The 59,976-nt window shown below is 40.8% G+C and overlaps 6 protein-coding genes across 7 annotated transcripts in view; 2 read left to right on the plus strand and 4 right to left on the minus strand.

The window, feature by feature from the left end:
- pllp (plasmolipin) overlaps positions 1-4,370 on the plus strand; it is an 11,375-nt gene extending 7,005 nt beyond the window's left edge. The window contains exons 3-4 of the mRNA XM_079501427.1: positions 1-105; positions 3,411-4,370. The exon at positions 1-105 is cut by the window's left edge and continues 6 nt beyond it. Of these exons, the coding sequence (XP_079357553.1) occupies positions 1-105; positions 3,411-3,518 (213 nt within the window). The 3' untranslated portion in view covers positions 3,519-4,370. The remainder of the gene's footprint in view (positions 106-3,410) is intronic.
- A 1,282-nt stretch (positions 4,371-5,652) lies between these two features.
- Positions 5,653-14,843, minus strand: arl2bp (ADP-ribosylation factor-like 2 binding protein). Of its 2 annotated transcripts, none has more exons than XM_079500769.1 (7): positions 14,731-14,843; positions 13,838-13,913; positions 12,591-12,652; positions 11,430-11,536; positions 10,535-10,620; positions 7,850-7,946; positions 5,653-6,461 (listed from the first exon to the last, which is right to left on the minus strand). In XM_079500769.1, the coding sequence occupies exons 2-7, from the start codon at positions 13,879-13,881 to the stop codon at positions 6,363-6,365; spliced, it is 495 nt and encodes a 164-aa protein (XP_079356895.1). In that variant the 5' UTR covers positions 13,882-13,913; positions 14,731-14,843; the 3' UTR covers positions 5,653-6,362. The 2 variants fall into 2 exon arrangements, with proteins under 2 accessions (XP_079356895.1, XP_079356894.1); XM_079500768.1 differs by having other exon boundaries at positions 14,635-14,815.
- Positions 14,844-15,551: 708 nt separating this feature from the next.
- Positions 15,552-37,313, minus strand: rspry1 (ring finger and SPRY domain containing 1). The gene is made up of 15 exons (XM_079501353.1): positions 36,929-37,313; positions 35,790-36,456; positions 34,520-34,572; positions 32,309-32,421; positions 30,695-30,821; positions 30,091-30,149; positions 29,253-29,319; positions 28,787-28,918; positions 26,903-27,018; positions 26,519-26,662; positions 25,125-25,236; positions 23,806-23,908; positions 22,270-22,422; positions 20,330-20,434; positions 15,552-20,126 (listed from the first exon to the last, which is right to left on the minus strand). Exons 2-15 carry the CDS (start codon positions 36,215-36,217, stop codon positions 20,030-20,032), a joined length of 1,809 nt encoding a protein of 602 aa, XP_079357479.1. The 5' UTR covers positions 36,218-36,456; positions 36,929-37,313; the 3' UTR covers positions 15,552-20,029.
- A 4,736-nt stretch (positions 37,314-42,049) lies between these two features.
- On the minus strand, positions 42,050-44,999 carry LOC306923317 (alpha-aminoadipic semialdehyde dehydrogenase-like). Its single transcript, XM_079501367.1, has 2 exons — positions 44,707-44,999; positions 42,050-43,912 (listed from the first exon to the last, which is right to left on the minus strand). The coding sequence occupies exons 1-2, from the start codon at positions 44,890-44,892 to the stop codon at positions 42,485-42,487; spliced, it is 1,614 nt and encodes a 537-aa protein (XP_079357493.1). The 5' UTR covers positions 44,893-44,999; the 3' UTR covers positions 42,050-42,484.
- Positions 45,000-46,366: 1,367 nt separating this feature from the next.
- Positions 46,367-50,775, plus strand: anapc13 (anaphase promoting complex subunit 13). Its single transcript, XM_079500883.1, has 3 exons — positions 46,367-46,631; positions 46,851-46,960; positions 49,740-50,775. The coding sequence occupies exons 2-3, from the start codon at positions 46,862-46,864 to the stop codon at positions 49,863-49,865; spliced, it is 225 nt and encodes a 74-aa protein (XP_079357009.1). The 5' UTR covers positions 46,367-46,631; positions 46,851-46,861; the 3' UTR covers positions 49,866-50,775.
- Positions 50,776-51,097: 322 nt separating this feature from the next.
- On the minus strand, positions 51,098-55,102 carry LOC306922960 (lathosterol oxidase-like; the record flags this gene model as incomplete). Its single annotated transcript, XM_079500882.1, has 5 exons — positions 51,098-51,415; positions 51,598-51,726; positions 52,506-52,606; positions 53,618-53,750; positions 54,893-55,102. The coding sequence occupies 5 exons, from the start codon at positions 55,100-55,102 to the stop codon at positions 51,143-51,145; spliced, it is 846 nt and encodes a 281-aa protein (XP_079357008.1). The 3' UTR covers positions 51,098-51,142.
- Positions 55,103-59,976: the final 4,874 nt, after the last annotated feature.

Here is a 59,976-nt window from a genome sequence, read left to right on the forward strand (position 1 = left end):
GTGTACCATGGCGTAGCGGCTGTCCTCTACCTCACAGCCTTCCTGGCCAATGCTGCGTCTATCAACCCATACCATTGGTTCTATGGACATTTGGCAGCTGCTGCTGTAAGACTGCAACACACACACATGCACATCGCACTGCACAACGGTGTAACACTTGAGATTCAAACTCAGTTCTACCGCGTGAAAGTCCAACATCTTAACCACTAGACCAAAGGGATATCCCTATGGACTGGGGGAGATATTAGACTTTTGAGGCCATCAGGCTGAGGCTCTGAGACACTGCTATAAAAGCACAGTAAAGAATACTACGGTTGTAATGAGTGAAAGATTAGCTTTCTGCTGATGAGATTAATGGACATGGAGAGAAATGAACAGTACACTTTCAATAGCATTGCATTTAACTAAATGCCTAGTTTCCACGGAGACTAAAAAAAGAAAGGCCTTTGGATTTGTTTACCGTAAAGCATCGCGTTGACAGTGTGCCACTGTGCCCTTCATAAATTCACAAAAACATTTTTATTGTGGTTGTCGTGTGTTGAAAATAACCTGTCTACAAGCTGACAACGCTGCAACATAGTACAGGCAATCTAGGGTTTAACCTCAAACAAATTGCAACACAAACTCTTTGTGAAATCCAAGTAGGGGAACTTTAACTGTGTGGTATAATATGTCTAATAGTGGCACCATCACTCAAGCTACTCAAGAGGATGTGATGTATTGTCAGATGTCCAGCTAACATCACATAGCCATACCCTCATCTCTGGTCCTATACGTCGAAGAGGCAGGCTTATGCGGGTGTTTTCCAAGCCCCAATTCATTGATGATTTGAAGCATTCAACCCCAGTGGGTAGGTGGTTCAGGACAGTCCATTGCCTTCAACTGTGATGGCATCCCCTGGGTACTGGATGTACTGATGGATTTGTGTGGGTCCGGCCGTCTCCCACTCCTGCTTCCAAGATCTCGTCAGCCATGCATTGATAGACAGGTCCTCAGGGATAGAACGGAGCATCTCTTGTGCCAGTCATGTTTCTGGGCTTTCCTTGCCAGGGCGAGGGTAGCAGCCTCCCGTCGATGGCTGCATGGTGTCATGCCATGACATCCTCTTGAGTAGCTTGAGTGATGGTGCCACTATTAGACATATTATATTATGGGATAAAGTCGGTTTTCAATTAGGTGTTAAGTGTATTGCATAGGGACCCCTCACAAATTAGCCAGGGCTGGGAATCTAACATGGGACCTTCTGCTTCCGAGGCAAGCTCTCTGCCCATTCAGCTACGGCCACCCTGTTGTCTTTGCTTCCATGTTGGTCATCACAGCATGATGACCAACCGTCCACGAAACCATGTTGTAGATGTTTATATGGTATAGGCTAGATGTTAAACAGATCATTGGGGAGAGAAGGGAACAGACCCTTGGGGACACCATTCTGCAGACTTCTGAGCCTGCTCTGCTGGCCATCACTGGTCTGTAGAGTGAAGCTGCAGTTTGACAGCATCTCCACGATGAAGATCAGCATAATGCAGATCAGGGATTGTCATCAGTAACTTAAATTCCATGCTGCCAGACGGTGTCGTAGTCCAACATCAACTTGGATGATTTCCACAATATTTTTTTTACTTGACAGTTAATGAATAATTTGTGTTGGGCAAATTAAGCTACATGTAACCGAGCTACGTAGCTGAGCTACATTTTTGCTGTAACTTGTTAGCTACTTTTTGGGTATTTTTTGTAGCTTGTAGCTACAAAAACAAGCTACAATTATTATTTTATTATTATTAATAATATTTTAAGATATCTTTTGGGGCTTTTTTGCCTTTATTGATAGATCACAGTAGGTAGACAGGAAACGAGATGGGGGGGAAGACACACAGCAAAGTTCGTCGGGCTCGGGACTCGAACCCAAGAGGCCGCGACACACTGTCATGCTGGAATACCAGCCAAGCTAGGGGAGAAAATGTTTTATTTTTTCCTTTTCCTTTTATTTTGTTTGGGAGGTTATTGGGTTGCTCAGCAGAATAGCCTTCATTATTCGCTTGCCCTGAGATTTTGCCATTGAAACATCTTCAATAAAAACATTTTGAAAATAATAATAATAATAATTTCTTAGGACTTTTGATATGTTATTACTAACATATTTATGAAACAAAAAAAGTTGAAAGCGTTTGTGTTGCAATTTGTTTGAGGTTGGACCCTTTTTTCTTAGATTGCCTGTACTCATGTTGCAGCGAGCTTTTAGATCGGCTATTTTCAGTGTGTGAAGTGATGCTAAATTGATATCAGGCTTCATCCTGTTGCCAATACTTTCCTTTAAGGTGTACATGGTACATTTGTGCCTTCATGACTGTTTGCCCAAGGCATACCTCGATTAGACTGTTTGCTTATCCAGATGTAGTAGCAGTCAGTACTGTACTTGATAAATTAAACAAGAGAGTAGCAGCCATAGAGGGAAGTCTGGAGCTCTCTGCTGGAACTGTTGTCCTCGTGACCTGACACCGGATAAGTGGTTGAAGATGGATGGATGGATGGAGAAGAATAAAGCGAAAGATGTTCACATAATATATTCATGTGTCTAGATATTCATACTAGCTGTGACGACATGACCAGATGCCAGTTGCCATGCTACATTGCTGCTGAGTCACCGACTCACCGTTGAAGTGTTGCTCAATCTGCACTGCATGCAAAGGGCGGAACTGGTTTACAGTAACAGTAAGAATGAATGTGGGAATGTTGAAACAAAAATATGATTGAGTGACAATTTACTGCGTCATTGGAGCGCTGACAAAAGTTGAAGCCAGCACACATGTATGGTGTCATGAACTTAGCGCTGTGAAAAGTGTCCCCTCCCTACATTTGACCCCTTATACGCTCCCTGGCCTTGTGGTTTAGAGTGTCAGCCCTGAAACTGGGAGGTCTGGGTTCGATCCCCGGCCGGGTCATACCAAAAATGGGACCGAATGCCTCCCTGCTTGGCACTCAGCATGGGATTGGGGGGTCAAATCAACTAATCGAATGATTCCCGAGCGTGTCACAATGTTATTTAGATACTGTACTGTATATTGTTTAGACAGATGCTAGGTTTGATGTTTACCTGGTATTAGTTACTTTGTAGCGCTCTATTTACATGACCATTTTTACCCTAGCTGCCATTTATTTACTTTGATCTTGCACTTTGTAAGTCACTATAGATAAGAGCGTCCGTTGAATTAAATTGTAGAGGTCATATCTAGTACTCTCTCTCTCTCTCCTATCTTTCTCTCTCACACTCTCTTTTCTCTCTCTCACACACACACACACACACACACACACACACACACACAGTGCATTGCAGGACATTCCAGTTCTTTTAATAATGTCTGTCTTTCTGTCCCCCTTCTGTCTGTCTGTGTCTCTGTATGTCCTCCTTGCAGTTCTTTGGGGCTGTGGTGACAGTAGCATACGGTGCCAGTGCTTTCTTCTCCTATCTGAGCTGGAGGGGAGACGGAGGGGATGCAACCACCAACACAGCTCCTGCATAGGATTTCAATAACTACATGCCAAATTGCCTCTCCTGGTGATATTCGCTATCTGGAGAGGTTGTAAAGGCTGGGCCTACTCAGCGACACACTAAAGAGAGATATAATATTTTGTGGCAGAAATCGCATCTGTTCACAGCACTCTACAAAGGGAGTAACCACACCTGACATATTCGTCCCTGCACTGTTGCACATTTACCTGTGTAAAGATCAGCTCTGTTCCCCGAAATGTTTAAAAGATCTGATTTTATATTTTTTTATATGGGTGAAACCTGAGGAAAATCTATGGAAAACATCCAGCAGAATTTAACCATGGGGAGTACGTGAGAAAGTAGTTTACTTCAAACTCTGACCAAAGAATTTACTCTTTGCGAGATAGTGTATTATATTCAGTCGTAGCAAACCCCAACCCAGCTGACAGAGAATTCAAATACTAGTAATAGTGTTTATTGTTGCTATGGTGATGAGGTGAAGCTATAAATTATAAATGATCAATTGCAAAAACACCCGATTGCATATAGGCATTTCTCCTGCATAAATATTAATTGTCACCAAATTATTCTGTTGTGCTTTTGCAAGCTGACACCATCTTTGACATGAATCATGTCATCACGTCAACCAGCTTCATTTAAAAGTTGACTTTGTACAGTTGTGGTTTCTACAGAACACTTGATGACAGTATTTCCTTATAGTCGTGATTAGAATATCACTTTTATGTCGTTTTTGTTGTTGTCATTTTGTTTACATTTTGTTTAACTTAAAGGCAGCCTATGCATTTCTTTGCAGCACCCTATGGAAGTATAGGAGTAACTATCACCCAAAAACGTACGGTCCGGGAGGGATTTCCAGGGGGTCCACACAGGGACCCTGTAACTCTTGAGTGCGCACGCACGCACGCACACACGCACGCACGCAAGCTCACTCACTCACTCACTCACTCACTCACTCACTCACTCACTCACTCACACTCACACTCACACACACACACACACACACACACTAACGGGTCCATTTACACTCTCAGAGTTAAAATTAACATTGATTTTACAATATAAATTGGGGTCCCAGAGCTAGAAATGCCACTAAATGGGGGTCCGTAGCCTAATGCATGTCAAACTGGGGGTCCTCGAAATCAAACAGGTTGAGAATCACTGCTAGAGCTGTAAAGATCTTCTCTTATGGAGGTCCCTGGCATCTCTTCAAATGGGGTTCCGTGGGGGGTACACTCACCATGAAGCCTTGAATTGACTGGGTGATTTTTGTTTTTTGTCGCATTAACTGAGTGAATACTTTGATGAACGGGCAGGAGGTCATCGCCATGCTGCCTTGTGGTGGACATTTTTGCCACAGACGTACAAAATGACTGGACAATAATAGAACACAATAATAATATAATGAGCACATTATCGATCAGGCTTATCAAGCTGGGTTCTTATCGAGCATTTTCTATTTTGTGGAAAGACAGGAGACGACAAATTCTGAACAGAACAAGTATCTTTTACTATGGCCGTCAAATACAGTACTTTTACTATGGCCGTCAAATACAGTACTTTTACTATGGCCGTCAAATACAGTACTTTTACAAATGCAGACAGAAGGCAATTGACCTTTTTACTTTTGGAAAATAATATTGAAGAAACTGTTAACTGGTTTGTGTGTGTACGGTCACTTTAAAAGCGTAATTTTGTTTACCCGAGCAGCGCTGGTTGGCAAGTATCAATACACATGTTTGTGCCAGCATGGATGATTAGATTTATTTATTGCTCGCCTCTTGTCTTGATTGTTTAAACATGTAGTCATGGGCCGCTATGCTCCATAACAGGCTTGATAAGCCCAAAGCTTATTGATATCGGGTGCTCAATAAGCTTGTTATCTGGGTTTTTTCAGGTATCGAGCTCCATCCTTACTTAGGAATGTGACAAAACAAATCTCCATCAATTCAAGGCTTCATGGGGTGTGTAATTGATAAGTATTTGTTTGGCTTATCTACTCCTTTAACCAATTTAATAATATCACTTTCTTGCACATGTTTTATGAAATAACCTTTTGTACCAGGAGTGTGATTAGTATAATCTGTAGAGTATATGTGGCTCGATCTTGTACTTTTTTTTTTCAAATAAACTTTTACAGATTTACCAATATTCAACATCTTTATTGTATATAAACATATGTATTTACAACCATGAGGATTTACAATACAAACTGGTACCATCAATACATTGTATTAGCAATTACAACAATGTGATGGTGGGTGACTTACTGACTGTGTACTCGGTTGTGCACTGTGTAGCGTATTTAAAATAGCAGATCTACAAGCTCACATTGCATCACTTTGTGAGCTTATACCATGGCTTGTACCTAGCCAGATACAGTACGTATACCTTATATAAAACGAATTATACCAAAGTTCAACATCACGGTTCCATCCACACGAACATCTATGAATGCAAACATATCCCACACAGACTCGGTTTAAATAACAATCACAGGCACAAAACACAACCCATTAATTTAAAAAAAAAGAAAGTGGATCAAATATTTTTCAAGATTTCGTTTCATTAAAGCGTTTTGGGCAGCACAGCCAGCATAATACTTTAAAGCTGGAGGTTGGTCTGTGCTGCAACTATGCAGGCCACCAATCATGTTGTTTTGTATCCTGTATCCGGTTGCAGTACCGCTGGTTTCAACATAGTCATATTGGCTGATGGATTCTTCCCATGGACTAAAACACAGAGATGTATGTTGAGGGTCACTGTGGTCCAGTGAAGCGACTAAAACACAGAGATGTATGTTGAGGGTCACTGTGGTCCAGTGAAGCGACTAAAACACAGAGATGTATGTTGAGGGTCACTGTGGTCCAGTGAAGCCGATGTGTCTGTTGTTAGTGGAGCTAAGAGGTGTGACCACCAGTCCCTGGCTCAGGTCCAGTCCTCTGCCCTCCTTCTGCTGCAAATACATTGGGATTAATGCTGGCAGCTCATTGTAAACATCTTCTAACATCAGTGTTGATTTTGTCGACTAATACTGTCTATAACGAAAAATGTTTTTTCACTGACAAAAGCTAATTGGAAATTAAATGAAAACTAAGCTACGATGACTAAAACTAAGACAAAATATATTGACAATTTCGTCAATAAAAACTAGACGTTAGGAAGGGACTAGTGGAAAAGGGATCCAGTATAAGTAAAAGACAAGTCAGTTTACACTTGGTTAGCAGTGTACAAGCTCACGACGGGTTGTGAGCTTGAAGATCGGCTATTTCAGCAAGTGTAAAATCAGCCATTAAAATCTTTTGAGCCCCATTGCCCCCGCCGGCGGGGGCAATGGCTGTTTACCTCTGAACAGCACTCAATAAATCTAATCAATCTGCAATTTCAATGTTGATTCTGGGGATTTTCCCCCTGGACCCCCTTGGGGCTTAACAGGTTAAGGCCAGCCAAAATACATTTTAGTCGACTAAATCAACTATAGATTTAGTCGTCTAATATCTTATGGAATGTAGTCGACTAAAACTAGACTAACAGTAAAACATTCCAGGTGACTAAAATGTGACTGAAACTAAAATCAAAATTTGCTGTCAAAAACAACAATGGCTAAGGTCATGTTTAGGTGTTGAGTTTGTAGCTAGATTAGAAACAAACACAGCCAGGCATGCAGCATGGATGCACTCAATAGTGTTGTTAATATATCACTGTGAAATGAATTGTCATCTGACGCTGAACCGATCACATCAGTTCATTTTACAACACGTCTCTGGTCCATGGATTTTAAAAATCCCTTCCAAATTATATATGAAAAAAATACAGGATACAGGTTAAACAAATGAGTGAGGGGCGCTCTGATGATCGTACATCATCATAATTTGCTCAGGTGCATATGACGTAAATTATCCATTCATTGTCAATAGGAATTTCATCTTTGTGTAGGACAAAAGTCGATTTGCTTGTCCACATATGATGTAAATTCTCCATTCATTGTCAATGGGAATATAATGTTTGTGTAAGACAAAAATCTACACTAATAGCTGAATATAGGAGGGGCTAGCGCCCCTCAAAAAAAGTGAACAGATTGAAATCCTGGACTAGTAATAATAATGGCAATTAAAGCAAATAATTGAAAGCTTTACGTTTATATTTGGTTAATTCTGTATAATAAATTGAACTTGTAATTATTGGCAACTGGTCTCTAATCTTGTGGATGTAGGCAATAACAAGGACATCCACATTCTCTCAGCTGTCAAACCTAAAACAATATGAGAACCAGAGCCAGAATCTGGCCAGCTAGTTTCAGAGCCTAACCCTAATTGTTTGTAAATCTGCATGAAAACAACTCACTGCTCTGTAGTCCACAAACATCTCCTTGAAGGCTATGAAATCAGTGAATGTCAGCAGCAAGTCAAATATGTCACCGGGTACTTCCTCTTTATGGTGTCTGCATGGGAGAAATGTAAATCAGAGTTAGAGACAGACAGAAAGATGATGTTCACAGACGGCACACAGTCATGTTTTTACATCTATATGCGATGGCATCTACATGCGATCAGCCGAGACTCCAGTGAGTCAAAGACAACTAGACCATCATGGGCCCCAGCTAAAGAATAGTAGCCTTGCCGAGCCATGAGGCCCATAGGGCAGGAGCCTATCTCCTGTTTCTGTAGCGTGAGGCAGCTTGATGTACAAGTACACCCCCTGGACATGACGCTAGTATGTCGCAGGGATTTACCCCCAATCCAACCCTTGATGCTGAGTGTCTGAGGCACTGGGTCCCATTTTTAGAGTCTTTGGTATGACCCGGCTGGGGATTGAACCCCGACCTCCCAGTCTCAGGGCGGACACTCTAACCACAAGGCCACTGAGCTAAAGAATACTGCCACAAAAAAAACAGAGTCTGATGGTGGAGTATATCTTGTTTGTGTCCGAGCATAGGCATGGTAACGCCCCGCCTGCCTCTGATTGGCCTATACCGACACTGCCCGTCTTGACTGTCCTCCGAGATGCGAGGTTACTCCGTGGTGGGAAATAATACAAGAGAATGACAGCTTGGCACGCGCGACAGAATGCAGCCTTGTAACTATTTTTTTTTGTAGAAGAGGCAAACTAATATTGTTTTCTTTGATTGAATAATTGATTGAACATAAATAAATAAAGTGTTAGTGTTGATTATCGTGTATTAATCTAATTATAGTAAACTAATACTATTATACTAAAAAGGATAAAGATGAAGGGAAAGGAGACCTTTTTACAGTACAATAATGTTTCAAGTTTTCACTGTATACAAATAAATTACACAATAATCAACACACAAACTTTATTTAGAACACACATGTTCAATCAATTATTCCATCAAAGCAAACGGCATAAACAATATTAGTTTGCCTCTTCTACAAAAATAAAAGTTACAAGTTACAGTTCTCTTGTATCATACCATACTTGTATTATTAATTTATTTCCCACCATGGAGTAACCACGTATGACGTATCAGACTATCCAGCATAGCTATATGCACCTCGGAGGACAGTCAAGTAGGATTTTTGTGTTACTTTATTTGTTTTATCCTACAAGTTTAAGTTTTCCAGTTTTTTGGCCTCCCTGTAAAGGAAGAAAATAAACAACTTTAATTTGACACCTGAACCAACCTGGAGTGGACATTCTATAATTTCATTCAAACAAAGCAAGCGTCTTTAGTGTTGTGGCTCACACAAAGGGAGAAAAGTGTTTTTTAACAAACGGATAAGTGGTCACTACAACAATTAGATAGGACTTTTCTGTTTGGATGAATGGGCTGTGAATGGGAAGTTGCACCTAGTTAGCACCTTGCTGGCAAGATAGCCAGGTCTGAATATTATGAATATGCTCAGCATACAGAAATAAGTCAAGTAGGTCAAGTGTGCCATCTAGTGGCCTGCTGGGTGAAGTACATTTCTTAAAGGGATATTTCACTTGGTCAATTTATAGTCTACTCAGGCTTATGTGAACACCCCAGACAGTTTTTAAGTTGTTCGATTCAGTATTTAGATATTTGATATTAATTTTAGCTGCCCCACCCCCTTCCTATACAAACCCATTATAACTTCAAACTTTTAACCATGACACATTCATCGAAAGCACCCTTCCTTTTTTCTGGTGCCTGATGTTGTCCTTCTAATACGTGAGAGGCCGTGGTTTTTCATTGACTGTTTTCAATTATTTTTAATAATTGTTTTAGATTTTTTTGGTCTCCGCTGGCTCCTCCCCCTTCTTATTCGTTAACAAAAATAATTATTATAAATAAATGAAAACAGTAAATGAAAGGCCACAGCCCCCTCACGGAAAATATCAGTCACCAGAAAAAAAGGACGGGTGTTTTCGATGAATCTAGCATGGTTAAAATGGAGTTTGAAGTTGTATAGGAAGGGGGAGGGCAGCTAAAAGGAATATCAAATATCTAAATACTGAATCGAGCAACTTAAAAACTGTCTGGGGTGTTCACATAAGCGAGTAGACGATAAAATGACCAAAAGCTTTTTCGAAAGTGAAATATCCCTTTAAGTAACAGGTGCATCAATAGGTTTCCGGGAACAGTGAGTTTTTTCAATACAATTGCAGTGTTTTGATCTCAGGCAGGCCGTTGCACATTGGCCACATAAAAACTAAATTACTTGCTGGTGCCCAAAATGAACTCCTTTTGTGTCAATTAAAACGCTCTGCATTATAATAGACATGGGTATATGGGTATACTGAGTGGTCAGGAGCACATCCAAAAGATTTCAACGGGTGCTCGAACAAAAAGAGATACGCTGGAGAGAAGGAGGAAGTCTGTAGTATAGCTGACGAAGGCCCAAACGTCTATGATTTGGTAATACATTATTTTGGGGGCATTCAAAACATTTATGTGACGTTTATATACAACACCATGTGTGTAATCAAAGACACAGGGAAACAGTTAACTTACCCCTAATCAAAACTGCCTATTATTCTGTTTTGGTTATTAAAGCTAAGATACCCAAAAAGCATCGAGTGAGAGCAAAAGCATGGTCTTACATTAGCAGGTCTATGAAGGTGGTCATGTTGAAGCCAGGGATCCTCTCTATCAGCTTTTGCTCAAGGTATTTCTCCAGCAGATCACCCTACAGGAGAGACAAAACACAGATCCTACTTAGAAATACGAGCAGAAATGGCGTGTCATAAATGTTGAATAACAAGATATTATCATTGCTTTCAGTGGTTCTCAAAGTGGGGTCTGGGGACCCCCAGGGGTTCTTGAGGGAGTTCCAGGGGGTGGGGTCCCCAGCTAAATGATAGTTTGGAACCAAATGGGCCCTTATGGCACTCTCAGAGTTAAATTAACATTGATTTTACAATATAAATAGGGTCCCAGAGATAGAAATGCCATTGTCTGTAGCCTAATGCATGTCAAACTGGGGGTCCTTGAAATTAAAATGGTTGACAATCACTGCTAGAGCCGTAAAAAAATCTTCTCTTATGGGGGGTCCCTGGCATATATTTTCAAATGGGGGTCCGCGGGCTAATAAGTGTCAATTTGGGGGTCCTTGACATGAAAAAGGTTTGAGAACCACTGACCTACATGTACATGGTTGACTGTTACACATCCCTCAGATTATCGACATGGCAGTTAGCTATTAATTGGTGAAATCAGTGAAGGGTGTAAAGCTGAGTAAAGACGGAGGTGGGAGAGCATGATATCAACTAAAGATGGAGGTGGGAGAGCATGATATCAACTAAAGATGGAGGTGGGAGAGCATGATATCAACTAAAGATGGAGGTGGGAGAGCATGATATCAACTAAAGATGGAGGTGGGAGAGCATGATATCAACTAAAGATGGAGGTGGGAGAGCATGATATCAACTAAAGATGGAGGTGGGAGAGCATGATATCAACTAAAGATGGAGGCGGGAGAGCATGATATCAACTTACATATTCGTTGAAGATCGGTGTGTAGCTGAGCTTGTTCTCCTCGGAACTGTCAAACTCCAGGAAGTGTTTGTCCATGAAGCTCTGCTGCAGCTGTTGGAACTCTTCATCTATGGAAGGAGACGGTAGAGAACAAGGACTAAGAACTCTTCATCTATGGAAGGAGCTACAAGCTCACAACTTGTTGATGTAGATCGGCTATTTGAACTATTCAAAAATGTTTTTTAAAATAGTAAAAAAAAGATAGACGTTTAGGGATAAGGGGTTTAGCATGGAGGAAAATAGAGCCCTAAGGGCTCCATTTTCGTCACCGCTGGAGGAAAATAGAGCCCTAAGGGCTCCATTTTCGTCACCGCTGGAGGAAAATAGAGCCCTTAGGGCTCCATTTTCGTCACCGCTAAACCCCTTATCCCTAAACTTCTTTGCATTTTTTTTAATATTTTGCAAAACATTTTTGAATAGTTAAAATGGCCATTCTACAAGCTCACAATGTGTCAATGTAGATTGGCTAGTTGAACTATTCAAAAATGTTTTTCAAAATAGTAAAAATAAGGATAAGGGGTTTAGCGGTGACAAAAATGGAGCCCTAAGTGTGTGTGTGTGTATATATATCTGCTGTACTACGTAACCTTATGTACAGATTCATGTGTAGGGCATCTGAGTCAATAAACGACATCATTGCTGTAATAACGGACCCTACACGCAGTTCACTCAGGTTCTCATCGAGACTGTGGAACCACTGGCGCACATGTCTGTATGTCAGAAACTGAACAGTGGGATATGTGCATATATGTACCTTTTTATTTATTTTTATTTTTGTATTTACTGTTATATTGTATTGTTTGTGATATGGATCCTCCTGGGTCTGAAATAAAGATAGATTGATTGATTGATTGATTGATATATATTATAATTTGCATGAGTTTGCAATGAACGTATTATGTAAATCATTGTTCTTTTAAAAACCTTAACTTATTCTGGCTGTATATATGAAATTCATTGTCATATTATTCCTCATCATAAGATATTGATTGCATGAGTGGCAGAATTTAAGCAACAGAGCACTGTATACACGCACGCACGCACGCGCGCGCGCGCATGCACGCACGCACGCACACTTTTTGAAGCACATACTTGAATAAAGTCTGTTTTAACTAATCCTACCCATGATTATATCTTCTATGTTTCCAATAACAGCATCGAAAATAGCATCTGCAGGTGATGAACTGAAATGAGAAGACATAAAGAGCGTGTGTGACTTCGAGGTCTAATGTGATCACTGAAGCTGTGGAGGAAAAAGTAGTCAAATGTTGTACTTAAAGGGATAGTTCAGATTTTTTAACTTAAACTGTATGGCATACTTGCCAAGTTGCCATTAATATTTTTTACCCCTCTATCACATGGAACTATGTTTTTTGTGTCCATATCACTATGCCCAAAAAATAGTTCCATGTGATAGAGGGGTCAAAGTTGAACTAAAGTTGCGCTAATATTTTAGAAATAGGTCAACAATAAAAATGAGTTAGTTTTGTGAATTAATTTACTTTTACTGCATGGCCCCAGTGCCCCCCACAAAATGACCGGAAGTACTTAATATTGACCAAAACCAGAGCAGAACTCCCACCCACGGGACTTGGGCAATCAATTAATACAGTTGCAACCACTATATTAATGGCAAGTAAAAAATATCTATCTAACTATCCCTTTAAGTAAAAGTATAAACACTGCAATGTATCTGTACTCCATTACAAGTTTGACTGATTGATTGAAGTATTTATTAACAGTATGCAGAATGGGTACGTTTCAAACAAACTCTATACAAAAACTGGCTTCGGCGTCTCTTCCGAGTTTTTAGACAGCTGGTGGATGGAAAAGAAGTTCCACCCACGTGGTGGAAGAATGCCGCGTCGGCCAGATTCCCGGAAAAAGCTTGCCCCCGTGTGGGTGGAGCTTCATTTCCATCCACCAGCTGTCTAAAAACCAGGAAGAGACGCCGGCCACGAGTGGCTTTTGGCCACGCATGGAAGCTCAAGTGTGCCTGCGGCTGCGCTGACTATAGCTGTTGCTAGACTTGGGCAGACAGGCGCGGCCGTTTTCCACTCAGAGCCGGCGTCTCTTCCTGGTTTTTAGACAGCTGGTGGATGGAAATGAAGCTCCAACCACACAGCAGAATGCAGCTGAGGTAAGGTTTTCCGGAAATCTGGCCGACGCGGCAATCTGACGTGTGGGTGGAGCTTCATTTCCATCCACCAGCTGTCTAAAAACCTGGAAGAGACGCCGGCAGACAGCGGCTTTTGGCCGTGCATGGAATCCTCGGTGCTTACACCCTATGAGAGTGAACCCGGCCGTCATGCTAAATGCAAAACACACACACACACACACACACACACACACTTAGAAGGAGAACATACTTAGAAACCGCAATGTTGTCCTCGTCTAACGTTATGTCAACCATCTCAACGATGTTGTCTCCACGGCCCACAATGTCTGGCAGAACAGGATGAGAAAAACATATAGTATTGGTGGTCCCCAGCTAAATGATGGAGATCTGGTAACCAAATGGACCCGTCCCTTATTAGATCTTTAACTCTTGAGAGCATAAAATGAAACTTCCTTTTACGCTATAGTTACATTATTGTTAAACATCTACTTAATTTACAAGAAGTCTACACAATTAGAGAATGTAGAAGAATTGTTATTTTTGATCGTTTGCCTAGTGTCATCTCTCCTAATGGTACTGATTGATTGATTGATTAATTGATTGAACTATTTATTAACAGTTTGCAGAATTACAGTACAATTCAAGCACAACTCAATACAAAGACTGTACAACCCAATAAAGCATTAGGCCTACACTTGTTTACAAGAGGGTCCACCTTGTTCAATTCATCAAAACATTTAGAGACGTACAAATATACACTTCTATATAGCCAAACAACAGAACAATTAACTGGACAAAACTCTTACGGTATCCAACGACAACAAAATATTCTTTCGTTTTGGCTCTGAGAGGCTAAATGTCATTAAATGGTGGTCCGTGGCTCAAATGCAGAATAAATAATGGACCTTGACATGAAAACCACTGCATGGTTTAGCTAAATGGCTATGTCTGCTAAACTAACACATTTCCAGTATAGTAGACTGAATATTTTACAGGTTTCCTAAAGACCAAGGTGGTTTCTAACGCCATATTAAATCACACCCTTACGTCGCTCAGTGATATCCATTTGTTTCATTCGCTTGAATTATTCTCTAGCGCCGAAAGTGTTTGGTAAATAAATATAATGAACGGAATAATAATAACCGTGTTTCCAAGGAGACGGAGAAAGCACGTCCTTCCCTTGGTGTCGTCCGGGTAAATCTAAGTCAGTTCTTTGGTTCCTACCAATTGTTACAGTCAGTGGTTTTCGTTTTCAATAAGTGGTCCGGTAAATGATGGAGAGTTGGTAACAAAATGGACCCTTATTAGATATTTAACACTTATATATATTTAACTCTTGAGTACAAGACGTCTACACACAATTAGAGTATGTGTAAGAATTGTTATTTTGATGAACGTTTGCCTGTTAGGCCTATCTCTACTAATGGTAGGCTACAAACATCAATAGGCCTACAGCATGGCATTGTGGACAACATCTTATCTAACATCAAAATATTCTTTCGTTTTGAGTCTGAGAGGCTAAATCTCATCAAATGGTGGATCAAATGCAGAATAGATAATGGGCCTTGATATGAAAAAGGGGTTCACTTAGAATGGAGGGGTTAACTTGAAGAATGCCAGTAAACAACCCAGGAATTCATGTACAAAGGCATTTAGGTATTAATTTATCTACATCCAAATTCGAAATAACATTCAAAATAAGCAGTTACGTGATACACCATAAATGTGTCCAACTTTTTATTCAAAATGTGGTTTTCTATTGTGTAACAATATACACAGATTTGAATAATCTGAAATATGTAAAATAATGTATCACAATCTAGATAGAATAATATATTTAGTTACCATGTTTTATAACATTAATTCCAGTCAGTCAAGTAATCCATTACTTCAGAACTCTGGCTAGAGTAAATAACCAGTGTGTGTGAGAGACAGTGATATAAAATAAACCAAGTGACACGTACTTAACTCACATGAACATACATTTATTACAAATATCACAATCCAGGAAACAACAATTCCTCAGTAAATCACATCTTTGGGAACCCTGGTCCAAAACTCCTTTATAGATGTTTAAATACAATGTGGCCTGTTCCTTACTTATTTTTTTCCCCAGTCTTGAACTTTATTTGCAGTAGGAGAGACAACTGTCAAATTGTCACGTTGTGCAAGGAGCCAATGACAAGCAGACATCTCTTCGATACTGGGATGAAATCAGAGATCATTCTTGTATTGTTGGAATCATTTAAAACATTGATTTCATGCAATTTGCTGGAGTAAAAATCATTCCAGATTAATTAAGACATTTTAAGCATTATTCATCTCAAATGATTGTTTGCATCATTATGCTAAATTCACCCCATTTGCAAAATACAACTGTTAATTCTGTCAACCCAGAAATGCTTCAAGTAGGCCTAAAGGACGGCAAAAAAGTTGAAGAGAGAGGGAGGGACAGAATGAGAGAAATATGGAGATATCAGGAAGAGAAGAGTAGAGATGTGCTTAATTGCTGCTTAAGACATGAACAAGGAACCGTATGCTGCTGTTACGCAGAATTCACACGAGCAGAATGCTTACAGCAATGCAAACATTTTCAAAATACGTGTCTGAGGTTATGAATGACAGCCTTGTAAATAAGTGAGTTGTGCTCTGGCAACAGCTCCGGTGGTCCAAAACAAGCAGCTGTACCCAGCTGGGGAGCTCACAGACACATAGAAGACATATCTGATAATGTGCGACTCTGGCAGCTTGTTTGTTTTGCTTGTTTTTGTATGAGTCCTACTTCAACGACGTTAAAGTACAGTATTGAGTACAGTATTGCATCCCAGGACCCCCGGAGGGTGACATGATTGCGTCCTCAATTTAGTGAGTCTAAAGGATGCAGGATGCAGGCTATTTGCATCACTGGGCTAAAACTCCACAACTGTGAATTCAGCATCACATCAACAGCGTTGCTTCGCTGCCATGCTGAGAATGCACTGTCTGAGGTTCAATGCAAATTCTATAGTGGAGGACAATTTGACCCACTGAGTCGGGGGAGGCGGTCGAGTCAGCAACAAGCCATATAAAACTTGAGAAAAAGTTCCAACTTTGACACAGGACCACCAACTAATCAGAGGACCACGGGGCAGGCATGTACAATCGACACAAAAGAAAGGTGGTGTGTAGCAACTACATGGCCCATTTCTTACCCCAAATGTATATATATATTTTACAAACAATGTGCCAGAGATTAGCAACGAATGTCTCTTCTCTCCCCGTCTGTAAGCTCCTTGCACGGGCTTGCTCTGATCCGCTCAGAACAGCAGAGCTGTCGCTCAGCCTTCAGTTCCACCCTATGTTGTCACAAACCTGGAAATTACACTGCCTTTCAGATTGACTTGCTTCATCACACACACACACACACACACACACACACACACACACACACACACACACACACACACACACACACACACACACACACACACACACACACACACACACACACACACACACACACACACACACACACACACACACACACACACACACACACACACACACACACACACACACACACACACACACACACACACACACACACACACACACACAATACTAACCATGATGCTACTGACATGTTTAGTCACATTGTTTTCTATCATTGGTTCATTTGACCTTCCAGTCACGTTACACAGTAGATTAGGTCGTTTTTTAAGACATCCCACAGAAATGTTGAAAACTCTTAGGATTTAGGTTAGGACTTTTTTTTTTAGAATGGGCCTCAGGTCTAAATTGGTTCAACGTGGGTTTCTTCAACTGTCTTACTCGCTCTCTGACTGAACATCCATGGCAACATTCACCACATCCAAAACAAGGTTTTATATGTACTGGCAAAATAACATACTGCAGATACTTACAGAAAAATAAACTCACCAGGAAAACCACAGCACAGGTAACTAAGGTTGGACTGGAGATTTTTTCATAGTGCGGCACTTGGTGCCGCGCTATGAGATTGTAGATCTGCTATTTCTTTAAATTTGTGAAAATGTGGCACAAATCTTTGAATATGCTTTCACAGAAAAATATTTTAACTCAAATCTTTTGCTTCTGGGGGGTCCCTGGAACAACATATTTTCAGATGGGGGTCTGTAGCCAAATACATATCATTCTAGGGGTCCTTGAGATTAAATAGTTTGAGAACCACTGACTCAGAAACATAAGGTTTTTCTGTCATGATTTAGAAGACATTTTGTAGAATCTGGTCTCAGTCCTAAATGGGTTAAGACATCCTACAGAAATGTTGAAAATCTGGGTGAAATTCCAATACCAAGGAGGCTCCAAGGAGAAATCCTTGGAGCCTTTTTCTCCAAACACCTCTCCAAACACCTTGTTACACACAATTTGACTAGGGCAGCACCGTACCGAGAACATGTTTATAGATTAGCTTCTCCCTGCCTGTCAGCCTCTTCTTATTGTTAAATATTGATATAAAAAATGAAATCGTGGGTAAAGCACATCTGAGCAAAAACAAAAAGAGGAAGCACCAGGAGTTAGTGCTAGGTACCACTGGTCAACATGTGGCCAATACAGGTTATACTGTACCAGTTTTTGAAATGATACACTTTCTATTGACCCATTTGTAAATGTAATCTACTTATATAGAATCAGACAATGTTCAATTGATTTAAACCTGGTATACACCAAAGACTGGCATCTATTCCAAAAGGTATAAATGTCCAATACACTAGCCTGGCTTGGCCAGCCTCATAATAGCATGGATTCACTGAAGATTCCTCCCCGCCGGGAGACATGAGGAGACGCTATGAGGCTGGCCAAACCAGGCTACCAATACACAGTCCAGCCCTAAAACATAAGCTACCTTTGAGTGTGTGCACACACTGGAACTGACTGCTGAAGGCAATTGGACAGGTGTTGGTAAAGAGAATATATTGTGAATTCCTAACATTTGGAAAACATGTTCATACTTTGAAGCAAATAAAATGACAATGCCAGGCCGAGGCCCTCGCCAATGGCATTATCTTCACACCTAACTGTAAAGAGAAAATATATCTTGTTTCTTAGATTGAACACTGCTGTATTCTACAGGCTGTGTTCCAACATTTTTTCTTGTATCCTGTGCTTTATGCATATCCAACCTCATCAGACTGTGCCTTTGGCAGATGTGTTGGTAATGGCGGCGATGGGTGACCGAGCTGAATTACAATGTGGGTTTGAGGCCAACTTTACACGAGAAGGGTTGCCAGAGAAAACGGTAAAGTCCTGTTGCGTTCTCATTTTTAATTCGCCTTTTACATGGAAATGCAACATTGATGAACACGCTGTAGTGTGCATGCCACGTCGCTAGGTGGCGGTGACGGACTGCCACATAGACCAGCCACGTGCCTCCTTCCTATCATACATCATGGTTAACATTCACCATCGCTAGTCGCTACAATTGTATTTGTAGGATGAGCGGGGCAAGGGAGTGCTTGCTCATTTTGCGTTGTGAGCCCACGTGAGCCATGATGTCACAAGTTTTGCGGATTCACCGTTTTGCCCGTTCACATGGAGACGGGAGGAAACGGCGTTTTCAAACATTTGCACTCTGGAAGGCGTTTTCACTTTGTTGCGTTTTCACCTCCCGAAAACGGCGTTCTCGTCTAAAGGGACCACCGCATACGATACTTTATTTTACCGTTTTCTATGAACACCGTTCCTGTGTAAAGGGGGCCTCTGAGTGACCACCGTGATGTCAGATAGCTCAACGCAGAAGTTGCAGACTGTATGGACTCATCTTCCTTTGTCTGAATAACACACTGCGCCTCCACTCTTGCTTCTCTCGGGCTTCAACCAAGCCCCCAGAATGGCTGGCCAACGTTGGAAGTTCATAGCACTCGGCCCTACTGGTCAAAGCTGGAACTGCAGGCGGGCCCGTGCATTTAGCACGAGGAAACTCCTGTGCAGCATCTGGGGTTTAACATTGAGCACCTCCGCATTTTGGATACCAAATGTTGGTGTCCAAATCGAGAAAAAAAAGTAGACTGTTCTTCCGGGTGCTTCAAAACACCACTGAGCAACTTCCATTGAGATGAATAGCAGGGGGAGGGGGCGAGGCAGTCCGCTCTCTATCCTTTATAACGCTTAGGGCTTCATCAGACAGAAGATAAAGGAAAAATGAGGAAAGGATTCCACGATCCAACCATGGCTTTACTCCCCTCCTCTCTCCCTCTTCTTTTCGTTTTTTATTTTTTTATCGGAAAGGAAATTCCTATAATGCATCTCCTCTGTCCATCCCCAGGCCCCAGGGTTCCATTATATAAGTCATCACAATGTCATGGCAACACCCTCACAGTCCTATTGGTCGCTTTGATTACGGTACGGGGCAAGAGGGTATTGGAAGAGAGAGAGGAAGGAACGATTGATCCATGTCCTGACTGGAGGTGAAGCAGGGAGTGTGTCAGGAGACGTGTGCAATGAGTCTGACACGGGTCTGGATGTCCTGGCGACACAACGGGCATGTCTCTAATTGTAAGGCACACTCCATACATATACCACTGCAGGGAGAGAAACAGGAAACAAGAACATCCATTATTCATAATAGAGTGGAGATTGGGGATTCATGCAACTCTACCTTGCTTGAACCACATCTTAACGCTAATACAAACATCTTTGATCTTTGAACCAAAACATCATGCATTTCAATAACATGGATATTTTGAATATGATTTATTCTATTCCACACACATACTGTACATACCCATGTCCACAGGGTCGCAGTTCGGTGTCAGCCATGATGTCGCAGCACAATGTGCAGCAGTTGTCCCGGATGCTCACCTGCTTCAGCAAGGCCAGGCGCCGGTGTCTGTGCACAAACAACCGTTAGGAAAGTGACAGCACACACACAGCCAACAAGGGACTGGCCTATTGCCATAGGCCTGTCATCTTTCTGACCATCTTCTTTTCCTTTCTGCTTTTCCCTTCAGGGGTCGCCAAAGCTATCTGTCCGTCTCCTCTTCTCTCACACCAACTAACTTCATGTCCTCTTTCACTACATCCATAAGTCTTCATCTAGGCCTCCTGCCTGGCAGTTCCAAACTCAGCATCCTTCTACCGATATGCTCACTATGCCGCCTCTGTACGTGCCCAAACCATCTCACTATGCCGCCTCTGTACGTGTCCAAACCATCTCACTATCCTGTCTCTGTACGTGTCCAAACCATCTCAGTCTGGCCTCTCTGGCTTTATCTCCGAAACATCTGACATGCGCTGTCCCTCTGATGTACTCGTTCCTGATCCTATCCATCCTTGTTACTCCCAGAGAGAACCTCAACAGCTTTACTTCCTGTCTTTTCCTCAGTGCGACTGTCTAATGACCATGACTGACCATGATGAACCAAAACCTCATGACTGTCTAATGACCATGACTGACCATGATGAACCAAAACCTCATGACTGTCTAATGACCATGACTGACCATGATGAACCAAAACCTCATGACTGTCTAATGACCATGACTGACCATGATGAACCAAAACCTCATGACTGTCTAATGACCATGACTGACCATGATGAACCAAAACCTCATGACTGTCTAATGACCATGACTGACCATGATGAACCAAAACCTCATGACTGTCTAATGACCATGACTGACCATGATGAACCAAAACCTCATGACTGTCTAATGACCATGACTGACCATGATGAACCAAAACCTCATGACTGTCTAATGACCATGACTGACCATGATGAACCAAAACCTCATGACTGTCTAATGACCATGACTGACCATGATGAACCAAAACCTCATGACTGTCTAATGACCATGACTGACCATGATGAACCAAAACCTCATGACTGTCTAATGACCATGACTGACCATGATGAACCAAAACCTCATGACTGTCTAATGACCATGATGAACCAAAACCTCATGACTGTCTAATGACCATGACTGACCATGATGAACCAAAACCTCATGACTGTCTAATGACCATGACTGACCATGATGAACCAAAACCTCATGACTGTCTATTGACCATGACTGACCATGATGAACCAAAACCTCATGACTGTCTAATGACCATGACTGACCATGATGAACCAAAACCTCATGACTGTCTAATGACCATGACTGACCATGATGAACCAAAACCTCATGAAATCAACTCAAGTGATGTTATTATTTGGTTGAGGTATTAATCTATACTGGACACCAGTGTTGATTTTCGTCGACTAAAACTATGGCAAAAAATGTTCGTCGACTACCTTTTTTCACTGAGGAAAACGAAATGAAAACTAAGCTAGGATGACTAAAACTAAAGACTAAATATATTGACAATTTTGTCAACAAATAAAAACTAGACTAACATTTTAGGAAGGGACTTCCTGGGACAAGATATCCAGTATATGTAAAAGACAAGTCATTTTACACTTGGTTGCATGCTGAAAATAGCAGATCTACTACAAGCTCACAACACGTCGCAGTGCGACACATTGTGAGCTTGTAGATCGGCTATTTTCAGCAAGTGGAAAATCAGCCATTACGACAGCACCAAGGCCCGCCAAAATACATTTAGCCGACTAAATCAAATGATTTAGCTTTAGTTTTGGGGTTTCTTTGCCAGTGGCAAGCAGGTAGGTGCTGCCTAATAGACTAGTATATAAATCAAATGTACATAATGAGTTATACAGTACCTGGGCAGAATGATCTTCTCGTTGGGTAGCAGAGAGGCAAAGTCATTAAAGGTGCTGAACTTGATGGAGGGCGGGTGGCGGAAAGGCTTGGCCCCGAAGTTAAACTCACACTGCTGGTACGACATGAAGCTGGCCGCCGCGAAGAACCCAGAGCTGGACAACACAGAGAGGTGAAACAAGACCATTAGAACACTGCTGGTACGACATGAAGCTGGCCGCCGCGAAGAACCCAGAGCTGGACAACACAGAGAGGTGAAACAAGACCATTAGAACACTGCTGGTACGACATGAAGCTGGCCGCCGCGAAGAACCCAGAGCTGGACAACACAGAGGTGAAACAAGACCATTAGAACACTGCTGGTACGACATGAAGCTGGCCGCCGCGAAGAACCCAGAGCTGGACAACCCAGAGAGGTGAAACAAGACCATTAGAACACTGCTGGTACGACATGAAGCTGGCCGCCGCGAAGAACCCAGAGCTGGACAACACAGAGAGGTGAAACAAGACCATTAGAACACTGCTGGTACGACATGAAGCTGGCCGCCGCGAAGAACCCAGAGCTGGACAACACAGAGAGGTGAAACAAGACCATTAGAACACTGCTGGTACGACATGAAGCTGGCCGCCGTGAAGAACCCAGAGCTGGACAACACAGAGAGGTGAAACAAGACCATTAGAACAAAGGGGAGTAGAAGATAAGATGTAGGGAGGTTAACCCATTTAGACCTGAGGACGCATCTGTGTCACCTTATAGCTTTGAACCACCTATTTTAACCGTTATTTTAAAGGAGCATTCAGTGATTTGGAAAAAAACCCGGTCTGCCTCGGTAACAAGATGTGCACATGCACGCACTACAGTGGGGGGACACGCAACAGGTCAACAGCACGCACACCAAGGCCCGCCCCTGCTCGATCATGATTGGCGGAAGGCCCTCTCTATCCTGATTGGATGACGGCTGGGCGACCTGGCCAAAAACGAAACCTAAGGGGTTTTTTTACCCCAGGGGTTAACTGGGGACAGGTAGGAACTCCTTAGTGAAGTGAAATCACTGAATATACCTTTAAACTTTAGCTGTTGAAAAATAGCACATCTACATAGTGTGGCGCCTCAAGCTTGTAGATCTGCAAATTTTGGAAAAATCGTGAAAATGTGTACAAATCTTTGAATATATATTCTTTAACAAATAATAAGATTATTTCATATTTGCTTCTGTGGGGCCCCTGGAACAACATATTCTCAGATGGGGGGCCGGGGGTCCTTGACATGAAAACGTTTGCGAACCACTGATGCCAAAACATAGTCATGTCATGTTTTGTAGAATCTGGCCTCAGGTCTTAATGGTGGGAAAAAAGGTTTGTGAATCTAGCTACTATATCTATGGAAAATAAAATGAAGAACTAAAGTACTAATCTGCATGAGAGGCTTTTGAGTAAACAGATCAGAGGCAGAGATTAGTATCTGTTAAAGAGCCTTTTGTGTGTCTAGTGTGTGCGTGCGTGTGTGTGTGTGTGTGTGTGTGTGTGTGTAAACTTACATGGCTGAGGAGAAGACCTGTTTCTCTGGCGGCAGCTGGTGTCCGTTCAGATAGAAGATCATCTGTTTCTTACTGAGGTCCAGTAGAAAGCCTATGGCATCTCCTAATCAGGAGACAGCAATTTTTTATTTTAGTATTAGTCATAGTCTTTTGAATAGTTTTCATTTAGTTTTAGTCACATTTTAGTCACCTGGAATGTTTTAGTGTTAGTCTAGTTTTAGCTGACTAAATATCATAAGCTTTAGTTGACTAAATCTACAGTTGATTTAGTCGACTAAAATGTGTTTTGGTGGGCCATGGTGCCGTCGTAATGGCTGATTTTACACTTGCTGAAAATAGCCGATCTAGAAGCTCACAACGCGTTGCGCTGCGACGCATTGCAACCAAGTGTAAAATGACTTATACTGGATCTCTTGTCCACTAGTCCCTTCCTAACATTTTAGTCTAGTTTTTATTTGTTGACGAAATTGCCAATATATTTAGTCTTAGTTTTAGTCATCATATAGCTTAGTTTTCATTTAGTTTCCATTTAGTTTGTGTCAGTGAAAAAAGATGTCAACGAACATTTTTCGTCATAGTTTTAGTCGACAAATCAACACTCACACACATTGCACAACTTGATGTGCATTGTGTCGTGCACCAAAAATAACCGATCTACAAGCTCACAATGTGCTGCATTGCGGCACGTTATCTTGTACTATATAAAACAAAATCACACCCGTGTGAAGTGAAGGGCGCTCTTATCATCGTACTTCATCATGACGTAAAATAGACAACGCCTATTTGCTCAGACACTAACGTAAAATTCTCCTTTCATTGTCAATGGGAATTTAGTGTTTGTGTAGGAGGAAATCTACACTAATAGCTGAATATTAGACTTTGCCTTGAAAATTCATCTTAGATGTATAGTCCAACACCTGCACATGTTCGGATGTGTACTAGCTTTTGTATAGGCTTATATATATTTTTATTTCTGTTTATATTGTACATTGTACAGTGTATTTGCTCTGTGCACAATTTTGAACATGGTTACTAATAGTGTACCATTTTGGAGATTTGTATAATTTTCTAGGTACTTTGAGGTGTATCATGGATGTATTATTGTCTGTTCTGTAACTTGTCATGTATGATGAAGCAAGTGTAATATTATTTCTGCCTCTTGGCCAGTTCCCACTTGAAAAAGAGACTCCGTCTCAATGTGTTTTTACTGGTTAAATAAAGGTTAAAATATTTAGGCCATGCAGTAAGGCCTGTTTGTGGCTAAATCAATATTGACTAACATGGTCTGAATAATCTACTTAATATATGAAAAAACATACCTTCCTTCCAGCAGGGGTGAGAGTGTGGTTTACTGCGAGCATTGTACCAGATGAGCTGCCTGCAGCCATCATACGCACACGAATACTCATCATCCCCTATACCATAGCCCTCCTGCAACACACAGACACACACCATTTTCCAAAATGATTTAAAGATATGTTTCCACCCTAAAACATGATCATAATACTAATAGGTATTATTATTATATAATAATAAAAAAAGTGTACAGTATTTATTAAAATGACGTTTTTATGTGGACACGCCCACCAGTTCATTAAGTATGCCTGGTGGGTGGGTGGTGATCCACCTGAACCCCTCACTGATAAAGGGTGAGGGGTTTGGGACGCATTGGCACGTTTGACTGTCAAGGTTTCAGACGCCAGGAAGAAACCCTAATACAAAGGGTAGACATCATTGCCCCAGGGGCTCCCTCTACTGTACTGTACTGTACTGTACTGTACTGTACTGTACTGTACTGTACTGTACTGTACTGTACTGTACTGTACCGTCACACCCGAAATCATACAGTTAATGTGTGTGCGTGTGTTAGGCTGCGCAACAGTGACACTTGGTGGTGAAAACCACCAAGTTAATCTTCACTTGATACTATCAATAAAGGCAGAAAAGCCAAAAACGAATCTTAAAAATAAAATAAAGAGTTACGTTATCTTTAAACATCTGCATTACTTAATTTACAAGAAGTCTACAGAATTAGACAGCATCAATACATCATGGAATTCATGATCAAGAGGCTAAATGTCATCAAATGGTGGTCTGTGGAATAAATAATGGACCTCAATGTGAAAAGGGGTTGAAAAAGATTTGAGATGCGGGGCGCCCGCTGGGCTAGCGGTCCAGGCGGATGCCACACGCGGCGCGTGTTCGAGTCCCGTTCATGACGACCTTTGCTGCGTGTCTCTCCCCTTCTATCAATAAAGGCAGAAAAGCCAAAATATAATCTTTAACCCATTCAGGACGGGAACCCCTTTTGGTGTTTTAAGGATTATATTATACTTTAGCTATTGAAAAATAGCAGATCTACAAGTTCATATCGCGGCACCGAGTGCAGCGCTACATGCTTGTAGATCTGCTATTTTTGAAAAATCTTGAAAATGTGGCGCAAATCTTTGAATATATATTCTTTCAGAGTGAACGTTTTTAAGTCAAATGGTTGCTTCTGGGGGGGGGGTCCCTGGAACAACACATTTCCAGATGGGGGTCGGCGGCCAATTACATATAGTTTCTGGGGTCCTTGACATGAAATAGTTGTTTGAGAACCACTGACATAGAAACATAGGTTTTTCAGAAAACTGTCATGATCTAGAAGACATTTTGTAGAATTGGCCTCAGGTCTAAATGGGTTGAAAAGAAAAACAGATTAAGAGAAGCGTACGTGATTGAGGAACTTGCTGTCCTTGGTGGCCCATCCGATCTGCATCACCCCTGACGTGACGACCGTCACCTCGTAGTACCACACCCCAGAGTCCACGCAGAACGTGCAGCGCACGCTCTCAAACGACGACGCGTCGCATCGGGCCTAAAGGAAGAATGGCGCCGAAAGACAGAAAGAAAGAGCAAAGCAATGAATGTGTAAACTTTCTGGCAGTCTATAAATCTTATTTTATTGTTGTTATTTTGTAAAACTAACTATCATTAGATTTTTGGGCTAAACCTTGGATTAATAGAAATGTTGGTGCTGATCGGTCAATGGGTTGCGAGATTAGCTCCAGACACACACACACACACGTGTCGCACACACACACACACACACACACACCTCTAGTCCAGTGGGGGAGATCTTGAGGTACTCGCTGACATCATTGCTGTTGAGCATGGCGTTGATGTTTCCGAGGTTGACCTTCTCATACGTGAACTGACGGCCATCCTTCAGGACTGTTCAGAGAACAAGGGGTTAATACAGTATACCCTCCTTCAGGACTGTTCAGAGAACAAGGGGTTAATACAGTATATCCTCCTTCAGGACTGTTCAGAGAACAAGGGGTTAATACAGTATTAATACAGTATATCCTCCTTCAGGACTGTTCAGAGAACAAGGGGTTAATACAGTATTAATACAGTATATCCTCCTTCAGGACTGTTCAGAGAACAAGGGGTTAATACAGTATAAATACAGAATATCCTCCTTCAGGACTGTTCAGAGAACAAGGGGTTAATACAGTATATCCTCCTTCAGGACTGTTCAGAGAACAAGGGGTTAATACAGTATAAATACAGTATATCCTCCTTCAGGACTGTTCAGAGAACAAGGGGTTAATACAGTATAAATACAGTATATCCTCCTTCAGGACTGTTGGGAGAACAACGTGTTAATACAGGATATCCCTTAACCCAGGGGTTCCCAACCTTTCTATTGTCACAGACCGGCTGACAGTTCATAAAATGTTCACGGACCGGCACCGAAGGGGGCGGGTGGGGGCGGGAACCTAGGAAAATCCTAACGGAAGACAGTTGACTGGTCCTTAAATAGGCTACCCGGCCACTGCTATATTATTAAAATATCACAACATAATGTTATATCATTGGCGTTATATCAACAATGATAGTATGATTTAAAAAAAACAAGATTATGTTTATGTCTTTTTCAGAAATTATGTGGAAAACTTTAAACATGCAGTGTGACGCATTACTTTACCTGGGTAACATCATCTTCTGATACTTGAATGTTTTAACATGAAATAATAATCCTGTACCGTCACCGTGTAGCGTTTTGTTTCATTAGCGTGAGCGTGATAAAATAGGCTGCAGCTGTTGTTGTCCGCTGCTGCTGCTCGTTGAGCACATATGAACGGTAAAGATAGAAGGATTGGACAGTGATGTCACTGTTATTCTACGCAACACGGAAGTAACACGGACTCGAAGCCGTTTATAAATCAGTCACTGACGTGTCCGCTGACGAATCCTTGTTTTCCTTGTTTTATTTTCATTCGACCGACAGTCAACTTTTCACCGCAGTTTTGAAAATCCTGGTGACGGTCAGGAAAACTTCTCGCGTACTAGTGGTTGGGAACCTCTGCCTTAACCCATTTAGACCTGAGCAACGCATCTTTGTTACCTCATAGCTTTAAAACTTTAGCTGTTGAGAAACAATAGATCTACAAGCTCATAGCGCACCACCGTCCGAGTGCCGCGCTACGAGATTGTAGATCTGCTATTTTTGAAAAGTCGTTCAAATGTGTGCCATTCTTTTAATTTTTTCACAGCGAACATTTTAACTCGTATCTTTGCTTCTGGGGGGGTGGGGGGGAACGAAATATTTTCAGATGGGGGTCCGGCGGCCAATTTAATTACATATCATTTTTGGGGTCCTTGACATTAAATAGTTTGAGCACCATTGATTGTAGGTTTTTCAGAAAACAAGGGACAGGACAGTGAGGACACTGGACACCCAAAATAACCTTTTCTTAGATTTTAACAAAACTAATTGTGTCCTTTGTCATAGGGAGCAATGATATAGTTTATTAGTACAACTGCCTCATAGGTTTCTGGTTTCAGAGCATTCTGCTGTTTCTGTAGCAATTTCTGCGTATTTCTAGGTTTCTGGGTGGAAAATAATATTTGGCGCAATGGCGCCGCTCGTTACATATTAGCTACACGCGTGTTCGATTTCTGCAACGTGACGTACAACGACGCAGCTACTCACAGAGATTGTCGAGGCTCCACTGGGAACAGAATCCAACCTGCCTCTTGAGGTAGTCAGACTGCTCTGCCCAGGTCTCCAGGACAGAAAGTCGGTCGCTGATACACGACTCGCACACAGTTAGCTTGTTCTCACCTGAGGGGGGACCGGAGATTAATGATTAGTGATTAGAAGAAGGCATAAAGAGCATGAATCTTCTGAGCTTCACTGTGTAACATTTACATACATGATGCATTTGAAATTTTTAAAAAAAACAGCATTTTCACAATTGTCTGACCATTGTTTGACTGATGCTAGGTTCTTCTTAAGTTTACCTATCGTAGTTTCTTGATGCACTACACTGTCTCTCTGCATTCTATGCATGTGATTACCTGTAAGTCACTCTGGATAAGAGCGTCTGCGAAATGTCTAAAACATTTAAATTGTTCATAGAGTTCCCTAAATGCTGGGATGCAACAATTGAACGTACTTGTCTGGGAAAACTTCTCCAAGGCAATGAGAGCAAACAGCATGACCGTTGGGTGTGACTCTGAGCTCTGGAAGAAGACAGAAAAGATATTGTATGCATACACATACGTGCAATAGTCTAAAGAGGTTGCTGCTAAGATGTCCCATTTAGGAATTTGGTGCCATAATATTTCCCACAGTTCTTATTCAGCAATTTTATCAACACATTTATACTTGAAGGGATGTAGGACGGACTCTGGCACAACATGAAAGGGTCATTCACACAATCATTGAAATGAAATGTTATGGTTCAGAAACTTGACACACTCACTGTGCATGCAAAAGAAACCAAAAACCAAAACAGAAAAACAGTACGATTATAGAACAGATTATAGTTTATTTTGGACTGAGTATACCTGACAAAAGGTCACATAGGCAGAAACGTTATTTGGTTAATTTTTTTACTGCTATTTGGTAATACATTTTTTCGGGAGCATTTAAAACGGTGTGTGTTATTTTTAGCTTATCTCTTTTGTTTGAGCACCCGTTGAAATCGTTTGGATGTGCGTGCACCTCCTGACCACTACGGTTCACTAAACACGATTCACTAAGCAATTTACGGTCATATTTTGGGCGTACCGGGATTTCCGACCATTCCTACGTTAGGTAAATTACCATGAATTTGGGTGTACAAGATCCGCTCATTCTTTCTTCTTCATTTTTTTGCATAAATCAATGCTATTGAACACCCTTTGTATGTGGGTTGGTTACAACAATATCAGACTCAGACTTTATTTACGGGGGCCAGTTTCCCGTAAATACATTTGTATATTTGTATATAGGTGTGTGTGTTTGCTCACCAGGCTCTCTAGAAGGTATTCCAGGGTTCCAGGATTCAACAGCCCAATACTGGCAGGACCTAATAATGACAAACATTTAAAATGAACTTCCAAGAACAAAGTAATCCCTTGACAACGACTTCGATGTCTTGGATATATCTGCGGCAATCATTGAATATCGGTAACGATTTCCATCGAGACCTATACAGTAAGTAACTCTTGCTTTTTGGCTGTAAAGTATTTGTTACCATGCAATTTTGAACTACATAACCCTAGCATTCCTATTCTGGACATCTCCCAATCTGCACACATTCAACAAAAATAGAAGATCTAGAAGCTCACAGCACTATACATTGTGAACTTGGCCAATTTGTGTAGTGGGAAAAAAGTATAGGCAAAGTATAGAACCCTGGTGAATTTTGGTCAATGAAGTATATAACTTGATGACAAATAATGCTGTCAGGACAGGTAGCATTTCAAGCTTTGGGCATCTTGACGATTGTGTCAAATAGTCTGATTACAGAAGAGATTCAACAAGCAATTAAGTAAATGGAATAGTGTTGTGTTGCATTAGGAATGTATACATAATGGTCTCAAAAGACTGTCTATACTTGACATTCTGTACCTGCCAGTTTCTCTGCCAGGCAGCCCAAGACAGCAGTGGTGTTTCTGTGTTTAGCTGGGATGAGAGCATCCTGGCGCGCTACAGCAGCACTTAGACTCAACATCTCAGAGAGCTTCTGCAGAGCATCCTGGAGACGGGAGAAGGGAACAACTGTTATAGTGGATGTAGAAGATATTCACACAGAAGTAGGGATGCACAATATAATCTGTGGCATAAATCGGAATCTGTCATATCGGACATAAAAATGCCATATCGGAACGGTCTCAAAATAATCCAGATTATTTAATTGGTTTTCACCAGCAAAAATTAAATTAAATTAAAAATGTAAACATTCATCAATGTGTTCAATAAAAATCAAAAGTGTCTAGTAGAGAGAGAGAGAGAGAGAGAGAGAGAGAGAGAGAGAGAGAGAGCGAGAGCGATTTAAACTCACTGTTCTGGGATGCATCAACAGTGCACCGTGACACACACACTTGCATGTACACTCAAATAAAAACACCCACCCACACTGAAAGCACAGCTTCTGTAGTGTATGCTGGACACATGGGAGGATGTGTCATTTAGTCATTTTCCATGATACCAAAAGGTTATTGCAGACGATGGCTGCCAATATAGACAAAAGGACACTATGGCAACGAGTCAAGGCATATGTTAATACGCACATGTAAAAACACCACACAGCTTCTGAAAAAAAATGAAAGACCCCAGGGATAGAAGGGAAGAGAGACTGGTTTTACTAGTTACAAATTTCAGTTAGAGTATCTTAAGCAGCTTAATGGATGCGCACTGTGTTTAACTTGCTGTCCACTCTTCAAACAAGAATGCATTATGTATGTGTCGTGTAGGCTAAACCACATTAACCCTGTTTTGGGCAAACCTTTTCAATGTTAAAAAAAATAAAAAATAAAAGATCAAGAATAGAGGAAGTTAGTTGGTTATCTACGAGCTCAAAACGCACAGCAACGTGTTGTGAGCTTATAAAGTAGTTTACCCTATAAGGCCACATAGGCCGAAACTTTGTGGGGTTTTTTATCGCTTCCTACTTCTCTTCAGCTATCTCTTTCGTTCGAGCACCCGTCGAAATAGTTTGGATGTGCGTGCTTGTCCTGACCACTACGGTTAAGTACACGCGCACACGTTACTGACCTTTGTGGGCAGGGGACACTCATCCAGTAGAAGGGGTACAGGCAGTGTTGATTTTGAATAGTTTTCACTTAGTTTTATGCACATTTTAGTCACCTGGAATGTCTTTGTTAGTCTAGTTTTAGTCGACTAAATGTCATACGATTTTAGTCAACTGAAATGTATTTTGGCGGGCCTTGATGCCATCATAATGACAGATTTGTTACTGATTTTACTGTTTGACACAACACGTCGTGCTACCACGCCTTGTGAGCTTGTTTGCTATTTTCAGCATGCAACCAAGTGTAAAATGACTTATACTGGATCTCTTGTCCACTAGTCCCTTCCTAACACTTTTGTCTAGTTTTTAATTGGTTGACGAAATTGTCAATATATTTAGTCATTATAGCTTAGTTCATTTATTTTCCAACTTTCCATTTAAAAGGTAGTCGACGAACATTTTTTGCATAGTTACAGGGTACAGGTACTGACCTTTGTGGGCAGGGGACACTCATCCAGCAGCAGGGTGATCACAGCAGGGCCCAGCGGATCGTCCAGGGGAATCACTCGGACCAGAGATTGGACCACCTCTAACCAACCATCATCTAAGGGGGCAAATGTCAAAGAACGGAAAGGAGTAAGAAGAGCGGAGATTAATAAAAAATGATTATAGACACAAAGAGAGAAAGCAGAGGAACACATGGTAGGGTATCAATGAAATAAATATGCAACAATGCTCATATGAAGGAGAAACTAGCACTTAAAAAGATAGTTCAAAATACTGTCTAAATGCATGAAGAAACCGTTATGGCCAGTGATTTTTGGTGTATCCCCAATAACTAAACTTACAAAAAAAACATTATTAATTAACCACTAATAAGTCCCATTTAAAAAGAAAATAGTGAAAACAGTAGGGATGCACAGATTAATCGGTAGCATAATCGGAATAGTCCATAAAGAAAATGCCATATCGCTATCGGAATGGTCTCAATACAGAATAATCTCAATACAGATTATTTTAATCGTTTTTTTTCACCAGCAAAAATTATATATGAAGATAAAAATAATGTCTACATTTAATTTGTGTACTCATTTAATTCAGTAGTCATTCAGTTGTGAAAACAGACACTTGGAAAAGACTATAGGCTATTTATTGATTGAAACAGAAACAGTCTTTGGGCCAAGCCCCGCCTAAAGCCTAGGCTTGTTTCCATTGTGGTCCTCTGTATAATATCGGAATCGGTCAGAATCGGTATCGACAGATATGACCCTGTAAATAATCAGAGATCGGATATTGGTCAGAATTTCATAATCGTGAACCCCTAGAAAATAGCCAAAAGCTCAGCTTGTAGATTTTCTATTTTTAGTACTCATTTACTTTTGTGTGTATGAAATTATAGAAAATCCTTTGAAGACTCATCCAAACTATACTGAATATTTCAAGTTTCTTTACTGAATGATCAAGCTGAAATACAGGTGTTAAGTGGGGTTTGTTTGTTACCTAAATTGTTCCGTCAATAGCGATAACTTCAGCCTTCCGCCTACTACCATAACAACACATCATGCGATACAGCAACTAAATTCCTGCACCGATATTGGAATTGGATGCACCACGTTCAGTATCTGTACAGAAATGTAATGTAATAGAACTCAGCCTTTTATTTCAACTGACTTCATCATACCCCAATAAACCCCTATAACAAAGTAACAAACCATTTTAAAAAAACTTTCACATTAAGCTACGCCCACCACCTTATCAACAACGTTGTTTTGACAAAAAATGTATTTCTTTGATCTTCTTTTAGTCTGTCCATTTTTAGCTCACTCACAGTAACCCTCAGCTCAGCTCTTCAAAATACAACATAGTCGTGTGGATGCTCTTCCTCTTCAAAAGACGTAGACAAGTGTCAGTTGAGAGGCTGACTTGTAGCGGCCGTTCAAGGACACCGGCTTGGTCGACACTGGATTAATGACAGGCGATCATTCCGATGTTTTTATAAAATGGAACGGGGAGACCCACGGACTTGCTCGCGGCTCGCAAAGTACTACTGTTCAAACGGGTATAAAGGACAAAACTGCTGTCTTCACACCGGTCTGCACACAACACATGCTATCACTCCCGCAACTAAGTTCATACTGAAGGTCTCCCTATTTGCCAGAGGATGGGGCTTCCGTGGAGCAGCAAACCAGCACCAACCTGGCGACTTAACTGTCAAGAGTATATGTGGGTCAGAGCCATTGAAGGAGAGTTGCGCCATTGAGGGGGCACAAAACAGTGCACTCGAGCGCTGCTCATGCAGCACTGGAGTGTGACAAGCTGGAGTTTGAAATACATTGTTTTCAACGAGGACGGTGCAAATATCAGCAATTTTAGGCATGTGTGCAACATGACAACTGTTTTAAAGTATTGTACAGTGACAACTAAAGTCTCCGCAAGGTTTATGTTTAGTACTATTACTGAAAAATCTAAAATAAAGGGATTTAAGCTGGGCTGTTGCCCGAGTCCAGTGCATTCTGCCAACTTCCGATCCAGGACTTTGTCACACTTCGCCAATAGAAGTCTATGTAGAAGAGACGCCATTGTACTGGTCCCATGAAGTGAACGGAGTTGTCACAACTCTCATCTATATGTGAGAGGGGACTTGCGTGCTGTCAGTGAATTAAATTATTATTATTGTGGCTGATCGCCACAGTGTATCTCACCTGTCTCTGCCATCTCATGCAATGTAATCATGGAGTACGGAGGCTCTTGGTCACTGAAAAACAAGCCAGAAACAATTTAACATTACCCTGTAAAAGTAGAGTGTTTATGTAATGTAACCAAACCTTTACTTCAGGTCCAGTTTGTTACCATTTTAGATCAACCACATCTTAGTGTGTATTATCAATGCGGTGGTATTACTGCGTGGTGCACATCAATTTACATTTCTATCACTTTTCATTCAGTATTCTATTATCTAAGTTGAGAGAAAACATTGTTTTACTCTGTCCCTGTGAACACCATCATAAACGTCAGATAACATCGTCATTTGTGTTTACTCTGTCCCTGTGACCACCATCATAAACGTCAGATAACATCATCATCAGTGTGTGTGTGTGTGTGTGTGTGTGTGTGTGTGTGTGTGTGTGTGTGTGTGTGTGTGTGTGTGAGTGATCACTGATCAGTGTGTCGGTGTTGAGTTCGTTCAGTGTATCAGTGTTGAGTTCGTCGACTAATACTATGACAAAAAATGTTCGTCCACTATACTTTTTTCACTGACGAAAGCTAAATGAAAACAAAATAAAAACTAAGCTATGATGACTAAAACTAAGACTAAATATATTGACAATTTCGTCAACAAATAAAAACTAGATTAAAATGTTAGGAAGGGACTAGTGGAGAAGAGATCCAGTATAAATAAAAGACAAGTAATTTTACACTACACAGAGGAGTCGCCCAAAAACGTAGAAAAAAGACAAAAGTGGAATGAAATATGTATATTACTAATAGAAGATTTGAGAACGGATTAACCACATTAGAGATATCATCAGTTGTGCTGATTAGTGACATAGTTTTGTCAGAGCAGCAATATTGGCATAGGAATGGAACAAAAAGGGCAGGTATACGCTCCTGTATTTTAACATCAGTTATTATGGTGGTATTTGGAGAGCCAAATATTTTCTGAGGTGGTACTTTAGTATAAAAAGTTTGGGGACCGCTGCTCTAAACTATCAACATTGTATAAATTAAAATATGCATGACAGCAGGGTGGTGACTGGTGATGCATTTGTTTTGGAAGTTAGTGATTAGTATGAATTAGTAGACTAGATTTATATCACGTTTTTTAGATATATTGTCATAGATATGCCCCTAATGATTTCTCATTCACATTCACATTAGGCTATTTAATTATAAGTGATAATAAATTAAGTTTCTATCCATTATTAATATCATAACTATTATCTTATTACCGGTATATATTATTACACTCACTTATCCACTAGCGTCCTGATGACAGCGAGCGTGTCCAGCACCAGACCATCCACGTTCTGTTTCTTCCGTCGTGGTTCGTGGGGCCCACGGCCCCTGCGCGGTGGCCTAACGGGGTCCCTGGGGCGACTGCTCCGAGCCTCTCCACTAGCATCGACACCAACACCACCTGTACCATGATGATCCACCCGTTGCCTGGCCTGGCCTCGGGTCGCCCTGGTCGACCCGTGGCGGTGGTGGGGGTCTTCCAGGTCACTCTCCTCCCGGCACACACAGCTGTTACCCATGGTGGTTACGGTGCTGGAGACTACGCCGATAAGGGTCTCCCAGAATGGAGGAGGGGGCTTTGAGGAGGAGGAGGAGGACAGGGAAAGCAGAACCCGTGCAAGGCTCCTGCAGGCACAGAATGCGATCCAGGCGGCCACTATCATATCATTTGTAGCACGACTTTGTCTTCGGAGGGTCTCATCCTTACCGGCAGAGTGGAGTCGCTGTCGGTTATCATACTGATGCCGAGGCGAGCAGTGGGATTGTTTGTTGTGGGGCTTGAAAAACTATATCTGGCTGGTTAAATGGAGTGGGAAAGGCTCAAGATGGTGAAATCAAAAAAAGTCATTGACCATCATAAATGGTGGAAACATTATCCAGCTTTCTCTTTCAGCTCACACACCTGAGGGTGGAACACAAACAGAGTTAGATATCAAATCAGCTGTCTGTCACTCCTGCACAAACCTAAGTGCTAATGTCAATGAATCTAGTACAATAATACTAGATCTCCACACATTATTAGGTTTAAAAACAAAATGCTGTCGATAAAATAACAAGAAAGACCACAGTTGTTGGCAATTCAATTCACAGGATCATTTTTAATTCTCTCAGTGACGGGTTTTGTATTTCCATTGTGTAGCATAATAGCATATATTTGTTGACAAAATCGTCACTCACACCACCAGTGCTGCAAACGTTGCCTGTAAAATACCTACCCAGGTTTAACTTGAGCAAGATAGATGGCATTTCCCAACACTGCTGCCTTATCAGTCACAATTTAATTTCACAGCTAATAATAATTTGTAATGATCACCCACGGACTGTTTAGTTTAACCAACACATAGCAACACGTTTCCTTTTTAATCCGTTCTTACCTTATTATTGCAATGAATCAGTTGAACAGTCCTAGTAGTGTCCATACAGTGACATGATCAGTGTCGGTTAGTTAGCACACAGGCTAGCTGTTCTCTAGATGGACTCAACAGCAGCAACCCAACATATTATTAGCTTAACGTATGTAGCTTAATGTTTGTTGTTCTCTAAAATAAATCATTATGCGACGGGACAGCGTTCATCCCGAGGCTACCATCATCGTGTAGGTTCCTTACTGTGGCCTTAATGCTGCTGTTATTGGTTGTAATGTTGTAATATGTCCATGTAATAGTGGCTAACGCCCTGTAAACATGTTCTGATGTGTGCTTAAACACACACAGCATCAAGTGCTAGCTAAGTTCCGTAGCGTCTCGTCATCAGCTGTCGAATGTCCATGGAGGCTGGAGGAGGAGCATAGCACCCCCCCCCCCCCCCCCCCCCCCCCAATTCAATTAAATTCAATTCAATTTCATTTTTTCTTTTTTCAATTCAATTCAATTCAATTCAATTCAATTCAATTCAACACACACACACACACTCACTCACTCACTCACTCACTCACTCTCTACACACACACACATACACACACTCACTCACTCACTCTCTCTCTCACACACACACGCAGCGCACACACGCAGACACACACACACACACACACACACACACACACACACACACACACTTTTCACCTTTACACAAAACCCCACCAAATCCAATCAGGAGAGAGACAGACAAATAATGAAGCTGATAAATGGTTTCTCTCTCTGTCTATACATTTATTTTGTGTAGTTTTCATTGAAAAAAAGGCAGAAGGCACACTAAAAAGTGTGTGCCATTATGTTAACATTGGACACGGGCAGGAAGTATTTAATACACCACACTTAATCACCATAATTGTCCGTTTTTCACTATGGCTACATGCATGTGACTGTGATGGCTGGGCAGAAACATCTGACAGATAGGCCTATGCTTGAGCTAGGTTAGGTGACAAGTGTTTGACATGTTTATTTTATTTCAGCAGTTGTACCAGCTAAAGGGCAAATGAAACTTGAGTGTTGGTATACCCACAGCAGAGCAGAGCTGTGTACACTTAAGACTTCAACTCAATTTATAATTTACAATTTAGGCATTTGCCAGACGCTCTTAATCCAGAGCAATTTACAGTAAACAAGAACGAAAACATGGTAATACATCAAATACATCAATATACTCATCATGAATCATACTAAGAACCTAACAGTGGAATAGAACTATGGTATAATCTGAACCTGTTTACTTCGATCATCAACAGTAAATGGTGCATTTATATAGCGCCTTTATCCAAGGCGCTTTACATAGATTGTGCATTACATTCACCCATTCACACAAACATTCATACGTGGTACACCTTTACATAGATTGTACATTTCTCTCACCCATTCACACACAGATGGCAGAGGAAACCATGCAAAGCACCAACCTGCACATCGGGAGCAAAAGGGTTCAGAGTCTTGCTCAAGGACACTTCGACAATGACTCTGGGGGAGCCTGGGTTTGAACTGGCAACCTTGCAGTTCCCATCCAGCCACTCTACCCCTGAGCCACCACTCCATGTATGACATAAACATTGACATTACATCCAACATTTCCTTCTGGTTGATCAAAAAGGCCTAGTTATACCAATGACAACACACACACACACACACCGGATGAAAATATTCACTACAACACTACTGGAGTGTAAAAATATGGCAGAGCATTTAAAGTTCTCCTTGACCACCATGCAGTCCAGAGCCTGCCTGAGCATCATATTGGTTATTGGCTTTAAAAAAAACTGTCCATGTGTAAAATTGTGAACAAATTCAGACTGTGTTCTTTAAATTAGGGCCAATCGTACACCCTGCTTTTGTCAAGAGACGTGTTGAATGAGTTGTCATGATACATGCCACTCTTCCCCAGATCTTGTGTAAATCTTTGTGACCGAGGATGGTAAGTACAGGGTGAACTCTCAAACGTTGGCGGGCGTCTACCGTAGTCACTCGAGGAGGTCTTGTACAGGAGATTCTGGGGTTTTGTCCATGGCACTGGTGATGATGATAACTCTTTAACCGATGGGGTCATCATGCAAGAGAAGACTGGGTTGCCAGGGTTGACACATGTTGTTTTTTCCGGATTATTTTGTTCCTTCTGCTCTTGGAAGGCTGCTGGCATCATTGTGGTACTGCTGGTACCTATAAGAAAGGTTTCACAGAAATTCTATGCTTTAATATTGCAAATCAGGAATTGACTTTGATAGGCAGATATGGAAAAGCACACTATAGTGACAAAATGTAAATTGATACTGAAATATCAAGTAGTCATCTATTAATGTATGGTGTCTGCACTGAAGAGACACTTGTTCACACTAGCTGGGTCTGAATTCGTTAAAATCGTGCACTTGGTGACAAGTTTTTGATTTTTGGTATGGTGGTAGGTATGGTTATAAGGTTTTCAAAAACCATCGCAAACAAGTTGGGAGCGCCCCACAATGGCATTTTGCAGCCATTGTGGACGCAATCTTGAAAATGATGCCTTTCCAGACGTTATTTTTTCCTAATTCTTTAGTATGTTATTTAGCACACCCAATACTAATAGAATCCATTGAAAAATCTCTTTTATCAATTATTATGGTTTTTAACCATATACTGGCCCATTTGATATTAGATTCATTGCAAACAGACCACTAGGGGGCGAACCCGACTTGTTTGCGATGGTTTTTGAAAACCTTATACCCATACCTAACATCATGCCAAAAATCTAAAACTTGTCACCAAGAGTATAATTGTTATGATTTTTTATGTATTAAATCCCAGTTTATTGGCATTTTAAGCTCCTGGCAGCCATCGTGGACGCCATCTTGAAAATGATGCCTTTCCAGAAGTTATTTTTTCCTAATTTTTTAGTATGTTATTTAGCACACCCAATAATAATAGAATCCATTGGAAAATCTCTTGTATCAATTATTTTGATTTTTAGCCATATACTGACCCATTTAATATTAGATTCATTGCAAACAGGCCACTAGGGGGCGCTCCCAACTCGTTTGCGATGGTTTTTGAAAACCTTATAACCATACCTACCATCATACCAAAAATCAAAAACTTGTCACCAAGTGCACGATCTTGTTGATTTTGGACGAATTCAGACCCAGCTACACAGGCTTTTTGTTTATTCACGTGTTGATGCAAAGCATCCATGGGTCTCTTGAAAGGCACTGTAGAGGGTATGCGCATGCATAAAGTGAATGGGAAATCGAGTGGCAAATCGAGTGGCAAAGTGAGTTTAACATTGTTTAATGTCGTTTAATGCAATTAGATATGACTTTTCTGTTTGGATACGGGCTGTCAAGGCCAGAAAGTATTTTTTAGCCACTCAGTGGGCATTCCTGTATAACTTCCTGGTTTGATGATGATGTTACACGCATACCCTCTATAAGTTATTATTATTATTATTATTATTATAGAGAAACAAAAAACACTTTCTGCACACAATCAAGGATAATTCAGGTAGGCCTACACAAATCACTTGTCTTTTAAGTTATATACTGTATAGATAGATCTGTCAGAGTTTGTAAATCTATTAATTGTTGTTGAGCATTAGTTCATTAACTGGAGTAGCATCGTAGTCTATAGCCTATATTTGCTACCAATTTATCTCTGAAAACATTCTGTGATTAAACGACTGTAGTGAAACTACATAAAAATGTTATTAGTTAACATACCTTATCTGTAGATGAACCTTTACAGAATGTGTTGATTTGGCTGCCTTGGTCTTCGGTGTTTGAAGTGCACTTAGCAACAAGCCTATCCTTGCACAACAGAAGTCTCGGTTACTATGGTTACTAGTGTAGCGACTACTGCTAACCACTGCTGCTTTCGCGTCAGTGGAATTTCAACTAGTGGTCCGGGGACCATCAGTGGTCCTTGAGGGGGTTCCAGGTGGTCCCAAGCTAAATGATTGAGAGTTGGTAACCAAATGAACACTTTACTATAGATCGTTGACTCCTGTAGGTCCATTTGGTTTAATTTACGCTCTTAAGAGTTAAATTATTGTTAAACATCTGCATTAATTAATTTTACACAGTCTACACAATTAGAGAATGTAGAAGAAAATCTTTATTTTGATCAAACATTTGCTCGTTATCTCTCCTAATGGTACCAACATCAATACAGTATGGAATTGTGGAATGGCATGGAATTTTTTATCCAATGACAACAAAATATTATTTTTTTGGCTCTCGGTGGTCGTGGCTCAAATGCCGACTAAATAATGGACCTTGATATGAAAAGGGTTGAAATCTATTGCTTTAGTTTAAATCTGTAAATTTGTATTTGGCAAGATCTGCAACTCTCAGCAAGTAGGCCTATATTTCACGTGGACAGACCTGTTTGGAATGGAATGTGTTCATAAAAAACACTCATAAAGATGACAGACAAGTAGCTTGAGTGAATCCTTGATACTTAGATAATGTCCCATCATTTTCCAGAACTACCCTCAGACCAGAAGCCTTACCTCAGTCGATTGTCACATTTGCCTTCATTGTTTGGCTCAAAACCTGAGGTTGACTAGATAGCATGTTTTAGATCATGCTAGCCTATCCACATTTGTAGAAATGTTTTCTTTGAACTCTACTAGTGGTGTTTGACTAAGGTTCATGATGCCATTCAGGCTCTGAAAATGCAAGACTTAAAACAGTGTTTTCAGACTGACATTTCAGGTGCTTTGATCTGATTATTTTGCTTGTGGCAGATCTAGCTGTAGTTAACATGCAGTGATCTGAAATGGGTCAATTACAAACTATTTATTAATATTCAAGGTTCATCTGATCCTACAGCATATGCAATTATGCACAACTCCAGTGTAAGCATTGACTGCTCCGATTCATTGTAAATCGCTTTTTGTTCTCTGCATATTGTAAAAAAAATGTCCCCTTCTATATCCAAATTGTTAGTGATTGTGCTTTTATATTTGCATAACAGGTGGATGGATTTCCATTTTCCATACATTTTACAGGTGGGTGAATGTATCACCATGGCTCACATTAGACTCATACTTTGATTGCTCACCTCAAAACATACAGTTTAACAAAAATAAAAACCACTTAATTCCAAACATATATAAAGTTTATTCAACAACAAAGAAAATATAACCATTTTAGTCTGAAAAACCTCAACAATATTGCATACTGATGTTACTGGTAGAAATGGACATCAAAACTTCTAGTCGTGTAGAATATATATATTTATTTTCTCTAAAATAAGGCATTATTTGTAGCATCTGCTACCATATTATAAGTGCTTGAGAAGTATACACCGAGTATTTCAACAGTTTAGAGAAAAATAACAATTTTTCTATTCCAGAGCCATATAATCATGGTTGGGATGTAAAAAGCTACTATGAATTATGCGGTGGTGCACAAATAATTTTATTTTTGTCTTTCAAATGAAGGTAATGGCATTCAGATAAAGCATTTGATTGAAGGTGGAAAGCTTTTTGTGCCCGGTGTCATTGAACTCTTGGTACCAGATAGTTCAAATAATTCACTCAAACTTGATGCCCTGGGCCAGGGGAAGGTCCTTGCTGTAGTTGATTGTACAAGTTGAACGCCTCATGTATTGTTTCCAAGAGTCACTCCCGGACTCCCTTCCACCTCCTGTGTGTTTCTCCCCCCCGAAGGCCCCTCCGATTTCAGCACCGGCAGTAGGAATGTTGACGTTCACAATGCCGCAGTCTGACCCTTTTGGGCCCAACCAGCGGAAAACCCGACCCATATCTTTGGTGAAGATGCTGCTCGACAGGCCCTGTTTGACCTCGTTGTTCCAGGCAAAGGCCTCCTCTTCCGTGTTGAACTTGAGAACGTAAAGGATGGGAACGAAGGTCTCGGTGTGGACGATGGGAGCATCATGAGCCAGTCCTGTGATGATGGTGGGCTCAACATAGTTTCCAGGGCGATCTATCACCTTGCCTCCGCACACCACCGTACCACCCTGTTGCTTAGCCTGCTCAATAGCAGCCAGGTACTGCTCTATGGCATTCTTTGTGTGAAGAGGCCCATAGAGGGTGGTGGGGTCCCAAGGGTCGCCGATGCGAATTTGTTTGTAGGCCTTAGCAATCCTCTCTACCACTGCATCGTGAAGGCTCTCGTGTAGCATTAGCCTCCTGGTGGTTGTGCAGCGCTGGCCAGCTGTTCCCACGGAGGCAAAGACAGTCCCTGGCACCACCAGATTCAGATCGGCATCCTCAAAGACAATGATGGCGTTGTTCCCGCCAAGTTCAAGCAGCTGACGACCAAATCGTTCTTGCACCGCCATAGCCACCATTTTTCCCACGTGAGTGCTGCCGGTGAACGACACCAGATCCACGCGCTCGTCCTTTGCCATGGCGGTGCCGATATCGGCGCCTCCACACGCCATGGAGCAGATGGCACCGGGCAGGTTGTTCTGCTCCAGCACCTCGGCTACAATTTTGGTTACAGCGACAGTTGTGAGAGGGGTGGTGGGGGCTCCTTTCCACAGGCAGACATTACCGCAGATGAGAGCGATCGCGTTGTTCCAGCCATACACAGCGACAGGAAAGTTGAAGGCTGTGATAATCCCCACCAGGCCCACTGGGTTCCACTGCTCAATGAGGGCATGGCCCGGCCTTTCTGACGGGAGAATGGGCCCGCCGATCATCCTGGATAGGCCGACGGCATAGTCGCAGACGTCAACGTATTCTTGCACTTCTCCCACTCCCTCCACATAGATCTTGCCCATTTCCAACGACACCAAGCTTCCGAGAACTTTGATCTTGCTCCTCAACGCGTCGCCGATCTGTCTCACGATCTCCCCTCTTTTGGGCGCTGGAATATCAGCCCACATTTTCCAGGCTTCCCTCGATTTCAGTATGGTTTCTTCATATTCTGCCATTGTTGCCTGGCGTACTCTGGCAATGGGCTCATTGTTGGCTGGGCAGTACGACGTGATGACCTTGAAGACAAAACACCAGTTAAGAAACAATATTGTACCCCTAGAATGTTTAGAAACAAACTTTATAACATTGAGTGTAGAATTCAGTGGATCATAATTTGACAAAACAATGTGTTGTGCATTACATTACAGTGTAACTTGATGGTAACAATGCGTTTATGATCAAGTGTTTTGTTTACCATGGATATATAAGTGCATGCATTTATCATTACATTACAGTGTAACTTGATGGTAACAATGTGTTTATGATCAAGTGTTTTGTTTACCATGGATATAGAAGTGCATGTGCATTTATCATTTTACAAGTCAGAGCCATGTTTATTTATTGGACAAAATGAAAACTATTATGGGTATTAAAAGTTATATAACTATATAGAATCTTGTAATACCCATAATAATGCATTTTAGAATAAATAATAGTTAATCACTGGTCGTCATTAAGGGAGTATGCTGCCTATTTATGAACTGATGAGAACAGAACAGAATTGATTAGCCACGTCGTTCTTTGATTTGATCGGCTTGACGGCAATGAATAGCCACGCGTTAGCAGTGAAGCTAGCAGTTTAAAAAATGAATGCCACTGTCACAAATACACCGACCGATTCAAACAATCAAATGCAAGCTGTTGTTTCACAAATGCATTGTACAGTGCAGATTGCATGCATGATGTGGTGGCATTTGCAGAATGTGTCTTTGCAACCACCCTTGCTCCGCCACATTTAGCCTTAGCTATATTTGGAAAGTTGGGACTCAAGTCAAAGCTAAAAGCTAATCTTGTTGGTTAAGGTGCTCACCTCGCCCTGTCCTCCCCACGTCCCGTTGTAAACACCATGGTTTTCCTCGGCCAGGCCCAGCTCTTTGAGCCAGGCGTACTTCGGCTGGTTGATAAGAAGCGTGGACATGGCTGCGGAGCGGAGAGAGAAAGCTTTCGATGGGACTGTTCGGTGTAATGAGGTGGTTAGGATGAGGAGGCGCTGCATAGCTGGACAACACGGAGGTGCAATGGCTGCAATAAACCGCTAGCATGCATACATATGGCATACATGCATGCAGGCATAGATATATATGCAGGGCCCGCGCCACGCAACAAGTAACCTACTACCCCCAGGGTTGCCAGATTTATTGTGTGAGAGAAATAAGCAGTGTTTTTTATTTTATATACATTTTTATTTTATTTTTAGTCAATCGTTTGCATTTACATTTTTAGTCACCTGGAAATGGAATGTTTTAGTGTTAGACTGTTAGTCAAGTTTTAGTCAACTAAATCTACAGTTAATCCCGTCGACTAAAATGTATTTTGGCGAGCCTTGATAGTTCAGCATGCAACCTACTGCACGGATCTCTTGTCCACTATAGTCCCTTCCTAACATTTTAGTCTAGTTTTTATTTGTTGACGAAATTGTCAATATATATAGTCTTAGTTTTAGTCATCATAGCTTAGTTTTCATTGAGTTTTAGTGAAAAAAGGTAGTCTACTCTGCAAAGCAATTTTGCAGAAGAAGCCCAAAGTGGATTATGATAAGCGGACATGGCAACACACTGACAGCACACTGACAGCATGACGTTCTGACAGGCGATTGGTCCATAAGGTCTCACCTCCTTCTGAAGCCGTCGTACCTTTTATATACTCTATGGTCGTACCGCGTGGTGTCCTTATAAATGATTGGTCCATTCGGGGCACCTCCTCAAGAACACACTTGTGACTTCTAAATTCTAGCTACCAGAACTATATTCATTCATTTTCATGCTTGCAGCCTTGCATTAGTTTCTGATGTAATCAGATTACATGTTATAATAGTGTATACTATTTCGAGCATATGGAATACAAGGCCCCATGATAGCGATTGATTGATAATACGGCTAATACCATGGCATCATAGTTATGATGAATACCAGAGATAGACTGAAAAATAGGATACTACACACTCGGTTCAGTAGGTGGCGCTATGCACATTTACGTGTTGCTTTGCAGTTCGCCAAGGTCGCAGAAGAAGACGGAAGCGGAGATGACGTACCGTTTCACACTAGCCAATTAAAACGTTGGAACCATTGTTGCCATGTCCGCTTATTATAAGCTACTTTGGGCTTGTTTCTTTTTATTATGTAAAGCTGCTTGTAAATATTTGTAGTTGTTGCGGGCAGAGACGAAATGTTTTTATAATCGTCATGGGGGCCCGCACGCCCGACCCACAGACTCTAGTCACTGGTTGCGGTTTTTAAAGTTGTTTAAACCAGTGATTCCCACATTAATGTAGATTTGTCCAATATCCTACATCTAAAAAATATTTTGTGCCAGGGACCCCCCCCCCCATACCATTTTTGTTTCGTCAGTTAAAATGTTTCAAAAATATTCAATATTTGTCTTTTTCCCCCACTATTTGTTTTGTTAAAAATGGTATATCTACAAGCTCAACAGTTTTCAGTAGCTTGTTTTCATAGACCTGGATGCTTATTTCTCTCACACAATCTGGCAACACTGATTAGAACCACATCTTTGTTGCTTGCGTCAATGCTTCACAAAACAAAACAATGTACAAAAACCTTCTATAAAACACAGAAACAAACGGCTTTAGGGTCACCTTTCATCCATGCAGAGTTAGTTATATTAGCTGTCTGAGTGGGACATACCACCACAAAAAGAACGAATAAGTGCCTACTGCCTACCTGATCTACCGTTTGTTTAGCAGTGGTGAGCTGCTACACTGCTGGAGCTTGTTGAGTGAGTTGGAGAAGATGGACAGTGAATTAAAAAAATACATATTAAATAAAATAAATATATATATATATACACACACACATATTTTATATGTATACTATAATTTAATATGTACTGTAGAGTTGGTATTAAATATATGTATTTAATATGTATCATGTATGTGTACTCAGTACTCTAGAGTTAGTATTAATGTATTTGATATGTATAATATGTATGTTGTAGAGTTGGAGAAGATGGACAGTGAATTTCAGCGTGATGGAAGAGTCCTTGATCTTACTGATGACGCTTGGAGAGAAGACCGACTGCCTTATGAAGATGTCACCATACCCTTGGTTGGTTGATTGATTGATTGATTCATTTATTTCACAGTATGTATGCAGAATGGGTACAACTACATTTCAAACGAAACTTACGAAAGCACAAGTCAATACAAAAACTGTGACTTTGTGGGAATACCAGACGAGTCGCCCCTAAACCAACTCGCCCCGGGCGTACAGCCGGCGGTACTGCGCGGCCTGGTATTCCTAAAGTAACTAATGCTTAAACGGTTAAACCTAACCTTATTCCTAACCTTAACCTCAGTAAAACTATGCCTAACCCTATACCTAAACTTAAACCCAGTAAAACTATGCATAACACTAAACTTATTTCTAACCTTATTCTCAGTAAAACAAAATAAAGAATACAAGAACCGTGGCAAAGAGATTCTATGAGCTGAATCTGGGTTGGACATGGTTTGTTGAAGTCCCTCTGGTGTTGTGAGTTTCTTGTTGATGCGTGTGGTTTCTTTTACACATGCATGATTGCTGGCATCAATTTCCACATGGCTAGTATTGCCATAACAATAACAATCCAAGTTTGGCAGGAAATAAGCGGACCTGGTAACCCAAGGCAGCCAATCAGGAGGAGGTCGTGACTGTGACTAGGTCGTCTACATTTCATGAGCTGTTTGACCAGCAGCTAAAGCAGCTGGTAAAAACATTAGTTATGACTCATAACAGTAGAGAATAGAGAGATAACCAAAGTGAGATAAAGCACAATGACAGACAGCATGGTCAAAATACTCTTGTGTAAGCAGAAGAAACAGCACATTTAATAAAGCAAGCTCCACTGTATTTATATTGGCCACATGACGTAGTTATTTAGTGCCCTAAACCAGTGGTTTTCAACCAGTGGTCCGGGAGGGGGTTCCAGGTGGTCCCCAGCTAAATGATGGAGAGTTGGTAACCAAATGTACCCTTATAGAGCTTTAAAGGAGCATTCAGTGATTTTGGTGATTTGGAAAACCACCCAGTCCGCCCCGGTAACAAAAAGTGCACATGCACGCTCTACAGTGGGGGGAAGTGCAACAGGCCAACAGCATGTGCACCAAGGCCCGCCCCCACTCGATCATGATTGGAGGAAGGCCCCTCTCATCCTGATTGGATGAAGGTTTTGCCACCCGCCACCAAAACTGAAACTAGGGTTTTTTTTACCCCAGGGGCTCACTGGGGACAGGGAGGATTTCCTTATATGGTCAGCACACTCTATAGTAGGGAGGATTATCCAGAAAAAAAGAAAAAATAAGTGATATTTGAATTAAGTCAAATCACTGAATATACCTTTAAGGCTTAGAGTATAAAATGAAACCACGCTCAAGAGTTGCATTATTAAACATCTGCATTACTTAATTTACAAGAAGTCTACACAATTATAGAATGTAGAAGAATTGTTATTTTGTTCAACGACAACAAAATATTCAAAGTTTTGGGTCTGAGAGGCTAAATGTCATCAAATGATGGTCCGTGGCTCAAAGCGTGAATTCCGTTTGTGTCCGAGCATAGGCATGGTAACGCCCCACCTGCCTGTGAATGGTCTACCAACACTGCCCGTCTTGACTGTCCTCCGAGACGCGAGATTACTCCGTGGTGAGATTGAGAAATAAATAATACAACAAGAGAATGACAGCTTGGCACGCGCAACAGAATGCAGCCTTGTAACTAACTTGTAAGTTTTATTTTTGTAGAAGAGACAAACGTATTGTTTATGCCGTTTGCTTTGATTGAATACGTATGTTGTACTATGATTTGATTTGGGTAAATAAAGTGTTAGTGTATTAATCTAATTATAGTAAATTAATACTATTACACTAAAAAGGATAAAGATGAAGGGAAAATATACCTTTTTTTATAGTACAATAATGTTTCAACACAAACACTTTATTTTAGAACACACCCAAATCATATTATGGCGTGCATGTTCAATCAATTATTCCTTCAAAGCAAACGGCATAAACAATATTAGTTTGCCTCTTCTACAAAAATACAAGTTAGCGTTCTCTTGTATCATACCATACTACTTGTATTATTTCCCACCACGGAGTAACCTTGCATCAGAGTCAGACTATCCAGGATTCCAGGCATCCAGCATATCCACCTCGGACGGAGCTCGGAGGACAGTCAAGACGGGCAGTGTCGGTAGGCCAATCACAGGCAGGTGGGGCGCTACCATGCCTATGCTCGGACACAAACGGAATTCGCGCTGGCTCAAATGCTGAATAAATAATGGGCCTTGATATGAAAAGGGTTAAAAACCACTGCCCTAAACAAACATTAAAGTCCATTATAGACTTGGCTGGCAAACTATTTATGTCATAAGTGCTCTAAACAAACATGCATTAAAAAGTCGATAGACTTGGCTGACATGATGTAATCGTCAGAAGCCGTGCATTGGTGCTATAGTGCCCCTCAAAAACAACAATAATGATTGAAGCTCCAGTGCCAGGATCACAGATGGTTCCTGGCTTTTTAGCGACCTATACTTTTATGATTTGGTGCTTGGAATTGGAATCCCTTTCCACAACTTATTTATGTGAATGAAGGGCCACATTTCATGTAAAAAATAAGATTTCACTTGCGTACGAATAGATAATGGCATGAGCTGGTTGCTGTTTAAAAAGCGGTACGTAAAGTTGTGCCACACCCTGCCAAGTTATTGGACACCTAAAATAGGTACATTCATGTACTGGTCTCTGGCCTTTCTAGCATCCAAGGCTGGAGACAAAATATCTGACATGAGTTGAACTTGTGCTCCCGCTGAACTAATGGCATTCTCTCTTCTCTTTTTTTTCAGCACGAGCTTCCTGAAGCTGAGCAGGATAATGGTGGATCCACAGAGTCCGTAAAAGAACAAGAGATGAAGTGGACTGACCTGGCCTTGCAAAGTCTTCATGAAAACACGCCAAACACAGGAAGCTAAAGGTTCTGCTGTAGTAATGACTGTGGTACCTACCACTATTCTACACCTCCTCCAACCCCACTCACTTTAAAGGCTGTACTGTAGTAATGACTGTGGTACCTACCACTATTCTACACCTCCTCCAACCCCACTCACTTTAAAGGCTGTACTGTAGTAATGACTGTGGTACCTACCACTATTCTACACCTCCTCCGACCCCACTCACTTTAAAGGCTGTACTGTAGTAATGGCTGTGGTACCTACCACTATTCTACACCTCCTCTGACGGTCTGACCCCACTCACTCTAATCACTGGCTTATAAAGCTACAAGTTCACAATGCATCGCAGATGCAACACGTGAGCTTGTAGATCGGCTATTTCCGGCACACGATACACCTTCGTAGAAAAGTATAAATCTGGCTTAATTTAACTTGCAGGAGGACAGAGCTCTTGATAAATAATAAGTAGTAGGTTACAGCTAAATACAAAGGTGGTAAATGCATCTTGGCGTTAGAGAGGTCTTTGTTTTGTACACTGTACATCATTTTTATATTTGAGTCATGGCTGCATTTCTTTTTACATTGGTTATTTCCAAAATAATCAATATAATTAGTAAATAACCATAATTTATGTAATCAATATATTAACTATGCTTTGAATTGGGGATTTAACAAGCCATCATTTGAGAGATTGATAGACAGAACTTGAAAGCTGCATTTTGTATACACCGTTTCTTTTTTTGTTAAGATATTTGGTTCTACTCGTCAATATAAGACAAAATAGAAGGTGTTTCTCAGAGTTTTGTTACTTGAAAAGTGAGACCACCCATGACGACTATCACCTGGGTGTCGAACATGAATGTGTGGCTATAGAGATGAATATTTAATTTACCAAACAAGACTAAATAAATGATAACATTTATGACGAAGAGACACGCCAACTGTGTGGTTATTGTACTTTGCAGGCACGTATTGTGGATTAAAATGTTGACTGGGCAAATTAGCATCGCCAGTGCGTGTGGGGGACGGACGGACGTGCAACTGAAACCGGTTTTGCCGGCTTGCTAATGGAGCACCATTTTAAAACAAAGGCGGCTTGCTGTGGTTGGTGTGATTTTGGGTCTGCCGATCGGCTCACTCGAGGTGAAGCAGAAAGTCTGGTTGTTTTTTCGCCCCAGTATTTCAGAAGCTAGACTGGGGCAAGATCTCAATTGACTGGGCCTGTTGCCCGAGTGGCCCAATGGACACTTTTGGCACTTTGCATCCATGTTCTTGGAGTTTTCTTTTCTTCTTTCTTTTCACTGTGACTGCGGCTTCCCCTCTGCCATGAGCTTGGAGATGTGGTCACGTGGTCCCTTCCCCAGGAGGACAGAGGGATGACGGTACGAGCCTGCCAGACGGTCCCACATTGTGAAGTATTGGCCATAATTGTAGTTGAAGTATAGATGATGGTCCACATGGTGGGCAGCGCCGTTGATGACCTCTATGAGAGGACCAGGGAGGCAGTAGTCGCCGTCATGTATGGAAACGGTCCAGATATTGACGAACACAAAGAGGGAAAGATAAACCACCTTTGTGGAGTAGGAGGAAGCCATTGACAGGTTCAGAATATGAAGAAAAAAATCAGATGCTCAGAATATCCAACTGAGAAATAATGTGTTGGACACTTGTACTTTTAGCTACAGTTTATGGATTTGAATGCCACAGACTTGGTTCAAATATTAATTGCAACAAAGAACAAGAGGCAGAGTACCTTGTGAAGTGGGAAGAGGAAAGGGTAAACATGGTAGGGTAGGCTTTGCAGGAAACCATCGACTGGATGGAAGGCGTGGCTGGCAAACGGTGTGGGGATCTTGAATATATGGTGCTGTTTATGTAAGTGCTGTGGGGGTGGTACAAGAGATGCTCACGTGAAATGCAAACACATACTGAAACGTTTAAACCAATTAATACCTCAGTTGAAAACCAATAGAAATTGTATATTCAATTCTGATGATGATCAGTGATGATGATGATGGATCAGTCAACTGACATGACTCAGGTAGGGATGGAGCTTGTTAATTTCTATTGATAACGAGCACCTTATCGAGCATTTTTTGTTTTGTGGAACGACGGGAGACAACAATAAATTCTGAACAGAACCATGCAGTCTTTTACTATAGGGCCTTCAAATACAGTAGCCTACTTTTCTAACAGATGGAATTATTTACCTTTGGTTAATATTAAGGAAACTGTTAACTGGTTAATGTGTGTGCCGTCACTTCAAAAGTGTAATTTTATTTGGGCAGCGATAGTTGGCAGGTATCGATACACTTTTAGACCGTCATCTTTGTGCCAGTGTGGGTGATTAGTTTTAATTCTTGATCGCCTCTTGTCTTGATTGTTTAAACATGACGTCATGGTCCGCTATGCTCGATAACAGGCTTGATAAGCCCAAAGCTCATTGACACCGGGTACTCAATAAGCTTGTTATCAGGTTTTTTCGGGTATCGGGTTTCGAGCTCCATCCCTACTCATAAGACAAGACCATAGGAGCAGTTACTTGACAGCAAGCAGTTTATTTTGACTTCCACCACTAGTCACTATGGCTTATTTACAAAGATGATTGTTTACTGTAGAGCCAAACTGATGAAGACCTCCTTAGATTGTGATTAAACCCACCTTATAAATGCTCTTATGATGCATGCACCGGTGTATCCAGTAAATACACATGTCAGTGAAAAACAGGAAGCCAGCAATGCTTAAGAACACCCCATGCCAGCCTGAAACAACAACACACAATACAATTAATTTACTTTTGATTAACACAAGTAAATGTATTTCTTCCAAAGTAACACACTAAGAAATTTTGCTCATGACAAACGTATAGAGTATCATAAGCATCTCATCATGCATGATTTTCTTCTGAATTGATTTATGGGCAACTGGCGGCCTGAGGGCCACACCTTCACTTAATGGCAGGTTAATATCAGAATACTGATATATTATTGATTTCAGCTGTTACAATTCCAAACATGAACTGCTTTAATTACTTCGTAATTAGCGTAATGAGTAGTATTAAAATGTTATTGTCTTTTTTTATGCCAAATGTATTTGGATTTAGTTCATAAAGTTAACATGGCTATAATTAAAGGCATTTGAAAGGGTTTTGAAATGAAATGAAATAAAATGTAAATTCAACCCATGTGAAGTGAGGGGCGCTAATATATTAAAGTCTTAACTCATGTTGATATGGTGATGTAATGGTGATGTAAAACAAACAGTGCCAACACAAACATTAGAGACAATATGACGTAATGAGGGACAATATGACGTAAATTTTCCCTTCATTGTCAATGGCATTTTAAAACAAACCTTGAACTAAAAACACAGGTTAAATTAAACCTGTATATAGGTAGCGCCCCTCAAAAATAGCAAAGAAAAATCACACTCGTGTGTAGTGAGGGGCGTGCTATCATATTGCTTCATTATTAATCGGAATTTGTGTACGACCGAAATAGCCAATTTGCTCGTCTACATATGATGTAAATTCTCCATTCATTGTCAATGACATTTAATGTTTGTGTTAGGACAAAAATCTACACTAGGCTAGCACCCCTCAAAAATTAAGGATTTCAATTAAAATATACTGTAGCAAAAATAGCAGATCTACAAGCTTGTAGATCGTCTATTTTTGCTACGACAATAATATGCAATGTGGCCATCTGGAGTGAGTGTGGAACTATAGTGGCCCTCTCCATCATCAAAGTTGCCCATCCCTGGTGTACTCTTACCCATAGGAGCGTCGCTGACATTGTTATAAAGTTTGCTGTTTCCTCGGATCTCAGCGAAGAATAAAGCCACGGTCGGTAAGCTCATCCAGAAGAGGGAGGCTGTGGCTAACGTGATCTCCCTTCGTACTTGGTTCTGTCATTGTCACAGTAAAGAGAGTTTAGAGCTGGTTCTGTCATTGTCACAGTAAAGAGAGATTAGAGCTCCTAATTGTGCAAGCTGACAACCCAGCAAGTCAAATGACGTCATTATGACGTTATAATGATGACGTCCCCCGGTGACTCCAGTGACGTTCAGGACTAGCCCATATGGGGATGATCTTTACGTCATTTCCAGGACGTCTTCACCAGTTGAAATAATACAGCTTATTCTGGGCCAGATCTGACTAGTTATGAACTTATGATATGACTTAAGTTGATATGGCCTCGATCGGACTCTCTGATTCATTCGTGGGCAGAATTTATTTTGGTTCAAATCAGGTGATATTCTGTGCCAGATCTGACTAGTCTTGGTTTGACTTGATCTAGCCCCAATCAAGACGTCATTAATTCGTCCAGGTCCAGACTGCTTGCTGGGAACTGTCAGCTATGCTATGCTGTGCTGTTTTATAGCCAGTTGTTTATTATTTTATACTTCGTCGTATGACAGTGTCACACTAAAGTAGCGCCTGTAGCGGAAATAGCTGTATGTGAGCCTGTAGATCAGGGGTTCCCAAAAGGTAGATCATGATCTACCATTAGATCACAAAGGCTTTACAGTACAGGTAGATCACATGACATGGCCCTAAAATATATATAATAAATTAAAAAGGGGAAAAATGGCATCTGTGTTGCGCACAAACGTCAGTAGCATTACAAAGTTATACAAAACAAAATGGTAGCAATTCAAGTCTTATAGGCTATGTAATGTCAGCACCGCTATTCCAAAGCTCCTTCCGGTACATTTTTAAACTATTTTCAGCAATGGGATAATATTTTTGGGTGGGTAGATCTTGTTGAGCTGGTCATTTTGAAAGTAGCTCTCAAGTAAAAAACCCCTGCTGTAGATTTATTTTCCCTATTTTATTTAAAAGAATATATACTTGCTAATCCCAAAATACATGCCCAAAATGGACTTTCTTCCCTGAAAAGTAACGACATAGGATACACACACACACACACACACAGATGAATAGTTAGGCTACTGATTCTGGATCAGTATGTCTACTAAAGTTAATATAATGTATTGTGTTACAGTACAGTTATTACAGTGCTGGTTTCATTATCATTGATACTTACCTCAACAAACTGTGGATGTTGCATGAGTTTATGGTCAAAAATTAAGTAAAAACTGAGGTAAGCAAAGCCAAGGTAAAGGAGTTCTGCTCCCAGGTTGGTGACAACCAGCAGGCTGATGATTTGACGTAGTGCCCCATTTTCAGGCCATGAGGCTGGATACACATATGGGGTGAGGACATAATAGTCTGCAACATTAAGTACATGATCCATGTTTGAATCTGTAAAATGGACAATGAAGAGACCCATTATCCTTTTACCCAATCTGTATGCACACCCAAAATACAGTATATGCGATAGCCAGTTTGTGCACCAAAGACTTAGACTTTTAGAATGTAAGAATTAAAAAAACGTAGGATACATCATATCTAGAAACTGCAAAACTAAACATGCAAATATTAGGAATGTTGGACATTATCGGTAAGGTAGGTAACGTTAGTCAACACTTTTGGCCTTTGTGGGGAAAGAATCACAACAGTTTTACCAATGCACCCTCCATCACCAGCTAGGCCTACTATTCAACCAAAGCTGTCTTGTTTGTTTTCCTTGATGTCAGTCAAAACTGTCAAACTCAACATCAATATTAAGTGGTTTTATGTAATAATTAGAATGCAGAAATTAATTTGACTCTTGTGACATTTACTGGAATTATCTGCCCCCATGTACTAAAAACTATAATGCAGGCCATGGTTAAATGTCATTGTGGGCACTTAAAGAGATATTTCACTTTCAAAACAACTTTTGGTCATTTTATCGTGTACTTTTTAAGTTGCTTGATTCAGTATTTAGATATTTGATATTAATTTTAGCTGCCCCGCCCCCCTTCCTATACAAACCCATTGTAACTTCAATGACTGGTGACTGATAATGTCCTTCCAATACGTGAGGGGGCCCTGCAGTATGAGGGTGTTGATGAATGAATATCAAATATCTAAACTGTCTGGCGTGTTCACAAAAGCCTGAGTAGGACCATAAAATGACACCACAAAATGTCGAAAGTGAAATATCCCTTAGATTGATATAATGGCGCTTATGATGAAAGAACAATATAAATAAAAAAACATTGCCCATGGTCAAGCAGCAACAGTTGAAAGTGAATATTCTCTTGTACAACACAACAAAAAATACACATCCCAGAAAATGTTTTTCACATTGATTATCAATCAATCATCTTGGTTTCAGTATCTTAGATTAAACTATTATTATTTCACATGCAATCGGTATGATATTGTTATATAGGGACATACTGAAAACAAGTCGTGCTAAACTTGCCTGTGCAATGACCAATGCCAGATATCTGGGAAGCTGATGCAGGCTCTCCTGGAACATGCATTCCCGGTTTGTTCCATACCCACCACATGAGTTGTGGGGAAAAAAACACGTGGCTTGTCATTTTAACCAGTCACATCCAAATGACCCTCCATGTGCCATAGTTGCTTTGTGATGGTGTCTATGCGCAAATGTATGAGACTAGGGTCTCATACATTTGAAATTGTGTGTCATGTATGTATTTCATGGTAATTGTATAACTTAATCCACACATTTAAAAAATAAAATGTCTGTTTTGATTTCTTCCATCAACGACTGAACAAGTTGTAGAGCTATAGTATATGATCTGCAGCCTCATCTGCCGGTGCAGTGCGACAATTCAAACTATTTTTAAGTCCCAAGTCTGGACATAGGATTCAGTTGCTGAGCTAAGTTATTTTTTGCAGTAGCTTCTACGAATTCTACTGTGTTGGCCTAGTTCTCTGGCTGGCCTAGGATCGAATTCTGCACACAGGCACGCACGTACGCACGCACGTACGCACGCACGCACGCACGCACACACACACACACACACACACACACACACACACATTTTCATATTATCTCCATATAACACATATTTCTTTGCCACATGATAATTATCCAAGGGTCTTATCATATCAATCATCATACTTGATTTATAGCCTACACATGAGCAATTGACTGTATTTCAAATATATCAAATATATGAATGTAAACAAATGATATTAGAATTGTATTCAATATTGACATTTTTGTCAATATTTTGTCAATGTTTCATATATAGCCATGCAGACATACTGTAGTCCTAACAATGTGACACATCATAAATTGATCTGCCTATTTTTTGTCAAATGTTTGCCTATTTATACATAGTGTTCTTGTGTGTGTTGATACATGAGGACACAATTGAAGCAAAGTAAACACATGTAAATCCCTGTATTATTGTATTGTATAGTATACCCTTAAACCATAAAGTGAGAAGTGAGAACGGATGGGCACATTTTCACGAAACCCAAAAGGAATTCGGTTCATTGGCTCCCCTGAAGAGATGACTAACTTCTGGGGCCAAAAGTTCAAACAAGGTTGCAATAAATGTCAATAACGTATAAGACAATAACTCAAGAACAGATTGGAGGATTTCCCTGAAACTACACAGTAACATCCTCAGTCAGCCAGTTATCCATTTGTAATGCTGGAGTTAGACTGAAGATTTTACTGTGTAGTCCCCAAAGATAATGTATGGGATAATATTATTATTTTTTTTTTTTTATCCCACGATTCCCATTTATCCCATTTTTTCACCCAGTGTCAATTATCTAATGTAATCCTAGGCGCTACGCTTCCTCTGCCAACCTGGGGAGAGCAGCGGACTGACCTCATGCTTCCTTCTATGCATGAGGACTGAGGAGTCAAGCCAGGGGAGTTTCCCTGGCTGGACATAGCACGTGGAACGAAGGAACATGTTATTCCAACCACTTTCCCCTCCATCAGGCGCACCGGCTGGCCAGGGGGAGGCAGATTAGAGACCAGGATTAGACCATGTTTTTGTGAGGGGACACGGGGAGAACATGCAAACTCCAGAGAGAACTCCAGAAAGTCCCTTTTGCCAACCCCACCCAGGGTATGGTCACTGATGACGAGGAGAGAACACACCCCCAGCACCGACAGCGTCCCCAGCGGGAATCGAACCCAGGACCTTCTAGCTGTGAGGCGACAGCGCATGTATGGAATAATCTTTACAGATTTCAGAATCCTACAAACTTCATATTAAGGTATTGAAAACCATGGGTTCTTCCACACACTATGAAGGCTGAAGCAAGCATTTAGATATTTTAATAAAAGGTATGATCTCTTATTCCTAAATCTAGAAAAGATCTAAATATACTAATCTAAGACCCATACATTTGCAAATTAAAAACGGGTATTAGTCAAATACACTTAGACACACCATGGAGATTTATAGGCCATCATTCACAAGAACATATAATACTTGATTTATAGTTATTTAATTCAGGATGAGAACTTAATTTATTTTATAAGCAGTTGACATATAATAGAGCAGTGGTTTTCAACCATTTTGATACCAGGGTCCATTATTTATTCAACAGTTGAGCCATGGACCACCATGTGATGACATTTAGCCACTCAGACCCAAAACAAAATAATATTTTGTCGATTTTGTCCACAGTTCCATGCTGTATTGATGTTGGTACCATTATGAGAGATAACAGGCAAACGTTGATCAAAATAACAATTATTCTACATTCTCGAATTGTGTAAACTTATTTTAAATTCAAATAATTCAGATGTTTAACAATAAAATTTCATTTTACGTCATTCATTGTTAAAGATCTAATAAGGGTCCAAAAAGATAGCTATAGGCGCTTTGATGTTCCATACAATAGAATTAGTATTGGATTTGGGAAAGACAAGATGCTTTTAATTGTAATTATAACCTGATTTTGAATACAGCCAGCCATCAACCAATTGGCTGATGACAAAAATAATATTTATGAAAAAAGAACAGATCAATTACCCTTTAGCTGTAGGGTTGAAATAAAACCTAAAAGACTGCCCTCTTGTGGCAGCTCATAAAAATCGCCTTCAATCTGTAGAGAAATACCAGGTTTTTGATTTGTCAGCAGTTGCAATAAAATAATGTACTAAACAAATCATGTAAAATGGTTTTCAACCCTTTTCATGTAAAAATCTATTATTTATTCTGCATCTGAGCCACGGACCATGGCCTCTCAGAACCAAAACTTGTCTTGGAATATTTTGTTGTCATTGAATAATATGTTGTCCACAATTCCATGCTGTATTGATGTTGGTACCATTAGGAGAGAGGGCAAACGTTGATCAAAACTTCTACATTCTCTAATTGTGTAGACTTCTTTAAATTAAGTAGGCCTAATGCAGATGTTTTAACAATAATTGAACTCTGAGAGGGTATACAATTAAACCAAATTTGGTTGCATTTTACACTCTGAAGAGTCTCAAGAACCCCCCCCCCCCCCCCCACACACACACACACACACACACACACACACACACACACACACAACGACAGAGTACAGCATCTTGCAATGGGTCTGGTCCACAAGATTCGATACACCACCAAGATACCCATGTACCTGTCTAGATACTTCCTTAATGTTAACGAAGTCCACACCCACAACACCAGAGGGACTGCAACGAACCATGTACAACCCAGATTCGGCACAAACAAGGGACTCAATTATTTTCGCTCCTAAAATGTGGAACGCCCTACCAACAGTCATTAAGACATGCGAATCCCTTGACTCCTTCAAAACCGCTCTCAAAGGGCACCTACGAATGGCTGCAATTCGAAACTGGCCCGTAAAATCTGAATCCCCCCCCACCGCCCCCCCCCCCCCCCCCCCCCTTTTCCCCTCACTGTATATGTTTATTTTCCTTTTTTTACCTCCATTATGATGAATTCCTGTTTGTCTGTATAGAAGTGTCTATTTGTACGTCTCTAAATGTTTTGATGAATTGAACATGGTGGACCCTCTTGTAAACAAGTGTAATGCTTAATTGGGTCGTCCACTCACAGTTAACAGCCTTTGTATTCGAGTTTGTGCTTGAAATGTACTGTAATTCTGCAAACTGTTAATAAATATTTCAATCAATCAAAAAACACACACACACACTTTTTTGATTGATTGAAATATGTATTAACAGTTTGCAGAATTACAGTACATTTCAAGCACAAACTCAATACAAAGACTGTTAACTGTGAGTGGACGACCCAATTAAGCATTACACTTGTTTAC

This window comes from Electrona antarctica (genome assembly GCF_951216825.1).
Source record: "Electrona antarctica genome assembly, chromosome: 5".
NCBI lineage: Eukaryota > Metazoa > Chordata > Actinopteri > Myctophiformes > Myctophidae > Electrona > Electrona antarctica.

Bases quoted from the DNA above. Each gene is read 5' to 3' on its own strand.
- arl2bp (XM_079500768.1), bottom strand. From the start codon at position 14,662: ATGAAACAAATGGATATCACTGAGCGAC. The intron at 11,537-12,590 runs GTAGGATTAGTT...CTCCTTCCATAG, and splicing joins CATAGAAGATATAATCATGG to ATGAAGAGTTCCAACAGCTG. The intron at 6,462-7,849 runs GTGAGTTGTTTT...ATGTATTTGCAG, and splicing joins TGTTTGTGGACTACAGAGCA to CAGAAGGAGGGCAGAGGACT.
- anapc13 (XM_079500883.1), top strand. From the start codon at position 46,862: ATGGACAGTGAATTTCAGCGTGATGGAAGAGTCCTTGATCTTACTGAT. The intron at 46,961-49,739 runs GTTGGTTGATTG...CTTTTTTTTCAG, and splicing joins AAGATGTCACCATACCCTTG to CACGAGCTTCCTGAAGCTGA.
- rspry1 (XM_079501353.1), bottom strand. From the start codon at position 36,217: ATGATAGTGGCCGCCTGGATCGCATTCTGTGCCTGCAGGAGCCTTGCA. The intron at 26,663-26,902 runs GTGTGTGTGTGT...TTCTTCCTTTAG, and splicing joins TCTCCCCCACTGGACTAGAG to GCCCGATGCGACGCGTCGTC. The intron at 20,435-22,269 runs GTACTGTATAAC...GTTTGTGCACAG, and splicing joins GAGAAGATCATTCTGCCCAG to ACACCGGCGCCTGGCCTTGC.
- LOC306923317 (XM_079501367.1), bottom strand. From the start codon at position 44,892: ATGCAGCGCCTCCTCATCCTAACCACCTCATTACACCGAACAGTCCCA. The intron at 43,913-44,706 runs GTGAGCACCTTA...TTTGTCTTCAAG, and splicing joins CGTGGGGAGGACAGGGCGAG to GTCATCACGTCGTACTGCCC.